The sequence below is a fragment of the Cuculus canorus genome, chromosome Z (genome assembly GCF_017976375.1).
Source record: "Cuculus canorus isolate bCucCan1 chromosome Z, bCucCan1.pri, whole genome shotgun sequence".
Lineage (NCBI taxonomy): Eukaryota > Metazoa > Chordata > Aves > Cuculiformes > Cuculidae > Cuculus > Cuculus canorus.
The window spans coordinates 51,029,267-51,101,355 of NC_071441.1; positions in this window are offsets into that span (position 1 = coordinate 51,029,267).

Below are 72,089 nucleotides of genomic sequence, written 5' to 3' on the forward strand. Positions count from 1 at the left end.
GGTTACATGTGAAGGCAAACCTGTGAATGAACAGATGACAGCTATTCTATGAGAAGTACAGAGGATAAAAATGAGTACAGATAAAAAGTACAGATAAGAAATGATTGAGAAGATTAATAAATAACAGGTGAAAAAGAGCGCATCATCCAGCATTGTACTACCATGATAGCAAAACGTCCTTACGTCACCAGGACCCCCTTGCTTCTAAGCAAGAGCTCTCAAGGTATCTCACAAGCATTCAAGCCTCTGCCACATCTCAGAATGATCACAAGTTCTACATCTGTATCCCACTAGTAGTTCCATCCACATTGAATCAGTAAAGCAAATTTCCATGAAGAGAGCTCCTCCTGCATCCTCACAAGAATATCTAAACAAACTCCTAATTTAAAGAGATTTTGCAAGCAGAAGTTCTAATTGTCCTTGGAGACAATTCCTTATATTAAACCAGTAAATTTCTGGTGGAGGTTCATCTGCAGAAGAGTTTCTTCTTCTTTCGAGAGGCTACCTTTATCCTGCCTTTCTGTCATGATTTAACCCCAGCCAGGAAGGTAAGCATCACAGAGCTATTGCTCACTACCACCAGCATGGTGGAGGATAGAACTGGAAGGGTAAAGGTAAGAAAACTTGTGAGCTGTGATAAAGACCGTTTATTAGGTAAAGCAAAAGCTGTGTACACAAGCAAAACAAGGCATTAATTCACTGTTTCCAATCAACAGGGTGGTGTTCAGCCATCTCCAGGAAAACAGGACTCATTCAAGTGTAACAATTACTTGGGAAGACAAATGTTGTTATTACGAAGATCTCCTCCTTCTTTATTCTTTTCTCAGTTTTATATTGCTGAGCATGATGTCCTATGGAATGTAGTATCATTTTGGTCAGTGGGAGTTGGCTGTCCCAGCTGTATTCCTTCCCAGCTTCCTGTGCACCACCAGCCTACTTTTTAGTGAAGTGGTGTGAGAAGCAGAAAAATCCTTGACTGTGTGTAAGCACTGCTCAGCAATAAGGAAAACATCTGCAGATTATCAACAATGTTTATCCAAAACATAGCCCCATAGTAGCTAGTATGAAGAATATTAACTCTATCCCAGTCAGAACTAGCACGCTTTCTTACTTTCTCATTGTGGACCCTGGCTGACACGCTGCCCCTCAATGGAAGCGTGGGAGAGGAGTTAGAGTACTTCACCTCTAAGTCAGGGAAGTAACTGAAATATACTACAAATACCCTAAGAAGTAAGAAGGACTATATAAATCCAATAGGCTGAACAGATTTATTCCAAATATAGACAGGGGAAAAAAAGGAAATTTATTGTCTGTTGGATATGGAACCATGTTTTGGGCAGCCTCCAAAGATGAACTCTAGACAATTTACGATTAGCAGCATTTTTGCTGGACTTTTTGTATCCAGGTTGGTGAAGATGTTTGTATTGCCTGAAGTTCTCTCAGCAAACAGTTTTAGTCCTTTCCATGAGCAAAATACATAATGCAAAAGGAAAAAAAATCACTAGAAATACCAGATATCAATATAATAAAATACTGCTAAACCATATTGCAGATGGAGAGGATGTCACAGCCACTAACAAAATCCCACAATCAGAAATATCTCTCCCTCTTTCTGGTAGTCTATCACTCCTTGGTAAAGCTTAACTATGTGGGATGGGGAGGAGGACATTGAGAAAGTAATTCTTCAGTGATGAAATTTTGACAAAAACTAAGTAAATTACTGAGATTATAATATAGTTAATAACATGATGCTCTGGAACCAAGAAATGTGGAATAATGGGAATATTGTATAGCAATACTTTTAAGAATCAGTTAAGAAAACTGGGAATTCAAAGGATGTATTCAGATTTGACTGAATATAGTCAAGATTGAATATAGTCAAGGGTAGGAAAAATGTTGACTAGATAGATAATAATAATTTAATATTGAGAGTATCTGACCTTGAGTTTTTAGGCTAAGAAAGCATTTAAATATCTAATTTCCACCTATTTGACTTTTCTTTTTATTTTTAGTAAATCCCTGAGGCATGTCTTTTTAGAACTGTTTGGGTTTTTTCAGGTGCCTTTATAGAAGCACACAGAAGTGAACTGCTAGAGATATTCACACCACATAGGACAAGAGCAGCTTCAATAACTGTGTACAGTATGTGTTATCTGTTAGGTGCAAGACAAAGTGAATGTCTTATGTGTGGACCACAAAGGTTCTAGGAATATATAGTCAAGGCTCAAACAGCCATAAGATGAAAAGGTATTGAAGCTAAAATGAAGTACAGTCCAGGCCTCTAAGTTGTTCCTAATAACATCCTCTCAGTCTTTTCTTCAGTACTACCAGATGCAGATGCCCAGATAGAACCTCAGAGTAACTTGCCCACCTTTGGACTGGCAGTGGATTACTGGCAACAGAGAAACACAGATGTTACTACTACTATAACATGGGCTCAGTGCTCATCTCTTGGTGCTTCCTCCCTCTCCTTGGCCTTTGCAGCAGACAAAGCAAAGAATCATAAAATATCTCAAGTTGGAAGGCACCCATGAGGATCATCAGGTTCAAATCACTGCTCCTTGTAGGACTACCTAAAATTAAACCATATGACTAAAAACATTGTCTAGATGCTTGTTGAACCCTGACAGGCTTGGTATTATGACTGCTTCCCTGGAGAGTCTGTCCCAGTGACCAGACGTCAAAAGTGAAGAACGTTTTCCTAATGTTCAATCTGAACTTCCCCTGATGTAGCTTCGTTCCATTTTCTCACTTCTCATTACTGGTCACTGAAGAGTGGAGATCAACACCTCCCGCACTGCTGCACCCCTTGAGGAAGTTGTAGACTGTGATGGAGTTGCCCCACAGTCTTCTCTGCTCCAAGATAAACAAACCAAGTGACCTCAGCTCCTTCTCCAGGCCTCAGGTCCTCCAGGCCTTTCAATATTTTGGTCACCCTTCTCTTGACACACTCTTAACAGTCTGATGTCTCTCTTATATTGAGTCACCCAAAATTGCAAACACTTCTCATGGCGGGGCCTCACCAGTGCAACGTAGAGAGGGATAATCATCTCCCTTGACTGGCTAGCTATGGTCTACTTGATGCGCCCCAGGAAACATGTGGCCTTTTCAAATGTCAGGGTACTTGTGACTCATTCAACTTACCATTCAATCTAGACCCCAAATCTCTTTTGCTGGAGCAGCTCTCCAGCCTCTCATCCCTTAATTGGCATATATAACCAGGATTATTCCTCCCAGGTGGAGAATTTGGCACTTGTTCTTTTTAGATTTCACATGGCTGATGATTGCCCAGCTCTCTAGTCTACACAGGTCTCTCTGTAAGTCCTTCCTGTCTTTGAGGAAGTCCACAACTCCTTGTAGTTTAGTAACCCTGGTAAACTCATTTGATGTGCATTCAATGCCTGTGTCCAGATAATTTATAAAAGCATGAAAGAGCACCGGCTTTAAAATCAAGCCCTGGGTCACCCCAAATGCTGGCAGCCTGACATAGCCTTATTTACTATAATCCTTTGAGCCTAACCTATCATCCAGTTGCTCACCCGGAGTATTATGGACTTGTCTAGCTGTGTGCTGAATATCTTGTCCAGAAGGTTACTGTTAGAGATAGTTTCAAAGGCTTTGCTAACATCCTAAACCACCACATCCGCTGGCTTCTCTTGGTCAGCCAGATGGGTGACCTTATCATAAAATAAAATTAAGTCAGGACTTTTCCCTTGTGAGCCCATGGTGGCTGTGGCCAATGACTATAGTCTCTGAAGTGTTTTTGATAACCTCTGGAATAACTGTCTCCCACTGAAGAAAGACAGGCTTGTAATAATCGGGGTCTTCCTTCTTAATCTTCTTGAAAACTGGGACACCATTTGCCAGCTTCCAGTCAAATAAGACCTCTCCAGAATACCAAAACTATTGAAAAATAATGGAGAGAAATTCCACAATGACATTGGCCAGCTCTTTGAGTACCCTGCAGTGAATCCCATGGGACCTCATAGAGGTGTGTGCATGCAGCTCAAGCAGCAAGTCGTGAAAAGGTTCAGGGTCTAATGGGAGCTTACCTCCCCCATTCATGGTCATCCAACACAGAAATCCAAGGGTCCTAGGGCCCATCATCAACGTTGAAGGTGAAGGTGGCACTAAATGTCTCCACTCTGTCTATATTCCATTTTGTGGGATGACCAACCTCAGCAAGTAACAGTCCAATGTTATTTCTGATCCTCCTTTTGCTGTTAACTCATTTTAAAAAGCCTTTTTTTATTCCTCGCAGTCCTGGCAAACCTGAATGCTAACTGACCTTCAGCTGCACAAATTTTCTCCCTACAGTGGTGAACAACATATCTGCAGTCTGCCCATGTCACCTGGTCTTGATGAATTGGAGCTGGGAGATGTTCATAAGAAGCATGTTGACTCTTCCATTGAAGGCAGATAGGATAACAAGTACTGCTTTGAAACCTGTATGCAGAAGAGATCACTTTGGAAACCAGGGTGCTTCAGTTAGCTCTGGACTACTGGTTCAAACCAACTTGCCCCTTCATAATCAGAAAGACTTGGCAGTTTTTAAATACTGCTTTCCTTTTCTTCCCTCTTTTATTTTTGTCTGTGCCCCACAAGTGTTGCTTAATTACATAATCTTAGCAATGCAGGAGTATGCTCTTCTATGCCCACCATTTGTGGAATCAATTAATACTTGCACTCAAGGGCTTATACACAGAATATACTTTTCCCATTTCAGGCATGTTTCTGACTTGCAGCACAAAGTGACTTATTTTCTCTTGCCAGCCTTGTTTCAATATCTTTGAGGCTTTTTACCTGTTCAATGTCTGTTTATTTTCCTTGTTATACATATTCTCTCTGTGTTTGTTCAAATGGTTCCCCCTCAGGACCTGTCATCTATTCTGTACATGATGTGCACTCTTCCCCTAAGCAGCATGCTAATTCACTTAAAAAGAAGGATTTATATTTATGAACAATTGCTACAGGAATGGAAATGGATTCCTTTTTGTGTTTTGAAGAGATATGACTAAATCATTAGCTCTTTTAAAAAAAAAGAAAATTAAAAATTCTCTAATGGAAAGTACAGTTTTTTGTAAGCCTCTCCACTTTTTCATACTGTAGGACTCAAGGTGCCAAGTATCTATTGCTTCTAGAAGTTCCAAAAATCTTCTTAGAAGACAAAGAATATTTCTGGGAGTAATCATAGAGTCATAGAATGGTTTGAGTTGGAAAGGACCGTAAAGATCATCTAATTCCAACCCTCCCTGCCATGAGCAGGGACACCTCCCACTACATCAGGCTGCTCAAGGCCCCATCCAACCTGGCCTTGAAAACTTCCAGGGATGGGGCCCCCATAGCTTCCCTATGCCAGTGCCTCACCACCCTCATTGTGAAGAATTTCCTCCTAATGTCTATTCTAAATCTTCGCCTCTCCAATTTATAGCCACCCCCCTCTTCCTGTCACTACATGTCCTTGTAAAAAGTCCCTCCCTAGTTTTCCTATACATCCCCTTCAGGTACTAGAAGGCCATTATAATGTGTCTTGGGAGCCTTCTCCACTCCAGGCTGAAAAAACTCAACTGTCTTAGCCTGTCCTCACAGCAGAAGGGTTTCAGTGCTCTCATCATCTTTGTAGGCCTCCTCTGCACCTGTTCCAACAGTTCCATATCCTCATATTGAGGATTCCAGAAATGGACACAGTATCCCACTGACGGAGACCAGCTCACAGGGACGCCTAAATCGACAGACGGACTACCGCTCTGGTGGCAAGTAGCAACATTTTATTCTCCAAACGGAGTTTTTATACTCTTCTGGTTCCTCTTCGAATAATGATTACATGTTTCTAGTTGAGATAATATCGTGCTAGCATGCACTATTTACATACTTTATTACTATTCTTGTCGTGAGAAAGCAGGCTCTATAAGTTCTACAAACAAGGGTCTACGTGTCTGCCCAGAGTTCACATAACATCCTTAACTAAATCTGCAGGTGTTCCTGGAGTGTATACATTTAGCTTGGGCCCTGGAATGGGGAGAAACCCATTATATTGCCAAGAACCTCTGTGTCCACATACTTCCTTCCAGGAGGAGCGGCTTTTGATCTCAGCACAGTGTTCTGTTATTGACCCTTCCAGGCCCTACAGAACACTGCTCTCAAGGCCTCTGGCTTCATCATTCTGCTTTTGACCCTTTCAGGCCCTCAGAATGTATAATGGTTCTCCTCACCCCACGTGGGGTCTCACAAGGGCAGAGTAAGGATCAGAATCACCTCCCTCAACCTGCTGGCCACACTTTTTTTGATGCAGCCCAGGATATAGATGGCCGCATGGGCTGCAAGCTTGCATTGCCAGCTCACGTTAAGTTTCTCATCAATCAACACCTCTAAGTCCTTCTCTGCAGGGCTGCTCTCAATCAAATCATCCCCCATTCTGTACTGAAACTGCTGATTGCCCCAACCCAGGTATGTAACCTTTGCACTTGACCTTGTCGAACCTCATGACATTCACACAGGCCCATTTCTCCAGGTTGTCCACGACCCTCTGGATAACATCTAGTCCTTCTGGTGTGAAATCTGCACCTTTCAACTTGGTGTCATCCACAAGCTTGCTGAGGGTGCACTCCATCTCACTGCCTATACTATTGATGAAGATATTAAACAGCACTTGTCATGGTACGGACCCCTGAGGGACACCACTTGACATCAATCTCCATCTGGACATCAATCTGTTGACCACTACTCTCTGAACGTGACCATCCAAACAATTTCTTATCCACCAAACAGTCCACCTATCAAATCCATATCTCTCCAATTTAGAGAGAAGGATGTTGTAGGGGACCTTGTCAAAGGCTTTACAGAAGCCCAGATAGATCACACCCGTTGGTTTTCCCAAGTCCACTGCTGTGGTTACCCCATCACAGAAAGCCACTGGGTTTGTCAGACAAGACTTGCCTTTGGTGAAGCCATGCTGGCTGCCACTAACCACCTCCTTGACCTCCATGTGCTTTAGCATAGCTTCTAGGAAGGTCTGTTTCATGATCTTCCCAGGCATAGAGTTGAGGCTGACAGGTCGGTAGCTCCCAGGGTCATCTTTTCTACCCTTTGTAAAATTTGGTACAATATTCCCCTTCTTCCAGTCACCAGGGACTTCCCCTGACTGCTATGACTTTTCAAATATCATGGAGAGTGTCTTGGCCACCACATCAGCAAATTCCCTCAGGACTCTGGGATGCATCTTGTCAGGTCATGCAAACTTGCAGACCGATAATAGGATCAGGGCCCAAGAAATTTGTGCCGTCTCCCTTCGTGGAGGGTATCCAGCTTGTGGTGGTCGAAGCCCTGAACAACCTGGCCTGACTCTGTGGCTGAGCCTGTTCTGGTCAAGGGGCTGGAGCTGAGAGACTATGAACATGTCAGACAATCAGAAATATAATTTTAATTGGTAACTCCTGTGCCTTACAAGGGTAAAACCATGGACTTCCCCTTGAAAATTTTCTGAACCTTCTAAAACATGCAGTATCTGGAAGATATTTTACCCTATTTTACGGCAGCTGTTTTCTGAACTTATGTTAATGTTTTCTGAACTTATGTTAATGTTTTCTGAACTAAGAGGATCTGTTCCATGATCTTCCCAGACAAAGAAGTGAAGCTGACAGGTCAGTAGTTGTCAGGGTTGTTTTTTCTATGTCACCCTTCTTCTGGTCACCAGGGCCTTCTCCTGACTGCCATGACTTTTCAAATATCATGGAGAGTGACTTGGCCACCACATCAGAAAATTCCCTCAGAACTTCTTTGGGGGAGAGGGGGGACGGAGAGGGAGGTGTCTTTCTGGTCTCGACCCTTCCTCTGACATAGAAGAGTCATCACCCGCATTTCTCCCTGTTCAGTCTTCCACAGCTAGAGCCTCGTATCTGTTGTGCAGAGGCAGCTGGGGAGGCATGGGGAAGGAGGAGATTATTTTTCTGCCCCATTGGTGGGCTTGCTTCCACTCACTACATCTTTTCAAGTCCCTGCCTACATCCTGGTGTGGGGAGGGTACCAGACCCCTTTAACATGGTGGCTGTCTCTGCTCCTGTATTCAGGGGGCTCAGGATGTGGTTCCAGCAGTCTAACTCTTGCTCCAACCCCTGATGCTCCTTAGCCTCTCTACTTCCTTTCATAGCTCTGTCACCAACCTGAGTAGAAAGTCCACCTGACAGCATCTTACAAACTGCTGCCCCTGCTGCCCTCTGTTTCCAGCGCAAGCTGGAGGCACTCCCCGCAGGCAGAGACCCCTGGAAGGCTGCGTGTTTCTTTGGAAGATCAGACTGAGTTTACACAACCCTTCTGGCAGGTGCAGAGGGTGCAGCTTGCTGCAGGATGGACATCGTGGCTGACTCCCTCTCACTGACTGAAGTCACCTCCTGAACATGCAGACTGTGCCCTCCTTTAGTGCTCTGCCTTCGTGAACTGCTCTCGCAAGCTGCTGTGCCCTCCCTTCTGACGAGAGCCACCCCTGTTTGCATGCTCCTCCGTCGCTGCGCTCATAGGGGGCCATCTAAATCTCCAGTGACTGCTTCCAGGACCACTCCCCTTTGTCAACCACAACCTGGCAGCTGTTGCCACCAAAAGTGAGTAGCCACCAGCCCCCTCTCCCTGTTAGGGGGTTCTCTCGCACCACAGAGCACATTTTCTGCCCCGATCTAGTGCCCGGCTGCAGCACTTATTGCATCTGCTGTCGTATCTCATGTATGGGATTTTCTGTCCCTCGTTTCTACTCCAGTCTCCCACCTCTCCATTCATCTTGCTGGTAGTCAGTATTTCTAAGTGATTTTTTCCCCTTTGCTGGGAGATAAAACATAAACACTTGTTTTCACACAGATATCTCAAATTTACATACCATGTAAGTTGCATGTGGCAGCATAATATAGATTGTGAAACTGAATAATTATCATTTTTCTTTATTTTTTTTTTTAAATAGAGGAGAGGAGGGGGATGAAAAAGAGAAATCCTGAAACAGTGTAGAGCAAAGGGAGGAACATCTGACTTCTTTCACAAGAAGATGATACGGAGTGCTCAGCCATTATCGCTTTAGGAATAGGATTGTTGCTAAGCAACAAGTCTCATATAATCTTGCTCAGCTTTTGTATCTGCGGAAGACTGAGGCAAGGAAAAGTTTGGAAAGCTAATGAGGAAAAAGTAGCTTCAGTGCAGAACAATCAATAGTGCACCTGACCAGAAAACAAACTATTAATGGGGACAGAGAAACCAAAGCTGCTTATACATACTTAAATTTATTATTATCAGGCATGTTTAATTGGTCGCACACTAGTTTTCCTTTATCTCTGTGACCTTTAGGAAAGGAATTACTGCTTTCTTGGTTGTGATTGCGATAACATTCACAAACCATTCTGCTCAATGAGTTTTAACAGAAGAGAAAATAATGTTGTGTTTCTTTTACTTTATGCCACTTAAGCATTTAATAGACTGTATATATCCATTGGCCACTGGGAGGAGTGGCATCACTTTTTAGTTTTGCATGGATGCCTAAAACAAAAGCTTAAAGCAGGGAATAATTCCCAAACACTTTTTAAGTCAATGTCAGGTATTGGCTTAAATGCATACTATTGGTATTACAATATGCTGGGCCTGCTGAAGTGCACAGTCACCAATGTTGTTTTTATCTTCTTTTTGAATTCAGCTATAGTGGTATTGAGCCTGATAATTTATTGTCATACTACCCTTACTCAGCCTATGGCATCCAGTGCAAAGCATGAAATGTAGTTTGTATTGTTATCCTATAAAAGATCATAAGCTAGATGATTAATTGCAGTTACTACTACTATTAGTGTTGCTTTTTATTGTTGTTATGGTGAGACCACTATTGTAGATGTAAATCAGCTGTGTTCTTTCTGTTGACTTACATCAGCCCACTCCATTACTAAAACAAAGTGAATGTAGCATCAGCGTGATATGCAATTTGACAGCCTGACAGGCAAGTGCTTTTATCCTAAAAAAAACCAAACGTAATTAATAACGTGAAGGCAGAGGAAAAAGTGAGAGCCAAATTTTACTGATCCAGGGACTGAGTTGTGCTCCTTAAGCAGAAACTAAAGCAAGATCTTTAGATCTTTATTGTGTTTCAGAGGCAATGTGAATGAAAGACAAAAAAATGAAAATAAGCACAGGTGGTCATTACTCATGATCATGTGCTTATTAAAGGAGAAACTTAAAAATAACTCAGGCATGTGAAAAATGCTTTAATTGTAATCTTTCTGTAATTCAGGAACCTTAATCCCAAAACTAAGAGAAGCAAACTCAGAGGTACTATTTTTAAGTCTTTAAGGTTAAGAGGCATGATCCATCCTGCTTTCTTAGAAGGAATAATTCAAGAAAAAGTCTTTGGGCTTAAATGATCATTTAGAAAGCTCAATTCCAATCGATCTTACCATTTCACTTCTTTCATCAAATTTGCTATGAGCTTCCCTGTCCACACAGCAAGTCCAAGACAGTTTGCTAACAAGATAAACCATCAGTATAATATAAACAAATAAAAGTGATGACAATGAGAACACAAATCTAATTTGCTATCAGCAGTAAGGAAAAATTCACCTCCCTGTGGTGCTGAAGTGGAAGGCTACTTTTTATTCATGCCCTTCTGTGCTTCCACTTATTTGATCCGATTGCTGTTGTTTGTGAACTACAGGAATGAACAGGAAAGAGCTGTGCTGCAAAGCTGACTGATGGGATCAGAGCACGCTGCTTCTCGCTCACATATTATATTCTTTTCTTCTGGAAATGGGAAAGCATATTTCTGTGATGGCTTACCAAATTTAAGATATCTGTGTCTGTCATTCTTTCATTTTCTCAACACCTTTCATATGATTGCTTGGCTAGTTCTAATTTATGAACAGGTGCTATGCTTCTATGTATATAAGCATATCATTTTTCCTCAACTTGAAAGTTTTCTACTTTTGACTTTGTGACAAAAAATTCTAGAACACATTTAAAGGTATCTTATCTACAAAATAAATTCAGATTTCCTCTAAGTGTTTATCAACACTTAGTAGCAGTTGTAATTGAAGATTTATTTTTGTTCTCTTTTTGTATGCAAAATTATTCTGACATCATAGGTCATTTGTGATATAATCCTTAAACAGAACCTTTACCCTTTGTTCATCTTAATAGAACGCATCATCTCTTCTCAATTACATTTGTAGAAGATGTTATTTGCTGTTGGTAGAGGAATTGCTAAAACACCGCTAGATGACTAATTTATTTTCTTATTTAATTTCTACGCCTTAGGATGAAACTGGTTTCTTAAGGAAGGAACTTTTTAATTCTTTGTCATATATCTGTGTATCTCATATCTATTAAAAAAAAAAAAATTAGATGTTCGTGAGATCCACCAATTATTTCACAAGGGAGTTTCTTTGAGGTAATCCGATCCTTGCTGCACAGCCCCACCTACATAAATTCAGTTTCCTCAGCCGGTAATTACAGTCTGACAAATTGTGCAAAAAAGTACTCTGCCAGAGTAAGACAATACTCTTGGTGGAATAAGAACACAGGACTCAAAATCATGCCTATGTTAAGCTACGCATTCTGAAATGCAATCTGTTAATTGCAACAATCAGTAGTGCTTATCCAAGGGACATGTGAGGAGTCTCAAAAAAACCTGATTTTGGGACAGAATTATTAGTAGCATTCATATACCACTAACAACAATCCCCATTTTACTTCAGAAAAACACAGAAAAATAGTATTCAGTACATAATACAGGCCTGGCAGGGAATATGGCCAGTTAACTTTAAATCCATATCACTATGCCTTCTCTGTACCTGAACCAGACCTGGTCGAATGAAACCTGGCTTGATTGAGTTTCCTGTTTTATACAGGTTGCCTTTTGATTTAAAAACTAGTATTAAATACTAAGTAAATGCACTTGCTAGAAAGGTGAATATCCAAATTATTCCTATTTTGCCCTTTGTTTAATTAATTTAGCATAATTGCTATGACAATGTAGTTTTGTCTTTCATGTATAATTAATTGCTTGTAAATGACTAGTTTAAAGATTTTTCTTGTGGTCATTACACCTTAGAAAAGTATGCAAAATTGCAATAATTGCCAATTGTTAGATGGAAAAATATTTTTTGATGCATTTCTGAGGTGAAACAATTAAGAAGCCTTTACGGCCTGATTTTTCTACCTGTATTATTTCCATCTCAAAAGTTATGACAAGATGATGACAGTGAGTGAGGCAGGTGGGAGAGAACAAGGATGTGTCAGAGAAGAAGTATTCACTGTGAAATTCCTCGTGGGTCTGAAATTCATGTCTCTAGGGAAGTAGCAAACAGTCCTATAGATATGAAAAGATGGTTCTTTTACCAAGATCTTCACTTCTCAATATGATCCAGTGTACTGTGCATAAAAAGAAGATTAGGAAAAAAAAAAAAAAGGAAACAAACCCAAAACTATTTGTTATTTGACATACTGGGTGGCTATTGACCAGTTGGATTGGCTTCAATCTTTACCTCAACTACGCCGTGTGACTTTGTGTATTCACTTGCAGTGTACTTCTCTGACAAAATTTATTTTATTCCAAAGTAGCTGGTTGGGGTGCTGATTTCATATTAGTCTAGTTTTATTTTGGCCATAATATTTACAATAAATATGTAATAATATTAACAATACAGCTGTCTCCTTCACTCTGCAGTTCAGTCTCTTTTTTTTTTTGCCCCATCATCTATTTATTAGGTTGAATCTACTTCAAATTTGTTAAGAGAGGGAATATACAAGACAGTTAAGTGTGTCACAACAATTATTATATAATTGCTAGCTTCTTTACAGAGATGACAACTGTTGAACCAGTTATTATTTTAAGGTCCTAGGTGAGAGATACTCTCGATGTATCACCTTGGAGATGCAATACTATACACATTTTCTTACTACAATATGCATTTCCCTTCTTCTTTTCTTGGTCTTTAAGTTATTTATGATTAGAATTTTTTTTATTATGAATATGCATGCTGAAGTTTGCCATAGTGATAGACACATTCACACACCCACTTTCTGGTCGAAGGCAACAAACCAGTTAAGCAGATACTAGCTTACCCTTGGACTGATTGACATGTCTCTCATAGGATGAAAAGACAACAAAAGATTTTCTTCACTTCCAGCATCACATCTGAGGTTAGAATATAAAACTCAAAATAGTTTCCAGTGGAGAGTTGCTGCAGGGAAATTCTATGGTGAGGCAGACTACTGTAGGATCTTTAAAAACACTTATTTTCATCCGCTAAGTTGTGGCCTGAAGAACCCAATGTGAAAGAAGTGTAAAATACTTGGTTTGTGTAACAGTGAAAATTTATATTACCATCCAGTGACTAATGCTGTAGGGGTTAAGCAGAGCTTCCCACGGCTACCCTCACATCAGAAGGTCCCTGTTTTCTGACTTCAAGGTGATGTTGCTGCAGTCTCCCCTGGGGATGACCCAGCACAGCAGCTGTGGAAACACAGGGAAGGAGCTGGGAGTGCTGGTCTTCATTCCTGCCAGTCACTGGCCATCTGCAGCAGGAGCCACCACAGACCCTTTCCCGCCCCCACTCAAGGGCTTTGCTGTTGCAAAATGTGTGTTTTGTAGTACACATCTGCGTACTGGGTGCCTGATTCCTGAAACTGAGATACTAATGGCACTAATTAAAGCTCAGCTCACTCTAGACAGCTGCACTGTGCGTGTCCCCACATGGTCCTGCCAATATTCCTCAGTTTTGGCCTGTTGTACCTACTATTCTGGTCCCATGCTATTACTAGCCCTCTGCTTCCTGTCAATCATGTCATGTAATTAAGCCAGATTTTGTTGATTATTTAATGGTGCAAATGTTAGCTACATGGGGAAGTTAGAAGCCAACATTATTTACTTACGCACTTTCAAATCATGCCTCCAGAGACAGAAAGTTTGTGGCTTCATCTCAGGAAGGAAGACAACCCAGTGTCCGTTTACTTGTCTTACTTTCATTCTATCTCTGCTTATTCTATATTCATTTAAAGTGATGTGAATTCTCAGAAATCCTTCTCCTTTTTTGCTTACTGTTTTTTTTTTCTAGGTTTTTTTTTGTTTTGTTTTATTTTCTTTGCTTTGCTTTAAAAGCACTGCATGAGTGACTAAGGAACTTCTATTCACCAGGTACATTCAACAATATAACAGAAACCACTGTTAATAATTTACAATTGATTTTTTTTTTTTTTTTTTTGTTGGGAAAAACATTGCTAGATAAAGCAATCAGACAAGCTGTATTGCTGTGTCTTCACTAATAACTTTTAAACTTCAGAGGCCTTTAAAACCCTAGAAATGTTGAAAAGTTTTTTTATATAGAATAGATCCTTCTGTACTTTTGGTTAAGCTGCACTTTATATGTTCAACTTCTAAACTACAGTTTTAAATTTTTGCACCAAAAACCCCCATAGTGTTATGGGGTTATGGGTTTTTTTTCTGCTATGCTGACAAATATTCTCCTCCTGCCTGGCAAATGAGCTACACAGAGCTCAAATAAGCGAACTTTTTGCAAATGGGTCTTTTAACTTCAGGATAATTTTCTGCAATGCTTGATTCCTATCTGCTCTATTTTGCGGTTTATTAAGTCATCGGTACTTATTTTATTCAAGTGTCCTATAATCTGTTTGTTTCAGCTTCTACTAGCGTTATTGACATGTTTCATAAGCACAGCAGTAACAAAAATACTAAATGGGTGCTATACAATTCCATTTCAGATAGCGTGCTTCCGGCAGGAATGGGACACTGGGTTTCTGGAAACTGAAGGTACAGTAATCAGTAAGATGGAAGCCATTAGGAATAAGGGGCAGTTGAAAAAAAGGATTGTCATGGAATTAAATGTTTCAGATAGTAGTCCAGGTAATAATAGGTAATAATAAAATGAGGCATTCATTAATCTTAGACTTCTTACTTCTTTTCCAGCCTCCTCTGTGCAATTCCCTTTGACCACTTAGTCTAGCTGAGAAGAAAGAAATCTTTGCCTTATTTTATGTTTCAAACAATCTTTCTGAGGATTTTCCCTGATGATCCTTCTTTTTTCCCTCTTGGACAGGACAAGATTTTCACCGTAACGTTACTTTTGAAAACTTGTAGATGAGTTTGATGGTTTGGACAAAGTAAGGGGGTGCTTTGTCCTATAGCCTTGGCAAACGTCACATCCTGATTAACATTCACCTTGTCAAATTGCTGAATTTCTGGCCTAGCTGTAATTTTGAACTAGCAGCAGAAAACTAAGAATACAAAAATATACTGGAATCTCAGAAGCTTAGTCTGGTGGGATTTCCAGAGCAGGCTATATAGGGTCAGGAATTTTGTAATGCATCTAATTCATACTTTACTACGCATTGTAGGAATACCTGAAGCAAAAGAACAAAAAGTAGGTCTCTTAAGAGCACTGCCTACACAGTCATTGCTGTGTTTCTTCCTCTCTTTGCGCAGGGCTGTAATGAAGTACGGCCCTCAGACTGAAAAGTGGGGAGAAATGTTTTGCTTTATGCGGCTATATGCCCTCTTTGGACAGAACATACATGTTTTAGTCTGAAATGCTTCTCAACCTCACATGTAAATTCTTGAAAATTAACAAAATCTTGAACTTCATACAATAAGACTGACTAAAGTACTTAGTTTGGGTTAGTGAAAATAAAGAATGCTTCCCTACTCTGCGAGCATATGCCTGCAATGCATACTCAGAGCACTCTGTTGCTATGGTAAGTTATAACACTAGCATAATGTACTACTAATACAGCTATAATTCTAGGAATGTTTTCATGTATTACATCATTGTCAAGCAAAATGCTACCCTTCAACCAGGTACTGGTTAATGTCATCGTGTTACCAATTGTCAGTAAAGTAATTCCTCAAATACATAGGCTGTTAACATATTTTAAATCACCATTGCTGAGAAAGAAATGGAGTGACAATCAAACACAGAATAAAGACATTTTTGCTATTACTTCTCCTATAAAACTAAAATTTTTAAAACAAGATATTTGAGATAAATGAGGATTTTGGCAGGCACGATGGCGGTGATTGTAAGAACATGATGGTCACTGGTAGCACCTAAATGAAATAACATGCTCCATTTCTTTGGGACATCTTCCATGTGGTTACCCATCTCCTCTGTAGTAGGAGTCTGTAGAGAAATATATTGTGACTGAAGATCTGAACTAATATTTTACTGAGATAAAGAAGGCATCATTGTTTTAATCTCTCTGCATACTCACCTAGACATTGATACTTTGGTGGTGTTCTGTGGTTCAAAGATGAGATTCTAGAGCAGAACAACCAGAGTTAAAAAGCACTGGACTGTGGTAGATAGGCAACAGGTGTAGAGAAAGATGTAAATAACAGATTTTTCAAATTAAATATTGTGTAACTTGCCTACTTTCCTAACTTACTGTGAAATGTTTTCTGAATATAGCATTACCAAGAAAATTTGCTTAACTTTCATCAAAAAGTCTGCAAGAATATACTTTCTTCACCTATGTAGCTGAAAACCAGAGAAGGACACCAGTTTAAGCTCTAAGGAGAGATTTTACAGAAAAAATAAAAATTGTAATGAAGTTGAAAAATATGGTTTTTTTTAAATTTTGTATTCTTTTAACACCATAGGAAGATGGCTATCACATGTTGAAGGGAACAATGTGATTAACATCATGAGCAGGTAAATTTGAATATATATGTGAGAGACTTCAAGAGAAGAGTTCATCCATGTTTGTTTCTTTAGCAGTATGGCAAGAGTGGAAAATATACACAAACTATAATTCAGCCTGCTAGCCAGAGTCTTCCAAACTCACAGTGACACAAGGATATGCTGCCCAGCCTGCCAGAACTGTAGCAATGACAGAAGCGTAACTGATAATCACCCAGTTTGCTACTTATGCAATAGGTAATGTAACAATCACACAAGGCTAATTGATGATTGCCCAGCCCGTTGTGTTCCAAATCACTTTAAATTCAACAACACCATAAAGGCAATACATTTAGCCTAGCTGGTTGAAGTAAAGACTCCCGTTTTAATGCCTCTAAATAGTTATAACAAACTGCAGAGACTTATACAAACAAGTCAACTTTATTAACAATAAAGGCTCATGACTTAATAAGGTTTGTTAATAACTGCAGAAAAAGTAATGTTTGTGAAAATACATTGAACAACTTAGTTTATTATGCTACATCCAAATGCAACAGCAATGATATACACAGAGCAATAACAATCAGATGCAGGTAAAGATAACATATAGATAAGGTTAGAGTGCAGAGAGAGATGCTAATAGTTATCTTGATGCTAATCAGCTTATTTTAAGATGTATACTTAGCATGCATACACAAAGTTTTTACCTGAATGGAATGTGGGGAGAGGGGATGAAGGCGGATGGGATCCAGCCTGTCAGCTGATCCTGAAAGTTTCAATCTCATTTTCCCCTCCCGTTTCTTACTTCAACGAAGTCTCCCGGGGGAGGCGGGGAGGATGGAGTTCAGCCCGTCCACTGATCCCTAGGTTTTCAGTGACATGTTCCTTTTCTTCACACCTGCTCACTTGCCCAAACTTTTCCATTGTGTACACTAATTATATTAAACTTACACCTACACGCAGAGAAGTTTGAGTGAATGTGGTCACTATATTAGTTGTTGATTGATGGAGAAGGAATTCTTTCTTTACCCGCCAAAACTTAATTCCACAAGCCCAGTACGTGTGGCCATGGGAGCAGTTTGCCTCAGAGGGGAAGGAGGCAAGTAGCCTTAGGTGTGGAGATGTGTTTTTGTGGTGCAATGATATTAAAATGACAAGCACAGGTCATCTGTGGGCTGAGTTGTCAGGACAGCAGCTGTAGTCTATTTTAGAAAATAATTAGGCTCTTGTCCTCTGCGGGGCCTTCCTCTTGTAGCAGGAGTTGACTGTACCTGTTCCCAGACAGCTCATCCCCCACTTCAGACACTGATATGCCCTTGAGGCACTCCTTTCTGTTGAAGGCCTTGTACTCAGCCCATAGCAAGGAGCTGAGGGGAGGAAAATGAGGGAGTAGAGAGGTGGAACCACCCAGTCCCATTTCTCCCCAGATTCAGCCCCATTCCCATACCTAGCTTTCATTCCCACAACGGCTTGTTGTGTTATTGACCATTGAAACATTAGATCAGCTACAACAGTCCGTATTTCCCAAATGAGAAGGATTTCTTGTCTTGTCCTTCTTTTAGTAAAGTATGTATTGCAAACCTTATTCAAATACTTAAACTTAGTAACTTTCACTGACTCACTTAACTGGCAGATGTTTAAGGCTGAACAAATGGTGAGCCTGCACATGGCAAAAGCTCACGTAACTCAGCATGGAATCAAATGTCAAAATAAAATCTTTTTTTTAAAATTTTTGTCTAATTTAAAAAAGAAAAAGAAAAAATAAAACAGAAAGACACAAGGGAATACAAGAAGGTCAGTAGCCAAATGTCTCACCAGCAGTTTGTAACCGTTTTGCTTCACAAAAGCAATTGTATGGGAAATAATCTAATACTCATCCATCAAATTTGGTTCTCAATACAGGGGTTCACTGTTTAAAGAGTCTTTGTTTTGGGAACAGGGAAAGATGGAAAGTCCCACTAATGTCAGGTGCAATGCACTACATTATTAGCGTAAGTGAAATTTCAGTGTAGAAGAAGACTGTATTTACAAGGACAAAGCAAATTAGTATTATTTTTTTTCTGTAAACAATTGCTATTGGTATATAAATTAAATTACCACATAGAGGTTTGAAAAATGTCAATAGTACCTCCAGGGAAACGTATATAATAAAGTTCTGTTTAGCTATATTGCATGTAAACTTGGGACTCATCGAAGTCAATAGCTAAATCCCTGCCAAGTATAAAAGGACTAGAATGTTGCCTAGAGGGATCTTCTAAGCAAGAAGAGATACTAACTGCATTTGTTAACTATATTTCTTCTTTAGTGTTGCACACTCTTTCCATGGAGAATGAGACTCAAGAGGAAAACAGAAATGTTCCTGGGGCTGGGTTAGAGTATTCACTTAGTTATTCAACTTATTTTCAGTCATGAAATACGGTGATGGAGAGTCAACCTGCTCTGGTAAGAAGCTGTTGGTGTGTCAATACGCAGACATCTAACTGTCATACAAACCAGCAGTTTGGTTTGATATCTGTTAATTTTCACTTTTGCCTCAATGGTTCAGTGCAAATCAGCTGCATCAACTTCCTTCACTAGTCATGCAAAAGCCTCAGTCAGAAGGCTACAGACCATTCCGGGCAAATGCTAGGGACAAATTTCATTGTTAGTACCTGAATCTGTAATATCTCACCCGTGAAGAAATAATGGATTTTCATTCACTGCTCATTGATGTGAAGCTCAACATGAGCCAGCAATGTGTTCTCGCAGCCCAGAAGGCCAGCCGTATCCTAGGCTGCATCAGAAGGGTAGCCAGCAGGGCAGGAGAGCAGATTCTGCCCCTCTGCTATGCTCTTGTGAGACCTCACCTGGAGTCCTGTGTCCAGTTCTGGAATCCTCAACATAAGAAGGATATGGAACTGTTGGAACAGTTCCAGAGGAGGCCTACAAAGATGATGAGAGGGCTGGAGCCCCTCTGCCATGAGGACAGGCTGAGAGGGTTGGGGGTTTTCAGCCTGGAGAAGAGAAGGGTGCCAGGAGACCTTAAAATGGCCTTCCAGTACCTGAAAGGGGCTACAAGAAAGCTGGGGAGGGACTTTTTACAAGGGCATGTGGTAGTAAGATGAAAGGGGATGCCTATAAACTGGAAAGGGAGAAATTTAAACTAGACATTAGGAAGAAATTCCTCTTTAAGAAGGTGGTGAGGCATTGGCACATGTTGCCCAGGGAAATTGTAGATACCCTCTCGCTGGAAGTGTTCAAGGCCAGGCTGGATGAGACCGTGGGTAGCCTGATCTAGTGGGAGGCATCCCTGCCTATGGCAGGGGTCGTTGTAACTAGATCATCTTTGAGGTCTTTTCCAACTCAAACCATTCTATGATTCACAGGGACGTGTGCAGAGATAAAGGTTGTTCGGTACCGAGAGACTTCTAGCACTTCTTTTGCTATATACCTAATAAATTAGCTATACTTGCAAGCAGTTTGTACAATGAGAAACATGTAACCTATACAGAACACAACACATCTTTTAAAATGTATCCTAACTATAGAGGAAAAAGCTCTCTCCCGTAATAGTCAGAAGAATGTAATTTAGTCTTCTGAAAGTACTTTGTGGACAGGATCCTCAGCTAAGATTGATAGATATAGTGTCACTGAAATAGACAAAGACGTTTAAAGTGACGTGAACTGACTATCCTCACAAACATTTTTTCTAAAGGTTTAGGAGTTCATTTAAACTGGTAGCATTTATTTATTCACTTTTTTTCTTTTATCTCTCCAGTTTTATTAGACTGTAAATTCTGGATTTTATTTGGAAGACACAGATAACAAGATTAGTTTTTAAATGTGGAAAGTAAAGATATAGAAAGGCTGATACTGAAATTTTCCTGTGTCTATTTCAAAGGATTGAAGCCTGTTGGCAGTTGCCACCTAGTACAAATATATATAGACATATGACTATACCTGAGATATGAGACTGGACATATTGGCTATATTTGCTCCTTCAGAGATGTTTTTTGAAAGCTAAGCATACCCTGTTTTTTTTTCATATATTCATCTCCCTCCACTGTGTGGACTAGTGTAGGATTATGATTGTTCTGTCATCATGTGAAGGAATATTGGAAAAGGAAAAAAGAGATAGTTCTTTTAGTGCAGAAATATAGACTCCTGTGAATAATATGCCTAAGTTCATATAGAAAACCCTACAAGCATTGACTTTTCCTGCTAAAATACAAGAATGAAAGTGTCCAGTGTTGGTCCATTTTATGCAGGTGTTTAATCTAAAAATGGATGCAGCCTCACACACACAAATAATACTTTGGTACTGCAGGCAAAATAACATCTCTTGGCTCATTTTCTTTTTATTCTTGGAGGTTATACTGTTATTCCACTCTTCTCAGCCTAAGTAGTTCAGCTGTTGAACAATTAGCAAAGACAGTTTTTAATTTTCTGATTCTTAAATTACTTGGTGGCTTTACCAAATGGTGATGCATACAGTATTGTAACACATATACGGTGTGGCGAGTCAGGTGAAGTGCAATGCCAAAATATTACAGAGCAGCAGAACTAATATCTAGTCATGGTGAGAACTGTATTAATATATGCAAGAAAAAAGCACACATGAGAGTGTTTGTGAAGCAATCTGTTCTCTGGAGATTTTTGGATAATGGTTTAGAAAAGTTTCAAAAAAAAATTAGCAGCTCTTAAAGGGCCTTTTTCGCAGTGTTTATCTGACACTCAATAGGACCAAATTTGCTGAACCAAAGCTATCAGTTTGGAAATTAGACCTGCAAATTCCTGACAATAAGATTCTTTCAATATGCATGATATTGTGGCAGTCTTCTATAAATCTTATCATAGGGTGCTGGTTCTACTTTTTCCCAGTTCATCAGTGCTGGTGAGATAAGCTATAATAAGTACTTAGAAATTATAGTAGAAAAGATCCCTGCTGTTACTAATATTACAGCTGTATTTTTAGTAGAACTTTAAGCTAGACTAGAAGTTGTGATGTATTTTGGAAGTAAAACACACCTGAAGTTGCTTTTCATTGTTGTGAACCAAGGCATTTCCTGTTGGTTAGAAATGCATGAGAAATCTCATAGCAGCATTTTCACAGATGGGTATGAGAGGAACTTTACACCTGTGACAAGGTACTTATGATTCCTTCAAGCTACTTTGACTTTTTGCCAGAACACAGACAAGATTATCAGTCTAAGATATGGAAGTATTTGTACTGAAAAACAATGAAAAAAAAAGCTGGGCTGAGATATTAAAGAAAACACAATCTGTAATTTCAACCAGCTTTTCAAGTATAAAACAAAAAATTATGTGAAATATTTATGTTTGAGTTCAAACAAAACTTCTAGGTAATAAAAGGGTGGTACTGTTATCTTTCATAATGAGCAAATCATTTCCTAATAACTCATCACTTATTGTCACACCTTCCAATGCCTGCTATGGACTAATACTGAAGAAATGGCAGGCAAATAAAAAGGCCTACTATAACAATTCCAGCATTTTTTATGTATATTAAGTGACAGATCACAGCTGAAAATCAATATATATGAGAATGTCTTTGACAGTCACTCACTCTCATGTTGTGTGGAATTTTTAGAGCTATTTGAGTTCTCCAATACTTTTTGTGTGCTATTTAAAGATAGATAAACTGGAATTTAGGTAGTGACAATTATTTTCTACTGAAATGACTAAGTTATGAATGTTCACACAAAGGCATGCATCCACTGTGAGACCGAAAGAAAGAAATAAAAGGAAGTATTATTCTTTTTCCATAATATGATAAGTTGAAGTAGCTTTTAATAATACTTCCATAACTATGTGTTCATATATTAACCCCTTATAGAGGAATTAACCAAGTAAAGAGTTATACAGTCCAGAATCAAACAGACTGAGAGAATTTGTAAGACTTCTAGCACAAAAGACTTGCTTACTTTCATTTTTTGCTGTATAATAAAGGGGCCTATGCCTATATGTTTTATGACTTGGTGTCTGAACACAAACATAGTTATGTGTTATATTTTTCAATTCCAAGATTAGCATTTTCCAGAAGAAAATCCTTGTCTATATACTGTAAAATGCACCAGAAAGCACAGGAATAATATAGCTAACAAAAAGATCCATTTAAGTAAGTTTTAATGAAAACATTTTTTCCAAAAATGAAAATGGCTTCTTACTAAATGTATTTTAATTGATCCATCAAATACTGTTAAATCAGGAGAGAAAATTAAACTCAATAGGTTACAGAGTTCTCTACACTGACAGATGCCTGGAAACACACTTTTTTTTATGGTATTTACCCTTTGCAGTTGAAATCTAAACTCTCAAATGAGCTTGGGTGCTTAAGGAACTGAGAACGTAAACTACATCCAGAATGAATTGCAACATACATTGGCTGTCGTTTTTCTTCATTTCTTGTGATCAGTCTTTTCTTGTTGTTATGTCCAACTGTAAAAGCCTCATATAAAGCACAAGGAAGTCAATACCCTTAAAGGCTATGGGTCCTAGTATTCTTCATCAAAGAGGTGGACTATGACCTGCTTCTTTTCTGGTAGAGTATTTTGTTCTTCAGCACAGACTAAAAGGATTCATGCATGTTAGCAGAAAAATCCTATTAATCAAAGCTGACCTGCAGCTCAATACAGTCAGAAAACTGTAAAGTTGTTCAGCCCACAAGGTCCACAGTCTGATTTTTATTGCCAGGGAGGTGTATACTTGAAGTTGACAATTTCATATACCCAAAGAGCACAGCTTGGTCCCTAAAACAGATGTATCAGAACAATGAGGTGAATACCGACAAAGAGGCAGGAAGGCAGCCAAGGGCAAAAGTATCTCAGTAAGGTTTCCACACTGTTGAAAGCAGAGTTATAAGCTACAGCTGCAGAAATCCACTAGGAAACCTACAAATTAGATAGGTCTGTAGTGAAATGGATAAACTAACAAACACTAAACAGAATAGTTTTGGGGAGAGACTTCTTTGCTTGGCTACATCTCTGTTATCAATTTAACAAGTGAATTGTGCTAACCACAGTGGTTGAGGCAATTCATATTTTAGTACATATATATATATATATAAAATCTATCATTTCTTATCCACAGTTGGATTTATTCTTGCTCTTATCCTTAATCATCCAGATGACAATTAAAGAATTAATAAAATGGGAACTTCTTAGAAAGAAATGAATTTATCATTGTAAATTTCGCTACAATTTTGGGACTATCATATAGAAAAATTATTTTCTGGGTTTTTTTATTATTTAATTGCACACAAGAAATTGCTATTGTGTTTAGATTTTTGATTTTGTATCAAGTTATTTTTATACAAAGCACAAATCAGAAGTAATAAAGACTTAGCTGCAAAGCCAATGCTATGTGACATGACAGACTCAGAGCCTACTCATTAGACTGTACATTAGGACTGTATCTGTGTTGCTTGCACAGTGGGTCTCTTAACATTCTGATTTTTATTTTTTTGAAGTGTCATAACACTTTGACATCCACTCATTTTACTATAGTGAAGCTGGATGTTGAGTCCTTTGTACACAAGCACCTAAATCTCCACAGTAGAGATCACACTAGTTGTTCACCCTGTTTATCTATTTGTATATCCTGAAATCTTCCTCAAACATGTTCATAATGGAGTAGTCATGAGTGAAAACCCCTTTGATTCTAGTATTATCACAGAGCCAGAACTTCCATTGTTTAAATTTATAAAGAAACAAATTCCAAATGAAAAGTAAAAAGCACTTGCCCACACAAGAGATTTTTTTATGAATCTGACACTTATTTAGAAGGTTTCACACTTAGACCAAGTTAAGTGAGAACTCTTCTAAGTTCTGTGATGGTAGTGATACCATAGATATACACTATTCCATTATAATATCATATGCTTCAGCAGGTAGATGCAAGGAAATGTGTTATAACTGATTTTTTTCTCCTCATAATTGCAGAATACTTAAGTTACACTTCTTTATACTAAGATGTGACTTATGTTTCCATATTACCTTTTTTTCGGCTGTACAGCTACAATGCCGTAATAACAAGAGAAAGATTTTGTTGCTCATTCGCATGCTGCTCCATCACTGTTCTATAATAAAACATGTCAGATTCATTTTCACATGGCTGTAAACATCAAGAGCCTAATGACATTCAGAACAGCTTGTCCTGTTATAGATTTCCTCTCCTATTCACATTTCCTTGAGGATGTGTGGAAAAGAATGTCTAGTACTGGTTCCTTGCATGCTATGCGTATTTGGTTGTCTGCATATATGAACCAATATGTATGACATTTCAAAACCTTCACATTAAAACACATGGATCAGTAAAACACTTCTTTAGCAAATTCAGATTGTTTTTGTCAGCTATTTCATGAAAGGAGTGAAAATGTCCCAAAGAATCTGAGCTTCTTCCTAGGAAACTTAAGTATTGAGTTAGTTTCCACATCCACTACATATCACTGTGGACTTGGTAATTTCCAGCTACCTGTGAAAATTTTCTGTATGTATAATACATTATATATAATGCAGTATATGCAAAGTAAATTAGTATTATCTAAACAAATGTAACATGTATTACCTAAACAAAGACATGGTACAAAGACAGCCTCCATGCCCTTGCTTTCAGCAATGGCATCTGGATCTCTCATGAAAGGAAATAGTTAGTAACACATGGAAATTACATGACCCAAAGCTGACTCTCCTACAGGTCTCAAAACGTCTCAACAAGGAAACCTGGTGTCCTGCTACAACCTCTTCTGTTGGCTACACAGGATTCTAGCAACATGTTTATACTCCAAACAAATATATGAACAATCAATGGAGTTTCTTTAACATTAGCACTAAAACCCATCAACATTATACACATAAAACACAACCCTCAAATTCATGCTTTGTGAATATTGCAAGATATTATAATAACATATTCCTCTCCATAGTTTACAAAATGCGTCTCAACTACTGTTAAGGCAAGTTCTTCCTTGGTACACATACTTACGTGCCCAGGGTTCATACTGAGAGCACTGTCTTCTGCTTTTCATGTAATTTCTACTTTTCAAAGGGCTACTGTCATAAAGACTGTCTAATTAAAGCATGCTGTTGTAGACACCTTTTAGAAAGAAAGCTTTTGCCATTCATGTTTTTAAATGAAAGAAAAGAACGATTAGTAATCTTTAATATTGAAAAAATATTTGAAAAAAAATTCATGGAAAGGGTCATTGGGCACTGGAACAGGCTGCCCAGGGAGGTGGTGGAATCACCATCCCTGGAGGTATTTAAAAGATGAGTGGATGAGATGCTCAGGGGCATGGTTTAGTGGTTGTTAGAAATGGTTAGACTTTATGATCCAGGAGGTCTTTTCCAACCTAGTGATTCTGTGTGATTCTGTGTGCTTCTGTGTGAAAAGTATCCACAGAAGAGGCTTTTATTTCTCTTGTGCTAGTCAAGATGAAATTAATTCGGAAGTGATGGTATTTTGACAAAGCATTACTCATAAAAGAAATGAAATTATAAGAGAGAATGAATACACCTCAAATACTTTAAGTGATGGAAGCGCACTTTCTATACTATAGGAAAGCATCTTATGCTTCTGTGACAAGTTGTCTTGGCACAGACATCTAATTTTGAGATTAGACCAAAGAAAGTCATTCTCTAGTCAAAGGCTTAGACAATTAATTTTTTCTTACAAATATTTTCTGAATAAAAACAAACCACTGCTCATAGATGGAGAAAGTGAAAGAGAAAAAAGTAGATAAGATACATTAAAAACAAAATAAAAAGAAAGATAAGTTAAAGCCATTGACAAGATTAAAGAAAAGTAGCTCTGAATGTATTCAACACATCAGTAAATTAAAATAACAAATGTCATTGTTAGTACTACCAAATAAGGCACTGAGCGATAGAACACTTTTAATACAAATATTGGTGTGCATTAAGAAAATATATGTGTGTATCACATACATAGAGAAGCTCACATTCTAACAATGTACGCAAACCCAATTTTCTTTTCTGAAGATGTTGCATAGTACAAAATTCTTTGCAGTAAGAATTTGCCTGAGCACTTCCAGATAAAACCTTGCACATTCATTTTATAACCTCTTTTCTTCTCCTGACTGCCTCTGTCATTGTCTTTTGCTCCCAAGTCTTGCCCCTCAATAGCTCTCATATTACGTCAATAAGTTCCAGTTATCCTGTTTCTGAAGGGCTCTCTCCTGGGCTTTTTGTTCCTCTTTTATCCTGAGGTTTGCTTTTTTATATCCTTGAGCAAACTTCCTCCATGGTTCATGCTCTTGAGACCCTTACTGACAGCTGCTCTCTTCTGAGTTAGAAGCAGCACTTGCAGAGATAGCACAAGCTCTCTACAGAAGGCAGCTATTTAACAGGTTGTCATATGATTTTGTAAAAAGCACTTTAGTTTCTAGTTCAAATATAGCAGCAGCAAGTCTGTAGTCCTGGGAAGTAAACTATCACATCAGTAACTCAATTATTTTATGTGTCATATTTTTCTCCTGATGATAAATGAGCACCTCCTCATGTCTGGATTTCAACATTGGACCACAGAATAAGAAAAAGGGAAGTGACATAGGCTCTTTTCCTTATCCTTTCTGTTCACATACAGTGTTTATACGGCTACAGATTTAAGACTTTGGTCACCTCTCAGTTTCTATTTCATGGGTACCTTGAATCTTAATTACTGTTTGCAACTCAATTTCAAGTTCTGTGAATGAGAACTGTAATAAAAATAATGAAGATCATTAACTGCTAACAAATCAGAACAAGCAGGGGAGACAAATGATCTGAGGATTCCCAGCTGTCTTGCACTGACTTAAATAGCAGTTGTCTGTAGTCTTTCAACTGAAAAAATCTCAGTAAACTTGAGACATCGCAAATAGCTGTATGACTATCCAATAACCAAACAATGAATGTCACTTAAAATATTTAACTCTAACTATGCCTTAATTTGCAGGCATTGCAGATCATCTACCTCATTCCTGAGCTGTATTGTATCAAAAACAGTTATGCCCCATCATCAGCAGGTGCATCCAGGATTTTCATCATTCTTTATTGAAAAATGACTTACTGCTCCGGGCACATTACATCTTTAGGGTTCTCACAGAGCAAAGGGCAGAGATAGCGTGTACAGAAAAATCAGGAACATTACCATCCCGTAACTCACATGCCACTTGCCTTACAAACTTCTTCATTCTGCTAGCATGTACCAGGATGCCCCCAGATTTGCTTCTACTTTCAGCGAGTCTGTCGATTCTGGAGTAAAATTCCATTTGCATTACATCAGTGTAGTTGTGTCGATTGTGAAAAAGCCAGGAGTGGAGGACTGGAACTGCAGGACTCATGACTCCAGCACAGGAGCCTCCTGTGAGGCACTAGAGCATCCAATATCCTCTGAACTTACAGCAAGTGCCAAAATCTTCCCTGCAAGACAATCATAGCCTTCCACTTGTACTCAATTAGTCAGAAGTCACTGTGGGACTTTCTTTCCTAGGTAATACCTCCACAATAAGGAAACTTGACGGCAAAGAGAAGGGAAAAAGGAAAAAGGAAAAGAGAAAAATAAAACAGGAGAGAGAAAAGGGGGAGAGGAACGGAGACGCAGGGGAATGTGTAAAGTGAGATGGTGAGAGGGAAATCCTCATTGTTACGCCAGGATATTTCATACTATTAGCCTTTTAACAGGTCTTTGTTCATATGTGTTCTATATAAAAGGAGGAAAAAAGAAAAGGGAAGAGAAATGTGTTTGTAGTTAGTCACGGTGGAGAATTTTCCTTATTTTTTTCAGAAGTTAAGATACCTTTCTGTTGAAGAAATTCTCTTAGTAACAGTGCCACACTGAATAAAAAAGGTTGTTTACAGACAGAACCAAAAAAACTTCTCTCAAGGAGGCTTTATATGACAACACAGAAAAATCCTGGTAGAGCTTCAGCATAACTGGGAAAGTTAATATGGCATTTAACAGACTGATGAAAGTAACGAAGTTCCTGAATTAGAGCAATATGAAAGGCAAAGTCGCTGTGCTTGAAAGGCTAACCAAGAGGGAACTCATCAAAACTTTTTCATACTTTTATTGTCTTATTAAAACTTCATAGTTTGGCTGAGATTATGGATAATATTTTTCAGTCTATCAGAAGGCTGAGGGTATGCTCTATACCCAGTCTGGAAGCAGCAGAGCCTGCACATTATTCATTTGCTATGTATTGACACATCTCCCTGCTGCTTGTGTTACTGATGTTTCTCATGTTACTTCACGTGCAGCATAGGTACATATAATGTTTTAGAAAGATTCAGTGTGTCCGACCATGAGATAAGAGTAGAGAGTAACAACTATCCCTGCAAATATAAAGTTTACTCCAAATCAAATTAAAGCAGAACAGAAATCAATCGTTTAAACATGGGGGAGATAAAAGGGGACAGAGTGGGTATGGTATTGTCAAATTAGCCATACTAATGTAGCTGAAAATACATTCAGTCTATCCTAGAAGACAGTTTGCTTTCTAAGGATTCCTTTCCATATCCTAGCACAGAAAGTGAGTTAGTACTGGACTGGGGAGTAAAGCATCTTAGTCAACATGGAGTGGAATTATCACAGCTGCAGAAAAATTGATAGAAGTCTAACCCAGCCTGCAAAGATTGCTCCAGTTCCTGATGGCTTCCCAAAATTGGTGGTCAAAAATTACACTGAATACCATGTCAAGAATCCTTGAAGCAAGTGTCAGTGCGGATTCTCCTAGAACTGCAAGTTTTCTGAAGTCACATCTAGGCAGTGTGTTGGCTGAAACTGCTGTCTGAAAGTTTCTGCAAAGATAAGGAAAGCCCATCTCTGAGTTGTTACTGTTTTGTGTATGTAAATGAAATCATTAATTAAAACTGATAAGATCTTTCCTGGAAACAAAGTCAGCTTTGGGGACTACTTGGCCTAAGGGGAAAAAAAATATCTCTGTTTCATAGAGCTGTCGGAATGTACAGCACGAATTCTCCTCCTTTAGACCTTTTCAAAGTAAAAAAACCCATGAGGAGGCCATAAATCTGTTTCCTATATGGATCAACGTGGTTGCAATGCTTACCGCTCCTGGCTACCTAAATTCTAAGTAAGCTATAGTACAATTAAAGAAATGACAGAGCAAACCAAATTTCTCTTTGTCTTTCTGCTTTGTCTCTTGATTGAGATTTTCAACAAACTGAGGTGAACCAAATTACTTGATTGAAGTGTTTTAAAGTATCTTTGTTCTGCATAAGAAACATGAAGTTGTCTTCTTGTGGTAAGGACTCCTCTGGATTTGTGAACACAAACATTTAATCAGATAAAGTTAGCATATACCATCCATCTAGTCACAAACTTGTTTTCCTGGATGGTCCTATAGCATTCTGCAGTCTGGTCACTGCTGTAAGCCCATTGACCGCTCTGATCAACAGGAAATCTTCACACACACTGGAAATACACTTGTCTGTTGTTTCAGGTTCCCTTTTCTGAAGAGAAACTGACAGAGAAAAGGTAGGTCTGCCAGTAGCTGAGGGGGCAAATTGCATGCTGAAGATGAGTATGTTATGTAACACTACTTGCTGTTTGAAAGGCAGTGTCCACGCCCATTTTTTCTCTTTCATATATACATATGAATGCATACATAGACACAGATAGTATTTTGACAAGTGTTTGAAGGTCTGTCATCAAAGATAACAATTGTTGGATTTCCTCTATAAATATAGGAAATTTCATATGTAGGAAATATTCCTGTATATGACTATAGTCCTGGGAAATCATGGTAAAACACAGGCATGATTTCTAGTTTCATTCTGGCAGTAACTTTTGATCATGCTTGTTGGATACTCTAAACCAGATCAAGCCAATATGGCAGATCAAAGCCAGATTACATCATATTTTTGCCTCTGTCAAGCTATTGTCTTGAGAATACCAACGGCATCTCACACAGGTGGTGGTTCTTCGTGTCTTCTCTAACTTTGAACATAGACTTTTATTCTGCTAAGGTAGAGGTATAGCACAAACCCTTTAGCTCTTCAGAGCAGTAGATATTTTAATTTTAATGTATGCAGAACAGGGACCTGGAGGTACAGATCTGTGAAGTGCAGAGTGGCACTTGGAAACTGGATCCTGTCAAGGGCTGAAAATCCCAGTCCTATGACAAGTTGAAAGCTTTTTTATCCTTCTTGAATGAAGCTTATGATACATGTAATTCTTCCCAGAGCACTTCTTTCTATGTCATTGCTGCAACTGCGCTCTGGTTCCTTCAGAATCTAAAATTCAGTACAACTGTACGATTCTATCACAGTTACCACAATGGTAAAACATTGGATGGAAAACATGCATTAGCAGTGTTGTAGGTTTGCTGAAGGGTCTTTTTTTGTAAAATACTGGCCTGACACATTAGCTTTTCTGTTCTAGTGGAATTTCAGCTTTATCATTGCTGTCTCTGGAGCAACATATCCCTATTCAGGGCTCAAACGCAGAATTGCCTAATTAAGATTCAGCTCAAATTATTTCTTTTACTGCTTCAGGTGACTACCAGGCCTGTATACACCTAGTAGAGGCAAACAAGATAGAAAGATGAAATCAGAAGTTTAGTTCTTTAGCCAGTTAAAAAGATAGAAAAAGTAATTCAAACAAATCCAGAAATGGATCCTGTTGCACTAAAAAATACTGCCTCTTTTTTTTTGTACACAGAAGTGATTGACACTGCTTGAGAATATTGCTTTTATATCTGAGCATATTTTCCATCCTATGGATTGTAACTGCCTTTTGGATTTCCCTTTCTCCTTTCTGCCCCTACTCCACCCTATCTACTCACCATTCTGAGCTGCTTGGGTTTATAAAACAGATGAATGATAGAGGGAAGAGGAATTAAAGAAAAAATAAAAGTAAAAAAAAGAACAAGAGGAGAATGATAAATTAGGAGACAGAAAGATGATTGCATTCCTCTTTCAGTTTTGGCAGGTGAGTTGCTTAATAACAAAGGCTAGTTTTATAGCGTTTGCTTTAAATCAGCTTAACTGTCTGTAAAATAGGGGTATGTGAAAGTATTGTGAGTCCTATTGTAATTTACTGACGAACAAAGCACTTTGAAGTGAATAGTTACAACCATTCAAAAAAACATGAACTAATGTCTAATATTTCATGCTCGTTCTGCATATGGATGTCTCCTTGAAATACTTTGTCTGAAACAATCACTGAACAGACAGCTGAAGTGCAGATAAGACATTAAAAAAATGAAGATCAATCAATATGTACAAAGAAAGTATATGAGAATATGTCTTTAATGCAATTAAGGAGAAGAGCAAAAAACCTTGTCTCCTGTAAACTGATCCAATTCTACTTACCAAAAGAGAATTTTTATGATTCACGCCTACCAGGGACTTGGTTTATTTAAAGCCGCTGTACAATACACCGAAAAGAAGCCTAGAGCAGTTGAGGATTTTCAGCAAGACAATATTTTCCATATGAATAAGATATTTTCCGTTGCTGCTGATCTTTGTGCAAAGTAGATATTAATACATTTTTATGACAAGTAGATTTTTTCAGCATGATTTTAGGTTCATTAAGTAAGACAGTTAAAGATAACATGACATATCTGACCTCCTTTTGTTACTGTTTCGATATTAACGTAAACCTTTAGGCAATCGACACCAGCTCTGTAACTAACATTGTATTGTTTTTGTTCTGTTTTCTAAATATAATCCTGTTAGTCATATACTTAAGAGTTGTAGTAGTTAGGAGTTTTTTCCTTTTAAAGGAAGGTTTGTATTTTTACTGCTTGTCTTCAGAAGACTTTGAAGGAAGCATCTTCAGGGGCTCCCCAACATGGCCCATCTCAAACACTAAAGAAAGTCAGCTAATTACACAATGTGAGTACTGACAGATTGCTGCACCTGGAATTTCACAGGGATGTGGACAAAATCCCTCATGTCTCAGAATTACTTAATATGAAAGAGAAAGATTGCTAAGTAAGAAATTAAAAACTTTACTGTGGGTTTGTTTGGTTTTTTACCTTTCCATTGACCCTCTGGGTCTTACACATTCTGGAACACTTTATAGAAAATGTTCCTGATATTAGTGAAAAAAAAGGAGGTCTGCTATCTTGTGTCTTCTTTTGGTACAGGCTCCCTTCAGCCTCTCTCGGGTCCAGGCTGTCCAAATACAGTTTACAAATATTTATCTTACTATTCCTTTATGAAATACATATTAATCTTCATACCACTGAAGAAGAAGAGAAAGGAAAAGATATATATATTTAAACAAGAGATCTCTGTTCTGGTTTCATCCAGGTTTGGAATCAGAAGTCTCCTATCCAGTTCCAGGAAAGGGACCGGTCATCACAAGTACCCAATACTGTTTTGTGACATAAAACTGTATTTTGTGACAAAATTCTGTATAGTAATACGTTCTATTCTATTCTATTCTATTCTATTCTATTCTATTCTATTCTAAAATAAAATAAAATAAAATAAAATAAAATAAAATAATAAAATAAAATAAAATAAAAATATATACAATTATATATATATATAAAGTAATAAATATATAAATAACTCTAATAATATTATTCTATAATAGAAAGTTATAAGAGGACATTTTCTGTGACGACTATAACAAATATTCCTAAGCTTTACCTTTCATCTTGCCTTCCTAAGCATTACCTTGTCTTTTCAAATATAGCTGTGGATACAATAATGTGATTACATAGGGGAAAAAGGTCAAGGATGGTGGAGTTTTCTTTGAAATCATTAATTTACTGCTATGCTGAATTCACGTTTGACTACAGCTCCTTTAAAAAAAAAATCAAAATTTAGTCATCATAGTAAGATAGCATCTTTCTGATTTGGGACAAGCAGATTTACAGAAAAAGTTACTGAACTGAATTAACACATTCAGAAATATAAAATTATGCGAACATTTCTCTCTTTGAAAGGAATAATTCCAAGGATATAGTAAATCTCCCGCATTTTGGGGACATTTCTATTTACTTTAATTTGGTTTCGTTTTTCACAGCATTTTGAGATGAGTTTGAACTATACTGACTAAACCAACAAAGAACAACATAGAGAAGGGTTGTGTATGTGTTTTTCTGCATAGAAGTGGCTTTTGTTGTTAATTTGTGTCCTAAAACTCCTACACTAGGTTTATCTCTTCAGTAGAATTTCAAGTTCTCTGCACCTCATCACAGCAGAAAAAGATATAAGTTGTTTCAATTTTATGGAGATTAGGGTTCAGCGAAATAGAAAGAAAAATACCCCATGTGATATGCAAATGTGACCTGAACGACTGTATTTTAAACACGAAATAAATTGAGCAGCAGTGCAGGTTATGTAAGGTTCTCAGTGAAAAACTTCAAGTGAGGCATACCTTCAAATCCAGGTGATTTATTAAAAAAAAAAAAAAAGAAATTGAAAAATGTATTTGATAGGAAAGTCAATTTTAAAAGTAAGATGGGAGGACAGACCCTCAGCTTGATTTTCCAATACTTCTTTACGCCTATTTGGTAAATAGTTATGCTCAGCATGACCATCTGTCCCCTTCATATAGCAGAGAAATGAATTGCAGAACCTATATTTTCAGTAGGGTTTGTGGTACTTTTTTTATTTGATTTGGACTTTGGTGAGTTTGGATTTTCTTTTTCTCCTACCATACAACAGGATGTTGGTACTAATCTTTTTTTTTCACATGATGAACTCTATAATGAATACGTAATGTAAAATTGAATGTGTGTTACTCCTCTACACAATAGCCAGCACAGTAAGTGTGAAACCTTTTCTGATAACACCCTCCATAGTGATTCCAATAATTACTTCATTTTCCTCTTTTCAAGACTTTCTTTTTACTGCTGGAGAAAATGGCCTACACCCTACCCCCTTTTCGCAGTAATTCGTCAAAATGCCAACAGCAACATATCCACTTCTCATACTTTTGCCGCGATTAAGAGACGGGACGCAGCTTGATGCAAGCAAATGTCGTCTTTATTGTGCAGCTAACTTATATTTATACCAGTTACGGCTAATTTAGGCTCATACATATTGCAAAAAGCAAGCTCAGTATTGGCTAATACAAAAGGGTCTTCTGCCTCACTTAACGACAATTTCCTGCCATTCAACAATAAGTACCCGCGATCAAGCCCGCAATCTTTGTTAAAGTTCTTGTCTCACTCCCTCCCAGGGCCTGTGGCCTACAGTCTCCAGCACGTCTGCCTTTATCAACTGATCTGTGCTGGGGGTTCTCCTGAAGCAACCCCCAGCTGTTGCAACATCTCCCCCTTCCTGTTGCACAACAAGAATCTTTTTCATAGATCGCGCTACCAACCTTTGCAAACATGGCAATAAAAGTAATAACAAGACAAAAACACCTAAAGCATATACGACCATTTTTACAAGGCTTCTCAACCACCCTGGAAGTCCCCATCCTTCAAAGAGTTTATCTAACCAGTCCCAACTATCACCCTGTTGTAATTTGGAGACTCCAGTCTTAAGCTGTTGAATGCTGGCATGAATAGATTCCGATTGGTCGGAAAGATTCATGCAACACATACCTTCAAAATCTTCACAACCATGTCCCTGTGCTAAAAGCAAAAATCTCTTGCAACTCTATTTTGTAACGTAACATGCCTAACACTATTAATATCCGCTAACAAGCCATTGAAGTAGCTTTAGTCTGCTTACTCAACCAACATCCCAAATTTGTCAGCTTTGTCAAGGCTGCTGCAGTTGCTACCCCAGGACCTAATGCCGAGGCAGCTACAATTTCTCCAGGTTCCCAGAAAGGTGACTGTACTCTCACAGTCAGCCCCAAATTGATGGATAGATCGTTTATTTTGTTTACTTCGTTTCTTGTTATAAATCATAGTGAGATTGGGAGTTAGTAACGTAGGCCATCGAAGGCTACATAGCCTGCAATTAAATTTTGACAATATTCCTCTGCACACTTTAACTCCATTAATCAGACAAAAATTTTCTACATGCAAAGCAACTGGAAAAGAAAAAGAACGTGATACTTTAGGAAAGATATGACTATACAAGGCTGTTTCGTTTCTATACACAGGTAAACTAGCATTTACATTCTGACCTTTTTGAGTGATTTTATAGGTACAATTATACATTACACAAGCATCCATTATTACTGACCTATTTCGCTGGAACCTATCTTGGACCGCTGTCTGTAATGACAAACAAAACATAACCTCTTCCTGTCATTTTTAGCTCAACAGGTCCTTCCCATTCGCCTGAGTCCCGGTCTTTGTATAGTACCTTGATATCTTGCTGGTCCTGGTTATTCAGTCCTGACTCTAGGATCGGTGATGGATTACACTAGGAGGACTAGTTCTATTTCCAGTTAAATGTAAAAAGTTCAAAAGTTCAACACATAAGTCGCCTTTGCAATTCTTTCACTAGGAGGTAATATTTCTCCCTTTTTTTTTTTCTTTTTTTTTCCTTTTCAGTTTGAGGAGCTTTACTTTTAAAAGGTACTAATTGTGCTATTAGACCAAATGCCTCACCATCAAGTCGTCTACGAGCTTTTCTCTGAGTAATGGCTTTTCCAATTTTGCTCAAAGTTTGTTGTGCATCACTCCTAAAAGTAAGAGGTGCTGTTAAAGCCATGTCCTCCCTCAAGAAGATCAAATAATGGACTTAGTTCTGCATTACTTATACCCAAAGAAGGTTTAACTCGATTGATTGTTCCTTGGAGCTTTTGTAAATTGTTTTAACTACTATTTGTAATTTGCCTTGCAGGGGTTCAATTGTGGCATTCAAAACTTTCCACCCAAAACACTTCCAGGTTTGAATTCCCCCAGGTGCGACCTGAAGGCCTGTTTTCTCTACCACAATCTTAGAAATGGTATTAATTGAGTAACACAACTGCTTTGGGTGATGTACACAGGTGGGAAAGGAATATATACCATAACTTGTATTTGTCCAGTAAAAGCAGAATTAATAACACCAGGCTACACAAAAAGACCCTGCAAAGCGACACTCGAATGACCCACTAACCAAGCACTCAAACCCGTTACCAATAAGACCAAAAGCTTACAGCGAAACCTTCAATCCCTTATTATTGAAGAGGCTGTGAAGAAGATCCAAGCAGGAGCATTGACTGTTGTCACACGTCTACCCTGCATGCTGGGTTGCTGGTTTCCTTGGTTCTTTAATGTTAACGGTTTATCCCCTGGCTTCTTTTATCTGTTTTTACCTGTATGGAAATTCTCAAGGGTGCAAATGTATTAACTTTTCTATTCCTTTGCAGTTTTTTACTCTCAGAGCATACTCCTTTTGGACTCTTAAATCATGTCTTCATTAGTATCTGGCTAAAATTCCCTTTACAGTTGTCTGCACTAGGACCCAGCAGTTGCTGATCTGATAAGGGACACTGGAATGCAGAGTGTTCTTCATAAATTGTTACTCCCCTAGAGAGAGATAAGGACTCCCAAGCTGAAACAAAACAAAAAACCTTGACTTTCAAACAAAATCAGGAGTATGGGGGGGGAGACTCACACACAGCTATGTATTTTAAAATCTTGTCCTCTGCAGCCTTTCACTTCAAAGGTCCCAGGTAAATCTACCTGTTTGCCGGCTTAGTGGACGTTTGAGATTGAAAGGTTTCAGAGTTGCATTTTAAAGATTAATCAAAACAGAGGCTCAATATAACCAAAACCCAATTTGCAAGTCTTACAAACGTTTAAAGCGCTTTAAACACACACACGCATACACACGCACAGAACCCCTCTTTTGAGAGCTGGCTTAATATACCCATACAATATTTTTTACGACCGGTCAATAAGAATAGCATGATGGTATGAATACTCAAACTACACACGGCACCGAACACACACAACACTTAAAACATGCAGATATATCACAAAATAAAGTTTGTATCAATTGTTTAACAGGTAGTAGTCTTTGGTTGGTAGAGCATTTTCGTGGCAGAGGACTATCCTATGACGGCTGTGAATTATTCATGTATACGATGGAGCCGGTGGCTGTTTCGAGCGCTGGGGCGGTGGGCAGCTTGGTGACGAAACAGTCAATACTTTCTTTTTACAGCCTTTCAAATTTCTTTTATCGCTTCATAACTAACTGATTTCCAGCGAAGATCTGGTGTTTCCTCTGCCACGCCATCTTCTACCTCCTCTGATTCCTCGCTATTATTTTGTGCAGCCCTGTCCCGTCTTTATCTCTCCAAAGGCCTATGATGTCGGGCGGCAGATTCCTTTTGGACGATCCAGGCCTTCGGAAAGGTCCTGGATCAAAGGGATCCTCCTCAGGAGGACAGCCAGCGGCGCACAGTTCTGGTACCGCGGAGGGTCCATCCTTTACTAGTGATAACGGAGGGATAATTGGAAAGTCCTCCTCCCCTTTCACCTTGTCTCGGGGGCTCTTTTCTTGTACTTTTAAAGTCTCAAAAATACTCCTCCACCACGGGAGCATACGCTGTGCTTCAGCATTCCCTGTGGTTGCTGCATCCCACAGTTTTAACCCTACTTCATCCCAGAGTTCCCGCGTAAATATAGTAGATGCGGTTACGGTGGGTATCTTTTCCTGTACCCATTTAAGTATTACTTTAAGATCATGCCCAGAAACATTTTTACCTTGTTTCTTAAGAAGGGCTTTCATGAGTTCATATACGTCTCTTTCGGGGGAAGACATCTGATTCCCCATCTTTCCCACGGCTCACCTCAATTCTCCAGAGGGATTGTTCCTGGCCAGGATCCTGCTTCCTTTCAGCAGCTCATTCAAAGTTCCGAGGGACTCGCGGCATGCCACACAGATAGGTGGTTATCAGCCTTTTCCTCACACGGGGCACCAATTTGCCGCGATTAAGAGACGGGACGCAGCTTGATGCAAGCAAATGTCGTCTTTATTGTGCAGCTAACTTATATTTATACCAGTTACGGCTAATTTAGGCTCATACATATTGCAAAAAGCAAGCTCAGTATTGGCTAATACAAAAGGGTCTTCTGCCTCACTTAACGACAATTTCCTGCCATTCAACAATAAGTACCCGCGATCAAGCCCGCAATCTTTGTTAAAGTTCTTGTCTCACTCCCTCCCAGGGCCTGTGGCCTACAGTCTCCAGCACGTCTGCCTTTATCAACTGATCTGTGCTGGGGGTTCTCCTGAAGCAACCCCCAGCTGTTGCAACATACTTTCAATTGTTAAGACTTCAATTTCAAAGTTGTTCACTGTGGGGTTGCTGATTAAGGCTATTAGTAAAAGAGGGCAGTCCTGAGCCCTGAGTATCAATAAGATTATTCAGAAAAGCAATAAAATTTTATAATCAAATTATAAAATCCTGGTCTCAAGAAAAAAATTCATGGATTCTCTCCACATTAGTTTAATTAAAAATGGAGATACAATATAACAAAACATTTGGTAAACCCCTAAAGTTTTTTCTAAGTTCTTGTCGGGTGAGTGTAGGTTAACTCTTGAGCTGCACAGGATCCATTTCACAGCAAAACAATGAGTGCAGTTGTTCATTGTTACATGTTGAAGGATGAGGCATTTAAAGCAATACATAACTAGTTCTGTTACAGTCAAAGGAGAAGTACAAAATGAATTATGAATGAAAGAAGAAATTAAAATACAAGTTATCTGGAAATTCAAATCGTGTTTACTGTTACCTGGATATTAAACGTCCATCTTTCCAATTTCTCCTAGCAAAACAGAATGCAGGGAGGTTGAGAAAAAAAGCCCCAAACCAGCAAAGTAAAAGTGTATCAAAACATGATAAATGTACGCACAGCTATTGTCATCCTAAATTGCCTTCCTAAAAATTATTCCAAGGCTTAGGAACTAATTGTTCAGAAATTATGGAGGAAAATCTACTGTACATCAATTTGAGTCTCAAAATTGCTCAGAAAACCTGAAGAAAAACCTGCTAGTGTTCTGTTCTCCTGAGAGATAGACAGGACAGACCTCCCTCCTGTATCAAACAATGCCATTTTTGTAAAAGCGGATGTGGGTTATACTGTACAAAAGCCATAACAATATTCATGTTTGCATTCCAGTCCATATTTGTGTGATTCCTGGTTAAACTGGAGCACAATTAAATTAGGGAACCATAATACTCTTGGAGATAAAGATGAAGGCTACTATTCTTATAGGTGAGGCACTCAGTTGAGCTCCCATCTATCAAGGTATCAAACACACACACACAGACACTCACACACACTCAAGCATACACAAATGAAGAAGTGATGGAAAAAATAGTTTAGTAGCTGCAAAATAATGCTCACAAAGTAGTAATGGGAAAGCAAGGTGCTGCAAGAAAAGATAAGATGTTATCTTAAAATAACTGTATTTTAACATTTGGAAATCATTACTTTATGGATGTAAGCTCTGATGTCACAGTAAGGAATGTTGCCATTGATAGCAACACCAGAGCATCAGACCTGTTGAGAATAGCTTCATTAGACAGCTCAGAAATTCTCCATAGTTACGGTACTGAGGAATCTAACACATGGCTGAGGGGCGAAGCTGTAAATTTAGACATTCAAAGGTAATTTCAAGTCCAAATATTGTTTTGCCATGTTATTTAAAGAAAGAAGAAAGTGACAGGAACTGGAGCTTATTCGATACATTTGCCAGGAATATTTGAAAAATGTATAAGATTTAGGAAACACTCATCAAAAGAATTTGTGTTACATTGGAAACTCTAATTAACTTCATGTGAAATGAGGAAAGAAGCATCTGACTTCCACTATGCTTTTGAAAGCTCTGCATCTGACGGAAGATATGCTCGTGCTGCAAAATACAAATAGACTCATTTTCAGTCTAGATTTGGAAGGTCCCTGAAAGAGTTAACTATAATAGTGACACTCATAAAATAATTTCCAGCTGTAATGAATACAGTACGAAGAGGTATCTTTGGAAAACATGAAATATCTCCCCATTAGGCTTGTTCAACTTGCCCCTCCCAAAACCCCCGCTAACGGCTTTTGAAAGATTATCATTACCCTCATTTTTAGAATTTTATTTTTCAAATTTCTGATACAACCACCTTATTTTTTAGATATTTCTTAAGGCTTTTTTTCCACACCAAGTTCTTTTTCTGAAATGTGGATAGCAACACCATGATACTTACTTCACTGACATGAAGCTAATTACCCAATGCAGTGACAGACAGTAAAACAAGAATTTTACACGATATGAAAGTCATAGATATCATGGGGTAAACCAGCAACGACTGTTTGTGGTCAAATCTGTAGTTCCATAGGTGTTCATATCATACCTGAGCAATTTTTATCAGTGATTTAGGAGTTAATACAAAATTAACATAAGAAAAAAGAAATAGTGTGGTACAAAGATTTTTCAGAATTATAAAGAAGAAAGATCTGACATTAAAAGAGATAATGAAATCTTCCTCTATAGGCAGTGTTTGTGAAAAAAATATATTCACATGAACACAAAATGTTTATTATTTGAGTATAATTTATGTAAAAGGAGAGTGGATATATAGAAAACACCGACTCTGAAAGTAGTCCATGAGCCTATTTAACATGCAGCACAGCAGGTTTCCTGATGCAGTGCCATGGTAAAAAGGACCACAAAGGGAAAGTATACTGACAAGAGTTAAGAAATAGACCTTACTGCCAAGTAAGGCATTCTATCCAATGAGATATTATTCACCTAAATGCACGTTAATAGAAACTGAGGGAGAAGAAGGATGCAGAAGACCTGACTGGTCTTAATATCTGGGACCACTGAAGTGACATTAATAAGTTAAGAGCATTAAAATGAAACTTATTGGTAATAGGTAACAAGGAATAACTGTTCTCATAAGAAGAATACATAGGACGTGCAAACGCCCTTTGATCGTACAGGGAAGTACCGGTTTAAAGATAATATTAAACATGTTCAAATTAGAACTGTGGAATAAATGCAAGGGTGATTAACCCTAGAAACAAAATATTAAAGGAAAGGCTGGGTTTTTTTTTTTTCTATTTCTGGCAACCACAGATTAAGCTGGCGCCTTTACAGAAACTGCATTTTGGTCGAAATCATGAAGAAGTCATGTAACTGAGGGAAACTGAAAGTGTCTGAAATGTGGGGTGGAAGACTGGATGAGCTATAGTTCTTTCTTAATCTTCAGTTCAGTAGATTTCTGATAACACACATCCTGTTTGGGAGAGGCCAAATGAGATTGCTTTTTCTTTCTAGCATATTGTCACAGAAAAACAGAAAGAAGTTATTTTAGGTTTTAGAAGTCCAGTTTGTTGAAGGCTCATTTTTCCCTCGTTTGGCAATATCTTTCCTTGTTTCATTGTTTTTTTACAAATTGAAAATGTCAAAGCCATTTGCTGCAAGTATCACCAAATGTTATGTTGTTTAGCACTGTTTCCATGATAATTTAGATTGGATTAAATTTATCTCCACCCTTCTGAGTGAGAGTGTGTGCGTGTGTGTGTGACAGAGAGAGAGAAGTATAATATCTAATTTAAAAAATTTTAAAATCTTATCATATTTCTGAAAGAGAAATGTTCCTTTCCCAGCTGATGTATGTCTTTCTGAGCAGTCAGCAGACATGAAGAGCAGTTCTGAAGTGGTTATACAGCTCAATCCTCATAATTATTATTCCTATGTCAAAGCTTTAGTAATCAAAATGTTATTTATTTATTGTGCCAACACTGTCAGTGATTCCAGATCCACCCAATTTCATAACAATAATAAAGGTCATGTGAAGTCATATTTATGTTTCCTATTTTGATAATTTTTTTTAGTCCCTAAGAAGGGAATTGGGTTTTATTTCCTAATTTACTGATATTATTCTTTTATTTATTGCCAGAAATAAAGAATAGGAGATGCACTAAAGGATAATCTAAAAAGCAAACAGTAAAATGGACTGAAGACATTTAATTACTGTCACTGAGATTATCACTATGTTTGAATAAGTGATGAATCCTTGAGACACCTTAAATTTGATCTTTGTTGTTCAGAATAAAAAAAAACAAAAAACAAGGGCTAATGCACTCTGAAATGGAGATGGCACTATACTCCCAAATAACTTCTTAAGGTAAAGAAATTTTCTATTATTACAGGTGGCAATCAAAACAATGACCTGTAATCTCTATTAAGTTGCTCTGAAACCAAGTGTAATAGTGCCAAAATAGTGTAACCAACAGCAATATATAACACTGTGATAGCACAGTCACACATCATGTGCAAACACCACGTTTAATTATGAAAACCATGTTACCATCAAGGGGATATACAAAGATCTGTATAACTGCACTTAAGCAATGTTGAGAAGTAGCCCAAGTAACAAACTTTACCAGAAGATAAAGTGGAGCAGGATAAGAACAAATAACTGCAAGCAGGCAGGACATCCTCTGTGCAAACAAGAAGAAAGATGCAAACCCAAGGTAAGCAGAACAGGAGCAAACCAGATCCCACTTTCTGTAGATGGTGCAAGTTACATGAGAGTAGCAGGGGAGGAGAGTGAAAACATAGAAGGACAAACTCACGTCTGTTCAGACTTCTCTTGTCAAAGAACTCTCAAGACTGATCACCTCAGCTTTTGTGACTATGGCCACTAAGGACACAGACATCAGCCCTGACCACATGGCACCAGCTTCACGGTACTGTATGCATACAGCTGATTTAGGATGTGCTAAGGACAGTTTTGTATATGCAGTGATAGTGACAAATAACGTGTAACCACAATCATCATGTGTATTGTTAATAATTTCTAACTCCCTGACTGATAAGTACAAATACATTCAGTAACAGCAATTCTTGCTTTGAAATCAGAACTGTGAATACAGCTTAAAGCAACAAACCTCAGAAAGTAGTGATTAAAAGATGTCAGCTGTCTGCAGAAGTGAATGGTTGTGGCTTCAGTCACAAATTATGCAGCCAGGACTGTAGATGAATTTGCGCTGACTCTTACTGGGAGTTTTGCTACAGAACTGCAGCTTGTGGTTTCCATTTCTGCTAAAGAAGTGTAAATTTTAACGTCTGTATAGACTGCCTAAAAATAACAACTTGTCTTCCAAGTGTGCAATAGAGACTGTACTGAGGGGTCCTTAGAATAGTTATTATTCAGACACTGTACATGGTTTCTGGTTAGTGTAAACAGAGAATAATCTGCAAACTTTAAAAAGCCCTTTGTATGAGCTGATATGTTAAAGTGGTGGGGTTATAAATGACAGCTGACATAATACATGCTGAGAAAGACACTTCTGGGAAAGCCTGTGACACCGGGCATGGGCTAGAGTGATCACCAAGAACAAACTGATAAATAGAAGTCCAAGAGTACTGTCTACTGGAGCACTTTGTGTAAATAAGTAACAGACTTTTTTTCAGGCTTTTGGTCAGCTATATTTATCCTTTGCCCTACCAGTGATGTTGCATGTATACATTCTGCCTTCTATACCAGCATCATTCTTTACTTACTGTATTTGACTAATATGGTTCACCAAATTTAGTAACTCTTGCAGCAGTGTGATTTCATTTTAATTTGAAACTGGCTTGAGTTTTGATTATCATTCATAACACATTTCTTTAAAATATAAGTAACTGGAATTGCAGATTCTGAGTAGATAAATTTAGCTTTCTGGAAAACAAGGATCATAATACTTGCCTAACTGTATATAATGTTGTGAAACATGTGGATATGAAATGATACCAAACAATATTGCTGACTTGTTCAGAAACTGAATATAAATTTTGATATCATCACATGCAAATAAAACTGATACCTCGGAGTTCAGTCTCTCACATTACTAATTTTTTGAAAGCTCTTTAATTCCACTAACAAGGTAAATGTTTTTCTTTGTAAAACTACATATCAGGTGAAAATTACTCTTGCACAGAGTTATTTATCGGATTATCTAGATACATAAGTAATTTGTTTCCAGATGGCTCACACTGCTAACAGAAAGGGGGAGCTACCATGCTCTGTCTTTGAGTGCTGGACAGAAACTCCCAGGGAGGTCCATGAGAGCACCATGGCTCTCAAGGGCCTCCTGTAGAAAGGAGATACAGAGTGTGACCCTAAAACTGGAGAGGTACTCAACAAGTCAATACATTTTATCATTAAATCTGATGTCAGTTCAGGTTTCACCTTATCATACTACTCTCCTTATGCTAGGGACTGGCTATCAACATCCTGCATGGTCCATCTGCTCCTACTTTGGAGATAAAACTACTTAGAGAAAGGTGGTGTGGACAGTGGGTAGTAATTGCTTCAATGGTCTAACTTTAATCCCCTTTTATGCATGAGTTTACACCTGTAAAATGTGTTCATGAAAACAGAAATAATGAATTACCTTCTTGAAAGAAACTGCCATCTCTTAGCTGTGATGTAGTAACAGGTCACACACACAGTGTTAGGCACCACAGTTGCAAGGAACACTTGAATTTCCATCAAATTAACATTTTTATTTCTCCCCATTAGATTACAAGTGAACACATAGTCTACTGTTGCCTCTCAGTGGCCAGGGAGTAGCCTCTGTAGTCACACTAAGATGTTCAGCCAGGATAACATTTGTCTAGTCCACCCTTTCGAGTTTTGGAATATTTCATGATAGGTCACTTGTTAAACGTAAGTGACAGACATTTACTTAATGTAAATCAGCATAGCTTTATTAGCTGGGATTGAACTACATCTGGTTGTATTCACCAAGCATTTGGACCAAAAAGGCAAAAATAAGGGACTAAGAAAAAATTGTGTGAAACTCTAATCAAGCTTGCAAACCAGTGGTGAGAGACAAAAAAACAGTTCAATGCACTGAGTAAACAGAAAATAAGTCACTATACAGACAGATTTTCTAAGAGGAGCAAATTACTTACTAAATTATTGATTTGTTTTGTTGAAGTAGGAATCTTTACTTTTAACCCCAGAAGCAATCATCTTTTCCAGAAAGACCTTCTACAGCTGAAAACAAATTAAATGGTTTTCTCCAGGTAACCAGAGCAGCTTTTACGATGTGAATCAACCAGCAGAGAGGCATTTATGTCTGCTTTGTATTGGAAGAGTGCCATCAGCCTATGGCTCTGGTTGAACTAATGATGTATCTCTTGATATTTTATAGCAAAGTTATATATAAAAATACCTGCACCTGTGTGGAAAGCAACCATTCCACAGATGCTGGAAAGGATGAACAGGAAAACTTTGGACTATAATTCGTAGTTTATAAACTGTCATCAGCAGTTATGATATTTTCATCTAGCACTAAATGTAATCTCAAAGAACATAATTTTCCTGAGAGCTGTAACATATCAGCAATTCATCCCCATGATGTCAGTCCATGGTCTCACATTCCCTGGATTTCAGCTGGACAATGCATTGTTACATCTTGCAGATTAGTTCTGAATCTTCCCATTGAATCTTTAATTGATATCTCTTGAAACATTTTGATTGTTATATACTGGCCTGACTTTAAATAAAAATAAATTCAGGTTTGACTGTAATTGCCTTTGAGAGATTTTGCTCTTATGAAACAGATACTCCAACAGAAATTATTTTGCTTCCTATACTCCATTTGTAAGTGTCTCTTCAATCCCTACAGAAAGAATTATGCAAAAAGTCAATCTTCAAGTATAACTATAAGAGATACCTTACAAAAAAAAAAAAAAAAAAAGGGCAAACAGTAAACTGCCTGTGTACTTTGAAATAAACCTAAATGGATTTTCTAATTATCTTACTACACTTTTTCAGAAGTTTTCATAAAATAAATGAGCTATTTTGATATATTTTTGCCTTCAACTAATGTCAACCCATATAAAATATTAGCCTATGCTATGAAGACAAGCTAATTCCAGCTAAATGTCTTAGACTATGAGGTTATAAACTAATGTTGATATTCTGTGGTTAACTAAAGCACTTTTAGGAAAAAAAAAAAAGAAAGAATAAAGAAGAAGAAGAATACCAAAAGAATTAGTGTGCCTATTTTGAAGCTGGAACGTTGGGGTTTTTTCTGTGATTTTCTCACGTTGTCTCTTTACTCCTTTGCAGAATTAGAAATTTGTCATAAGACTGTTGAATTCCTCCATTTTGCAGCTTCTTAGCTGTGGAAATATGGAATATTGCTCATGGCTTAGCACAAGAATGCAAGCATGTCTGACAGAAGGGCATCAGAATGGGTATCGTCATTGTTTGAGATATGTTTGGGCATGAAGATCCTGTGTACAATATTCTTGTCCTCTTGTACTTACCTGCAAGAGTGAGAACAGAAGGAAATTAGAACAGGTATCAGTTATATTGACATGACCCTCCCTTACTTCCCTCTGTTAACTTCTCTATTTTCAGACTGCAAAAAGAGGGGCCCGTGGTATGGGTTTTTGCAATTTTTCTAATGATACTGAAATACTCACTGCCAAGGTGTCATTCTGTTGAAGTAAAAATCACAGATCTAATTGAATTAAATACCTGTGTTCATGACACTGTAGTTGTAGCTATAAACTAAGAGGACATCTCAGCATAGGTCAATAGTAGTACAGGAACCATTACAAACAAAATAAAGAAGACAAGCAAGATAAATAAGATAAATCAATTGACTGAATAACGACAATAGGTGTCAATATTCCACAAAAACTCACGAAAATATAAAAAAGTGAATATAATACTTCCGCATCATTATCACATAATCTTGGCAAGAGAGATGTAAATATTCATTAGTCCCCTTCATCTTAAATTACTGAATGGATCTGAATTTCTATTTGTTGCCTGGCCAGCCTTTCAGCAATATTTCATTTTATTTTTGCTATTGAGGTGAGGGGGTTTTTGAGTTCTAAAAATGAATTCAAATAAGCTTTCTAATCTGCATCACTAAAAAAATCACTAAATGACAAAGAACTCAATGATGGCTTTGACAGTACATTTCTACTGAATTTTATGTTTAGCTCCAGCTATAGAATTACAGTGAAATTAAAAGACATTCACTATTAATGTCCTGCTGTTGTCTGATTTTTTTTTAATAACAAATTTTTTAAATTTATTTTCATGAAAATGAAGTAAAGGAATAAATTCAGAATATAAACAAATACATTTCAAGTTCAGTGTCAGTATTAAGAAGTATTTTGATAATTACAGACTTTCACAATCCATTTCCGATCTTAGATGTGAGGAAGAAGGACGGTGAATTTAAGAGATCTAATACTAAATTTTTTAAAGACAGGCATTTTGAATCCTTTCAAATGTCTCAAACCGAGCACTCACTGATCAAAACCCTGAATATCTTCATTTGATTCGACTAACTTCTTGCTTTGAGAAAGTTGCTAAGTAAAAGGTCAGCCTCCATGTGGCAGAAAATCAAGCAGGTGGAAGACATTTTCAACTAAAATTTTGCAGTAGACAACAGACTGTAGGTGATAATTGGCAGTGAACAGTGATGCTATTCTATTTATAAAATTAATTCCTATGAAGCAGACAGAATTCTATAGTGCAGATCCTTAGGTAGCCCACGCTATATGATATTTCAAGGTGAGGCACTTAATCATTTTGATCCAGAACATAATCTTTCCATCTCTTCTTGAAATTTTGACTTCCTTTTGTGGTTGGAAATTATTTACCTCAAAGGCTTTCAGAGTCACACATGGCTTTTTAAATTTGTAGTTGGGCTGCAACGCTTCTTCTTCCTCTCCCATAGCAAAATTTAAAAACCTCAGTAGGATAAAACAAATGAATATTTCTTACCTGGATCATATAGTCTGACCATGATTCAGAAGGATTTAATTAGATTTGCTGTCTGCATTTGAACAGGCTCAGCATAAAGGATGTTCTTAAAAATTAGTGAATGTAAACTGGTTAGAACACGTGGGAAAGACGTACGAAATTTATTAAAGAGAGGATCTAGTTTCAATTTACACTTCCTTGTAAAAAAGAGAGAGAGAAAGAGAGAGAGAGATCTAAGCTACCTTGAACTTAGTCTCCTGTACCAAAACTCTGATACCATCTTCATTTTTTCACTATTCAAAGCATGTGGATATATGTTATAAAAATATTTTGCACTTTACAGAACAATTAATTTACATTATTGGTGGTAAAACATGGGAAGCACGTCTGCATATGAAACAATCATAGCCACAATGATCAATGGTGACTCAAATGCCACTAAAACCGGAATATGACACAAATACATAAAATATTTTTTCAGCTTTTTATGTGCAAACAACCTTTGCTAAGTTATACTTAGAAGCTGGCTTAGATAACACTCGTTTGGTAGTTTCAGTAGATCTTCAAATCCCAGGGGAGTTGTAGAGGACAGGAAAAATATTCTTATTTTGCCAATATCAAACTGAGTGAAAGAAGTCTTACAAGAGTTATAAGGGAAGAATGAAAGGTTTATAAGAATTAAATAGGTATATACAGGTTACAAAAATTCATAGATCAAGATTTTTACAATGAAATGAGATTTTAGCTTTTTTTGACGTATTGTGTGTTTAACTGAAAGTGAGAATTCTGCAGATGTTAAGAAACCATATTTTTCTACAAGAAGCCACTATGGTAGCTATAAGCATATGCACACATTATTAGGCTGTTTTTAAATGAACTGGCTTACCCTGGATATGTACGTTGGATACTTACATATATTCTGAATCTCTGAATTCCTAGGGCTTTGCTGCATACAAAATTTATGTCAAAATTTTAGTCCTTCTTTACTCAGCAAGAGTAAACTTCCCATACCTTTCCATGCCCTTTTATTTATTCATGGCTTAAACAAACCAAGCTACTAGTGTTAATAATGGTGATTAGTACTTTAAACACACTAGAAAATCTGCTAAAACAGAAGAAGCAACAATATCATGGACTCCTAGCAGTTTCATACTGATTTAAGTCACTGTAAAAAAAAAATCTTTTGTTTATTATTAGCTCCTAAGCAATGCAAAATTTATAATTAAATGATAGATATCATATTCTTAGCACTTTTAATAAACTACTAGTTAAATATTTCATAGCTGTAATTTGAACACAAATTTTCTTCAATAATAGAAAGAACTTCCTTCTTCTCTAAGGGTATTGCTTCCCATTTTCTGATCTCATTTTATCATCACGTGGGACTTGCCTTCCATCTAACCACAGAGAAAAAAATTGTGTTTCTGAATTTGCTGGATGCACAGTGACACTTAAGGTTTGTCCTCAAACTGAAAGAAAAGTTGAGCTTTTCTAATACGTGATTAAGCTCTCCTCTAGCAAGTGGCCTGTGGGAGAACACAATCTGCTTTATGCAGCATCGTCAGTGATTCACTTCAGCTGTGATTTCTGCCTGTGATCAATACCAATTGCACAGGAAACGGTGTGATTAATCCCATGTAACTTTGTTTAAAACCCACAGTTACTATTGAATGTAATTACTTCCCCACTGTGGTTTTGTTGAAAATAAGTGTTTGCTTGTGTTATTTATTTATTTTCCGTCTTTCCATTACAGTGTGCATGCTTGAAGCATCTATAAGAAGTAATTTCTACCCAAATTTGCCTTTTGTTTGATGAAAATTTGGAAATTTTTGTTCCCCACTTGTATTCAGTAGCACAGATCTGCCTATTGTGTCAAGATATTCAGATAAATGTTCTTCTAAATATTTTAATATTTATTATAAATATATCACTGCAGCTGATAAGAAAATTACAGACTTGATTTTATCTTTTAAACTAAAATAAGTTAAATGGATCTGCCACATCTTACCTCAAAGAAACCTATCTGTTGATATTTGTTTCCAGTGTAACTCAGAAAAACATTTTTTCAAACATGTACTATTCTTTAGTAACACATATGAACACCTGTAAAACGAATGACGATTAAATGCTGGCTTGGGTAAGAAATTACTTAGCTATGTAATTATTTTTTTTTTTTCTCAGTGAGGCTATATTTGATGCAAACCAATGTTTTATGTCATTTTGATTAAATAAGTTGCACTTTCCACCCAAGAGTATTGAAGGAGCTGGAAAATGTCCTTTCCAAACCCCTATCCATCATCTTCCAGCAGTCCTGGCTGACTGGGGAACTTCCACTGGACTGGAGGCTGGCTGATGTTGTGCCCATATACAAGAAGGGTTGCAGAGAGGATCCGGGGAACTACAGGCCTGTCAGTCTGACCTCAGTGCCGGAAAAGTCATGGAACAGGTAATCTTGAGTGCTATCATGAAGCACATGCAAGAGAACCGGGTGATCAGGCCCAGTCAACACGGGTTCATGAAAGGCAGGTTTTGCCAAACTAACCTGATCGCCTTCTATGACAAAATCACTCGACTACTGGATGGGGGAAAGGGTGTGGATGTAGTCTTCTTGGACTTCAGTAAAGCCTTTGACACAGTTTCTCACACCATTCTGCTTCAGAAACTGTCAGCCTCTGGCCTGGACAGGCGCACACTCTCCTGGGTTGAAAACTGGTTGGATGGCCGGGCCCAGAGAGTGGTGGTCAATGGAGTTAACTCCAGCTGGAGGCCAGTCACAAGTGGAGTTCCTCAGGGATGGGTACTGGGTCCAGCTCTGTTCAATGTCTTTATCAATGACCTGGATGAAGGCATTAAGTGCACCCTTAGCAAGTTTGCAGATGACACTCAGCTGGGTAGAAGCGTGGATGTGCTGGAGGGTAGGGAGGTTCTGCAAAGGGATCTGAACAGGCTGGACCGCTGGGCTGAGACCAATGGGATGAGGTTTAACAAGGCCAAATGCTGGGTCCTGCATTTGGGGCACAACAACCCTGTGCAGTGCTACAGACTGGGGGAAGAGTGGCTGGAGAGCTGCACGGAAGAGAAGGACCTGGGGGTGTTGGTTGACAGCTGACTGAACATGAGCCAGCAGTGTGCCCAGGTGGCCAAGAAGGCCAATGGCGTCTTGGCTTGTATCAGAAACGGTGTGACCAGCAGGTCCAGGGAGGTTATTCTCCCTCTGTACTCGGCACTGGTGAGACCGCACCTCTAATACTGTGTTCAGTTCTGGACCCCTCACCACAAGAAGGATGTTGATGCTCTGGAGCGTGTCCAGAGAAGAGCAACAAAGCTGGTGAGGGGGCTGGAGAACAAGTCTTATGAGGAGCAGCTGAGAGAGACGGGGTTGTTTAGCCTGGAGAAGAGAAGAGGAGGCTGAGGGGAGACCTTATTACTCTCTACAACTACCTAAAAGGAGGTTGTGGAGAGGAGGGAGCTGGCCTCTTCTCCCAAGTGACTGAGGACAGGACAAGAGGGAATGGCCTGAAGCTCCACCAGGGGAGGTTCAGGCTGGATATCAGAAAAAAATTCTTCACAGAAAGAGTCATTGGGCACTGGAACAGGCTGCCCAGGGAGGTGGTCGAGTCGCCTTCCCTGGAGGTGTTCAAGGAACGGGTGGATGAAGTGCTTAGGGACATGGTTTAGGGAGTGTTAGGAATGGTTGAACTCGATGATCCAGTGGGTCCTTTCCAACCTCGTGATTCTGTGATTCTGTGATTCTGATTCCTGTGCCATGCTGCTTGCTTTAGGAGAAGACAAATATATCTGTCACCCACTGAAAGCAGTACAAGTTAGATGAAGAAAATATATGAGGACATGGTACTTTGTATTACCAAATCTAATTACTATCAGACATAGGTACTCCACTCCCTTTAACTAAAAATACACTGAGTTTAGTTGCTAATGGATGCAAAACAAACTCTGTGTTTCTTAAGTTTGCTACTTGTATGTTTGTGTAAATACATATTTGCATGTAATATTTAGTTGCATATAATTGAATATTTCAAGAGGGAAAATCAGCTAGACCACGTACTTCTGAACTTAGCCCACAGTTTGACCTGTCAGCATGTTTCTGTGTAGATGACATTTCACTTTGCCTCAAATATGTTCCAATGATATGAAGAAATTTTTAAGACTAACTACTAAAAGACCAGATGAGAAATAACAGGAGTTGTTGTACTGTTAAGGCGTGTATTTTTACATATTTATTTGTAGGTTAGGGTAGGACTAGAGTGTAAGTTTTCATTCCATTTTGAAGAGACTTACATCCAACTATTAAACAATTTGTTTTGTAGAAGGTATTTTAGTCAACAGGTTTCCATGAAGACTGACCTGAGGAGGACACGTTTTAAATAGTTGATTCAGATGCAGATTTGTATTTCATTCCTGCCTGTTTCAGAATTTTCCCTGTCATTTTGGGAGTTTATTTTATTTTCTTCAGCCTGATTTTCTTCAGCTGTAAGATAAGATTAATGAGACTTACTAGCCCTGGTATTGTTTTGTAGAATGTGAGTTCTTTAGGGCATAGACCAACTTTATACATTTGCATAGCACATAGCAAAATCTTGGCAAAGGTCTTCAAATGCTGTTAAGGTGCATAAAATAATAAGTGCGTTATCTTTAATTAGTTTTACTTTATGTCTTCCTAAATTCAAAGCAGTAAATTCAGGTGAAGAGCAGTATAAAATATGATACTATTAACACCATATCACAGCTTCTAATATTATTTTGTTCCTCAAGCATAAAACCTACAGAAGACAACAGTTAACAAGAAGTCTCTGGAAGCGCTCTCCCCTCTTGAGGCAGAGTGGCAATGGGTGTTGTTCAGGCTATATCTTATTCCCAGCTGGTCAGAGGTTTTCCTCTAACCTGAACAGCAGGTTCCCTAGGGCAGCAGTCCAGCCTTCAACAGGAGGTTTTGGTAACTCAGTAACAAAACAGATTTCTCGGACAGTGATTAAAACAAATAAATAGACTTAAAAAAACAACCATGCTGGTTAGTGTAATACCTGCTTATCTGAGTGTCGCTATGAAGTGCATCTTTCTGTTGCTAAAAAGGTCCAGATGAAAAAGTTTTCCTCGGGCTACCTCACCAAACCCCAATATTAGTAGTACACTAGGATAAAATTTTCCTCACTTTTAAAGGTACTTACTTTCTACCATAACAGCTACTGCAAAGAGATCATTTTTTGCCAAAAGTCTTTCTGAAATCTGTAAGAATCTGAGGTAGCAATGAATCTGAAACTAGAAAGTAATTCCTGCATAATGCAATAATCAAGCAATTACCAGGAGGGACAGAACTGATGAACTGGTAAAGTGCAACTTGTGTTTGTCTTCTCTGTTGAATTACTGAACCAAAAGAAAACTGTAAGAAAGAAAAAGCAAGATAAAATAGAAATAATCTACACTGTTGTAACTAATTTTGTAATTCCCTTCTGAGCAAGTAGAATTGCAGCCAGAGAATATAATTTTCACAGGTTTTTAATGAATTATGTAATATTTCATGTATTCTGTACAGGAATGTAGAATATGAATTAGATTGATGTGCTGTGTTCTGATATGGAAACAGAGAAAGAATAAGAAAAAAGATTGAAACAAAACTTTAATTGCTCATTACATTAGAAAATAAAGCCACGGTAGTTAGTTTTCTTAAACTAGTGATTATCTGCTAATAGAATTTTACAAAATAAAGGAGATTTTTTTTTTCTTCCCTATATCCAATTTCTTCCCCTAGGCTCTGCTTTCATTTTTACTCTAATGACAGAATTTAGTAGGTGGCCATTATGCATTATATAATCACAGAAATTATTCCTATCACATAATTACTGAACTACTCTAAGCACAGATTTACTTTAATGAGTCTTTGGGGAAGTGGATTTAACTTTCTTCTGGTTCTGACTGGCTAAAAAGCATTCATGCACTGCTTGTAGGGTCACTGCTTGTGCATATATGACAGATGCACTCAACCCCTTAACCAAACTAGTGGTAGTTTGATACAAGCTCCAAAGGAGGTAAAAGTCTAATAGACAAATGAGCCAAGAACTCTAGTTTCAATTTATTCTCTGAAACCCCACAAGGGAGCAGAGCAACACACTGAGCGCTGATACACCTGGGCTTGGAACACAGATCATGTCATTAACACATGAATAATGAGTGGCTTTTCTAAGACTCATTTATCAAGGTGTAAAGAAAGTTGTGTGTTCGAGGAGTCTCATGAGTACCTTTCCTATCATGTGTCTTTTGACTACAAGCCAGCCACTTTATCCCATAAATATGACAGCCTAAAGTGAGTCTACTGTGATGTCTCCTAAGTATCCTGGATGAATGACAGTGATCCCCCCTTGAGCTGGGATGTCTCTCAAGGTTGTTCCTCGAGGCAGAGAGGCCTTTTACCCATGGCATGTCTTTGGTAAGTGACCAATATCATGCACAACCTTGTACTATGGTAACTTCGATTTGTGCCTTGGTAGTTTTGAATCATTATTCTAATAATTGTATTGTACAGTAATAAAGTGAATTCTTTAAGTGATTATTTTAGTGATTCAAGTCACTCATTCATGATAAATTGGCACAGACAGCAGGATCCAAAACCAGGATTTGCAACAACACGCATTGTACCTGCTCACAGTCCTTGTTTCTGCTCTTTAGACTTTAATCAACATAGCTATTTCTTCTTTCTGAAGCATTTTTAAAAAATTTTTTTTCGTTACTTAATTTAGTGATGTGTTTAACAGAAATACAAAGGTAAAAAGATCCTGCATTGGAAACACTGTCTGAGGGGTGCAGACTGGCTCTCCTGGAGAAAGTGCACTACCTCATTTCTCAAGGCAAATACTGCTTGTTCAGCATTTTTGTGAAAGGAATTGTTACTTTGTGGAGCCTGTGTACCAGCGCATTATGGTAGAGATATTCTGTGTGTAGAATCAGGCTATAGATTAGATTGGATTAGTATGGAACCATGGAAACATCTAAAAATCTTTAACTTTTAAATGTGTTACTTTAAAGGGCTGTAGTTCTTTTGACCTCAGCCCTGCTCCTGTGTTTATCTTCATATCCTTCATTAGAAAAGTATAAAATGGGATACCATTAACATCACATCACAGCTTCTGAGATTACTTTATACTTTATAGACATAGATGTACATACTTTATAGAAGCCAGATGAATCGATATATCAGAACATAGTATTGAGAATTCTGTGTGTTAATATTAATATATTATCCAAAAGATATTAATAAGTTTATTGCACTGACAAAGAAACAATCTGCCAGGTCATCAGAGAGGTTATCACAGAGACAAAATTTGTAGTATGAATGCCAGACTTGAGTATTTAGAATAATTAATCCAAAATTTTCCAAAAAACTTATCTTTTACATTAAAAGTAGTTAGAGGAAGAATACTTTTTTTATTTGCCTCTGGTTTTTTTGATCATGTTGACAAGCTTTTCTCTGCAAATTTGCTGGAAAAAGTTTAAAAATTAAAGTTGATGGGATTTTTTTACAGCTGTTTGTGTCTACCTACAAAGTCTATAAGAAGAAATATTTCTAGATTCACAAAGTAGATGAGAGAACTGTGAATGTGAAAATTCATTTCTGTTAACAACATGAACAAAAAAAGTCTTTTAATCTTTTAGCTGAACACCAGGCTATTAAAGCAATCTTCCAGTTCCAAATTTCCAAATCTAAACTTTTGTAGGAAGGTAGTTATAATGCCACATATCAGACTGTTGTAACAACATTACTGATACACCTTTATTTCTCTTAATTTTATTATTTTTTATTTTTAATGAAGTTGACAATTTTTGAGGCAAGTCATTCTGCAAATGGCTGCCTATCTGCCTTTTGTACATCCATCCTAGAACAAGCATAATGAGGTCATTAGTGCATTCAGCCAAGAGGAAGAAATAGCAAAGCCTGACCTTGGTTGCCTTCCTCTGCTGATGTTAATGTCCACAGACAAGAACTGAGAGGAAATTCAAATCAAAAAACTCATTAAGGTAAGAACTACCAGAGTAAGGCTTTTAGTGAAAAATTTATGCCTTATTTATGAGGAAAGTGTTGCTTTTAGAATGTATTGATAGCTTAAATACAATCATGAAAAGATCAATAGTACATAAAATCTTTGTGTAAAACTATATTCCATTCAACCTTACTAGTACTTGTTATGTGTTTAAGAACAAAGTGGGGTTTGGAGGATCATTTTTAGTTTTGGTGGTGATATAAATGATCCATATTTTCTTGCAGTGCCAGGAAACACAGTTAAAATAATCTGCTCTGCTCTCTGGCTGCCAGTGTGCAAAACAAAGATTCTGACTTTAGTAGTCTTAGAGTAAAGAACATGAAAATATAAGCAGACAGTAATGTATTCCTGAAAGCCCACTTAAAAACCTCAGAGCCACAGATCATGATGAAATTATAGAAATAACCAGTAATTTATTGGGGGAAATAGAAGCATAAGTCAGTATTTGTTAGGTAAAAAAAATTTAACTGTTTTCAAATTCTACGCCGCTGTCATAGATGAGTTTTCAATACTACCCTAACTGAAGCCTTATAAATTAAATATATATAATTACTAATTTTCCCATTTTATATAATGACTGTCCCATACTATCCATAACTTTATCAAATTTGATATCGTTAGCAACCATTTACTAATTTGCCAATAGTTATCAATCAGAAAATGCTCTAAAAATTTCAGTGTGAACTTGTATTCTGCTGATAGAATTTATTTACACAGTAATGGTTTTGGAGGACACAGAAACATAACTTACTCTCATACAGAATAATTTAGAGGGATCAATTGATAATAAAAGTCTACAAACACAGTAGAGAAGTATAGTAAGTAGTATAACTGGAGGCATTAGATAAAACAACTGCATTTTATGGTTGACCAATGACCTTAGGAAGTTTGTTCTTTTGTAAACATAATTCTACAAAATCTAGTGTTATAGAGATGTTAAGATAACAGGGCAACTGTTGACAGATTATTTTGGTGTAGGAACTAGGGACCACTCATGGTAATAGTGGCAGCCTAGCAGAAAACAACAAACAGATAAAGTGGTTCAACAAATAAGTGGCAATATACCTACAGAACGCCTTAACAAAAGAATGTGTAGATGCAAAATATTTACATTTTCAAAAGGAAAGTGGGAAAGACCTTAGAACTGAACCTAGCTCCAACTCAGGGATTCCCTGTGTTATAAGTAGCAAAACCAAGTAATACGTTTTGAATAAACACACACACCTGCTCTGCTTTCTCTTTTCCTAAACTTTTGCATAGGACTACTGTCAAAGATGGCCCATTGTGTAAAGGGGCCATTCACTTGAATCAGAGTGGCTGTTCCTTTGTCCTCATGCAAAATTATAAAACATATGTTTCAGTATTCCCTGAGAAGATCTTACTCTTCTGACTACTAAAGAAGATAATCTAAAGAGTTGTACATTGAGGATTCTGAATCATCTGTTTCATTTCTTCCTTTGAGCAGAAGCACTTCAGTACTTGCATTAGCATAGTGAAGACTCATTGTTAATTCAAAATTATTTTTCTTGCCTTCTGTATTTATTTCTTTGTGTCTACCACATGTGTCTTATACAACCAAAACATTCAGCAAAGCTAAGGTTATCTTACAGAGACGGAACATGCATGAGCTGGTCTGCTAGAGAAATGTGTATCACCACGTCATAATCAAATTGACATTTCAGCCTGGAGTGTGCACACTGAATATCACAAATTTTGAGCACCTCTGCTGCTTTCTGCACTTGTCTGGGCTTAATTTTTGAACTCCTATAATGTAGATTTTTAGTCTCAGGTAAATCGGAGTGCATTTAGGGCCACATTCAAGCAAAGGGATAGTTTGTAAAAGTAGGCATTGCATATGAGTCAAGTGAAACATGCTCTCAGCCAATTTATGAAGCTGGTGTATGTCAGTCTCTAAAGACTCTTCTCTTCTCAAAACTTCCTGATTTGCTTTGATAGTCTCTTGTTATGGGTAGTACAGAATGATATAAACAAAAGAAACTAGATTCTAAACAAACCACTATTCATATATCAAGTTTAAGACCAATTTGTACCAAATGAGAGCTGTGGTGCTTAATAACTCCTCCTTCCTGCAAATGACAATCATCCCTTCAGGTTTCATGATATTATGATATTATGATATTATGATATTATGATATTAGTAGTGAGTCATGAGCTAATAAGAAAATGGAAAACCAGCAGAGGTTGTTATGCAGTATTAAAACAGTTATGATTTTGCTTGAGAGGTATGATACAGTAAATTGTTCCTTACTGTTCCCTGCACGTCACTTCTTCTAGACTAAAATTTCTGTTGTGGATTGCACTATACTTTGCATTCCATTAAGAAACTACATGATAACTTTTTAATATAGTTATACAGACTAAAAAAAAAGTCTTGGTAGCCTGACAAAGATATAGGGATAAATCTTTCTTTCCTTGATTGCCCCATGCAAAGCAAGAACACTCTTTGCAAGCAACAGATGTTTTGTAATTCCATCAAGCCCAAAAACCTTTTGTATATGCTTTGGGCTATTTATGTATTACTGTTTTATAACCTGCTGGTCTCCACAGAAATTTCTTGCAAGAACTGAAAAATCTTCTCTCTTTATTTCCTCATCAGGATGTTACTGCTGCAGGTGGGAGCACAAAAGAAAAGAAGACCACACCTGCAGCAAATATTCATAGGAAATAAGGCATGTAAACAGTGTTGTTGGCAACAACATGTTTGTGGTCTTCCAGATTTTAATATTGCCCAAATATTTAATGTTGCAGTGGTAGATTTAAAAAGAGAAAGAAAAAAAAAAATCAAACAACAAAAAACACAACCAAAAAAACCAAAAACCAAAACTAAAGACAAGAAGCAACAGGCTGAAATCTATAAAAGAAATCAGTGCTAACTTTCTGACCTAGTTTTAAATTCAAGCAAGGCCCTCGAAGATTTAATAGTCTTAAGGGTTAATTTATGTATGTTTTATAGTTTTGAACCCAAGATCTCTGTGGCTTATGTCAGCATGGCTTACTCTAATAAAGTTCTGTTTCCAAGAAACTTGAAAGTATTATGACATTTAACCCACATCTCCAATTTAAGTACTAGTTTGGTTAAAAAAACAGCTTCTGACTATATATTTTTTGCACCCAAAAAGTTACTGTTTATTTGGAATTAATGAACAGCAGCCATATCCACACTTATGTCTAAGATACCATCACGAGTAAAAGCAGGCATCAGGTTGAGGAAAGCAGACTTCAGGTTGCTCAGGGAACTGCTTAGTAAGGTCCTCTGGGAAGAAGCTTTGTGGCACACCAGTCCTGGTCGCTTTTTAAGTAACAACTCCTAATAGAACAGAACCAAGCAATTCCAAAATGCTGGAACTTAAGCAGGTGAAGTAGAAGACTAACCAGGCTGAGCAGGGATCTTCCAAATGGATCACAGGCATAAAATTAAGGTATATGGCCAGTGGAAACAAGGACAGTTGACACTGGAGGACTACAAGGATGCCGTTCTCATTGCACGGCAGAAATTCATGCAGCCAAAGCTCAATTATTGTTGAAGCTGACCAGTTCTGTGAAATATAATAAAAAGGGCATTTTAAAATATTCTAATAGCAAAAGGCAGGGCAGAAATTACATTGGCACATTACTAGATGAGCATAAACACCTCACAACCTGGGATTTAGGCAAAGCAGAGACACTTAATGCTTTGCTGCCTCTGCCTTCAACACTGATAATGGGCTCGGGCATCCCCAGATCCCTGGACTAGAGGACCAAGACCAGGCCCATGATAACAATCAACCCTGAACTTGTGCAGGATTTGCTGCTCCATCTGGATCTGTATAAGTCAATGAGGCCTGATAGGATTCATAGAATCATAGAATAGTTAGATTTGGAAGGAACATTAAAGATCATCATTCCAACCACCCTGCCATGGGCAGGGACACCTCCCAGTAGATCAGGCTGCCCAAGGCCCCGTTCAACCTGGCCTTGGACACCCCCAGGGATGGGGCAGCCACAGCTTCCCTGGGCAACCTGTGTCTGTGTCTCACCACCCTCATGGTGAAGAAATTCTTCCTAATACCTCGTCTAAATCTGCTCCTCTCTAGTTTGTACCCATTCCCCCTGGTCCTATCACCACAAGCCTTTGTGAATAGCCCCTCTCCATCTTTCCTGTAGGCCCCCTTCAGGTACTGGAAAGTCACTACAAGATCTCCTCTGAGCCCTCTCTTCTCCAGGCTGAATAAGCCCAACTCGCTCAGCCTGTCCTCTGAGGAAAGGTGCTACAGCCCTCCAATCATCTTTGTAGCCCTGCTCTGGACCCATTCCAACAGCTCCATATCCTTCTTACGTCATCCAGGGCTATTTACATAGCTGGCTAATGTTATAGTGAGACCTCTCTTGATGATTTTTCAATGCTCTTGGAAATCTGGATAGATATCTGTTGACTGGGACCTGGCAAATGTCCCAGTATTCAAGAAGGGCAACAGAGATGACCCCAGTAACTACAGGTTTAGTGTCAATTCATTGCCTGGTAAGATTATGGAGAAGATTGTTGTGGGAACTGTCGAAAAGCACCTAAAAGACAACATAGTCATTAGTACCAGCTTTCACAAATTTATAAGGGGAAGGTCCTGCCTGATGAACTTAAATGCTTTCTATGACAAGGTTACCCACATAATTGACCAAGGGAAAACAGTTGATGTAATCTTTCTGGTTTCCAACAAGGCCTTCCATACCGTCCCTCACAGTATCCTTCTTAACAAACCGTCCAGCATACAGCTGGATAAACACATAATGCAGTGGGTGAACAATTGGCTGCTGAGTCAGGCTCAAAAGGTCATAATGAATGGAGTTACGTCAGGCTGGCAACTAGTCACTAGCGGGGTTCCGCAAGGATCCATCTTCGGACCAGCATTCTTCAATATCCTCATAAATTATTTGGGTGCAAGATTTGAAGGTTTACTAAGCAAATCTGCTGATAATACAAAATTGGGGAGAGCTGTTGACAATCTTGAGAACAAAGAGGCCCTGCAGAGGGATCTAGACAAATTGAAGAGCTGGGTAATCACCAGTCACATGAAATTAAACAAGAGCAAGTGCTGGATTTTCCACCTGGGATAGGGCAGTCCTTGATATACATAACAGATTGGGAAGCAAAAGGCTGGAGAGCAGCCCTGCAGAAAGGAATCTAGGGTTTCTGGTTGACAGAAATTTGAACATGAGCCAGTGATGTGCCCTGAGAGCCAAGAAGGCCAGCTGTTGTCTGGAATGTACCAAGCATGGCATCGCTAGCCAGTCGAGAGAGGTGACTGTCCCATTCTGCTCTGCACTGATGTGGCCCCATCTCAAGTATTGTGTGCAGTTTTGGGCATTACAGTATAGGAAGGATATCAAACTACTAGATAATGTCCAGAGGAGGACCACAAAGTTAGTAAAGGGTTTAGAGATGAAGTCTTATAAGAAGCAGTGAAAGTCACTTAATCTGTTCAACCTGGAGGAGAGGAGACTGAGAGGATGCCTCATTGAAATTTACTGCTTCTTCACAAGGGAAGAAGGGGAGCAGGCGCTGATCTCCTCAGTCCGGAAACCAATGATAAGACCTGAGGGAATGGCAGGAAGATGTTCTGGGGAGGTTTAGATTGAATAAAATGAAAAAGCTCTTCACATAGAAGGTAGTGGAGCACTGAAACAGACTTCCCAGGGAAGTAGTCATGATGCCAAGTTTAACAACATTCAAAAAGCATTTGGACAACTCCCTCAGTCACATGGTGTGAATTTGGTATAGCAGCTGGAGTAAATCTTTGTGGGTCCCTTCCAATTTGTGTCATTCTATGATTCTACTTGCAAATGAGCAGTAAAATTAGCTTTTCTGCTCCACGTGCTTCCAATGACACTTAGGCTGTAGGAATCCATCATGCTTTTAAAGACCCTTACTTGGGCACCTCAGTCATTTAAGAACTTGAGAAACAAATTATCACCAGACTTAACATGATGGGCAGGAATAGAGAGGTACCAAGAATTTTACTGAGGTGATCAAAATCAATTAACAGATAAGTGGCAAATCAAAAATCCCAATCATCTTCATTCAGAACCTCAACCCTCTGAACACCAACACATTTACCTCAGCAGCAAAAATAGTTCTAGTTAGTGGCTTTTAGGCTCAAAATAAAAACCCTGAAGAAAAATGTAAGGCAATAAAGGGAGACTGTATGGGCATGTTACTTCCTGAAATTGTCATCCCTTGAGAGTGTTTGTACTAAAACTTGTATTTAAAACTACTCATTAGCGACTGATGGACATAACACTCACTAAATGCACTTGGTATCTTCTATGGTGTATCATATAGATACTTTTGTTACCTAAAAGCTTCTATGCCTTCTAAAAGAAGCAATATATTAACCTGAAAAATTATATTCTCTTAAAGTTTTAACCTGTGTGTATAGCTGTAACAAATATTAGCTTTCTTCTTTGAGCAGGAGGCACTTGGGAATATTCACACAGCATTTGCAACTCCAATGACATTAAAATTGACTTGACATCCTCTACAGGCCCTGGAAGTATTGTCACATTACCCAGGCAAATCAAATACACAAGAAAAGATGGTTGCCTTAACCTAGAAAAAGAAGAACAATCTCCCGTTGCACTAAAGAGTACCATGTTTCATTGACACATGCTAGTTCTCTCAGTTCTCCATTTCTTTACAAAACTAGTCTGACACACAATTGGATCTGCTGGCCACCAAGAAGGAGAAACCAGACAGGAGGTAACAACCACTGGCAGCTGTGGCTGCAGTAACCATGAAACTCCCAGATGACATCCTTGTCTCTAGATCAGAGAGACGTGGATTTGATGGATGGAACAGTCATTGGTTAAGAAATTGTCTGAATGGTCACACCCAGACGACTGGGTATGACTCACATCAACTCAATGTCCAAGCAGACATCAGTGACAAGTGGTGTCCCTCAGGGGTCAGTAGTGATACCACCACTGTTAACCTCTTTATCAGATATGAATGGTGAGATTGAGAGCACTCTCAGCAAATTTTCTGGCAACATCAAGCTGTGTGGCACGGTCAATATGCTGGAGGGAAGGGATACCATCCAGAGGGACATTGGCAAGATTGAGAGCTGGGCCCATGTGAACTTTATAAAATTCAACAAGGTCAAATGCAATGTTCTCCACCTGGATTGGGGCAATCACTGGTATCGATACAAGCTGGGGATGAAAGGATTAAAACAGCTCCCCAGAGAAGGATTTATGGTTATTGGTGGATGAAAAGCTGGGCAAAAGCTGGCAATGTACATCACTTCTCTCTATCTGCTGGCCACACTTCTTTTGATGCAGCAGTCCAGGGTGCAGTTGGCCCTCTGGGCCATAAGCACACATTGCCAGCTCATGTTCAGTTCTTCATTCACTGTAAACATGAGACTGTGAGGTCAGAAGTTCTGTAAAATATCCCAGCACAAAAACAAGTAAAACGCTTAAAAATGTACTTAATATTTTAGTCATGATCAGATATTTTCTTGAAAAACACATGTTTAGATAACTTCTGAATTGAATGTTTTAGGGCAAGCAAATTCCTTGATACCTCTGCTGCCATAAACATCCCCAAAAAATTAACTTTCCATGGAAATTTTGGAAATTTTAACACCTGTGAATCACATTTCAGGTGATATCTAAATGATTTTATTCAGTAAAAAACTCAATTTCACCTCCCAGGAGCACTGCTTATGAAGCATTTCTAAATGTTAGAAGCTTAAGATGCTCAGCTCTGTGTTTATGTGAGATAGTAAAGGGGAAGTGTACAAATTCTGGGAAAATGCTTAAGACAAAATATGTAAGGCAGCACATACAAGCAGTCTGTTTATTTGGGCATTTTTAAAATTAATTGTATTAACAATTAATATTAACAAGACTCCTTAAGAAGAAAAAACTACCACCATCCATGATCTGTACCTTCTTTTTCTATATGCTTCTTCAACCTCTTATTTTCCAGTAGGTCACACATTATTCCCAAGTGAATCCTTTATACTCAAAAAAAATTGGAACATTTCCTAACATCTTCAACAAATGTAACTTCTGTGGATAATTACGCTGATCACAGGCACAGTAAGAGTAATTTGTTAGAGAACAGCCAAATCCTGCGAACAACATCTTCCATCGGCTGAACATTTGAGAAATATTTTACAGTGTAGTTATGCCCTCATTAGAGATTTTGCAATAAAAAAGAATTTTCTCACTTTCTATTTAATTTTAATTTCCTTTACATCTAAAATATAAGTAAATGAAACTCTGTTGTTATCCAAACACTTAATTTATCATTGAAAGCAATATAGATATTTTTACCTATATTATATCCCATAAAGTTTTATTACGAAAAGAAAAAAAATAAGCAATTGATCAGAAATTCAGCTAGAAAATGCACTATAAACAGTAAGCTTCATTTTGAGGCTTAAGAAAGGAGAACGGAAGATTAAACAGTCTATTACATGAGAAATACTAATCTCCAGCCACCATGGAGATAAACAGGAAGTATCTCAGTGAAATAACATGGAGGAAAAGAAAAAGGCAATGTTTGATAAAAACAAGGCTCTCCAGCACAAATATCAAGCTCCTGACAGTAGCTGTGAGAGCATAATCTTGCTTCCATAAAGTATGCTCTCAGATTATGGAAATATGTGTTTGGGTGCTGAAGATCCCCTTCACATTCTCATACTTCCTGGCCTCTGGTAGTTTTTTATTACATTAAGTGATTTAATCTTTTTTTGAACAGTATTAAACTTTTGTCTTCTACAGTGTCCTATGGCACTGTGTTCCAAAGATTGATTATTTGTTATAAAAGATCTGCTTTATTTAATGAGCTCTAAACCTGCTGCCTAATCAAGTTAGTTAGTACCTTAATTTGATTCTTGTGTTATGAGATCTATTGAGCAATGTTTCCATCATGCGTGATTTTATATAGTTCAAAGGTAAAGAGTGCTAGTTTACTTAATTTCATTAAATGTTTTTTTTTATGCAGTGTGTTTGTTATGTAAAAATCTGTGAAACAGAAAAAAGGCTTTCAACCGATGAGTTTTTTAAAGCTACCCACAGCAAAAGTGAACTGAATAAGTTATGTGGCTATAAATAAATCACCATGTGTTTACCTGACATATGCAAAAACCCTCCAACACCCTTTTACCAGGGGCACATTTTAAAATGTTATACAAACCTTCTGTGAATTTAAGTAAGCCTTGCACTAAAATAGTGATGATAATGTGAAATCAATTTTGTTCTTTTTGTTTAGGTCTTTCACAGGAAATACAAATTATGCAAAACCAACTAAAGCTCATTCCTCATATAATTGTGATAGAAAGAGCTGGATAACTTATATTAAATTAAATAGATTGAACTGCAACTCCTTCAGTAATATCTGTTTGTTTTATTGTCGTGAAGGTGAAATATGAATTTCTCTTCCTCCTTTGACCAAAATTAAATGCTTCTATAGAGGTACCATCTCTTATGGAAAATCCTTTAATGAAATGTGTTTGATACTGCACAGGATGTATACGTATAAGTACAATTAACTACTTCAGTGGTCAATGTGGGTCTTCTATTTAGTTAGCACAATATATTAACACTCTTGGGTAATGTATATTACTAGAGTCCACAAAAAACCTAAACTAGTTTGGAGAGATGAGAGCTGATAGAGTGAAACAATAGACCTGTATTTTCAGAGAGCTAACTTTCAAAATGTGATAAATGCTATATTGTAAAGCACAAGCCTTTAGTACTTAAAGTGTCTGGCAAGATTTATATAGTGGTTGATAGATAGTCTAAATCACATATTAGAAGGGAATAGTGTATCTTACCCACCCAATGGATGGTTTTTTACTTTGGTCAGTCTCTGGGCAAATGATAACAGAGAAGACTACCAGAGAAGTGTGAAATATTTACTGTATGGGCTGATAATAAGATTTTAATGCAAGAATAGTCTTAAAAGAAAAAAAAAAAATCTTATGTCAGAGCTTCCTCTTTCATTAAAATTATTCTCATTATTTGTTTCAGGAAAAGAAAATGACATAGGTAGAGTCCCCTCAAAAGGCCTTTCAGCCCAAACAAACTGCTCTTTGTGTAGATGGAGCAAGAAAGAAATCTCACTGTGTAGAAAGTGAAATTCAATTACATTGGTGACAAAGATTCCTGAAGACATAATTAAGGTAGTGGCACCACATCTATAAGCAGCACATTGTATTCTACATGTTATAATATGACTATGCTCTCACTGCAGAACTTTATCAATCTACAGTCTGTATTACCTTCTGACTTATTCCACACTTTGTTGATGACAATATGCATACATATATACAAAAATATATAAAATTGCTACTGTATAGGCCTGTGGCTGTTTGCTAACTCTGATTCCCGCACAGTATATCAGAAGTTTGCCACGAAATAACTGAATTACGCTTTTCTCAGTCAAAAGTTACTTCACCTTCTTTTAACAATTTAAGTTTTAACAAAGTAGCTGAATTGTCTGGCTTAGACTTGAGTATACGCCTTGCAAATACTACCTGAACTCAAACCCATAATGCTGCTTAACTTAAGCTAAGTCAAAAATATAGTACTAGCACAGATTCTGTTTTGCCAGACCTCTGTACGTGCAGTGGCATGTGTGTCTCTGCTTAGTGCTGGAGTAAAAGAAGCATACGCAGTACTTGTCTTTTCCTTTCCCACAACGGTTTCCACAGGAGAGTTACATGAACCCATAATCCAAAAATAAGCAACTTCATACTCCAGCAAGGTCTCCCATCTTGATGATCCATCACACTACAGACTGATATGTCAGTCCAGACATATCGTCCAGTGCCATCATTTCACTCATCCTTAAGGAGCAATTAGTATGGCTGTAGAAGATCCCCTTCATGTTCCCAGCCAAGAAGAGCTGGCGGTCAGTAAGCTGCATCCCGCCTAGTGGAGGTATCACATGGAAAAGAGCACAGCTGAACCTAAAATAACATCCTTGATTCACAACTATTTGATGGCTTTTAATTAGCTGCTACTGTATTTGGTATTTGATATTTTTTTTTCTCAAATAAGTTACAGATTTAGTTTCAGAAAGTTCATCTGTCGCCTCAGTGGAAACTTGGTCATTTATCAAGTCATTTATCATTTTCTCCCCTCCCAAATACATCATTTACACTTAAATTTGCACTTAAAAGTCTCAGTCAGTTTCATAGGGCAGACTTCTACACATCCGAGGACATGGTTAACCTTTCTTGGTGCTGTGTATCAATTTAGTAAAGACAAATATGAGGAGAAGGGATGCACACTTTTAAGCACGGGTGTTCTTTCCTCCTTCACTTAAGAATTCCAAAGGTTGGTATGATTTAATTAACACACACTTTGCTAAAAATCATCACAATTTTCCCTGTTGAATTACACAGCTTCAATCTCCTCATGACTATAAATGCAAGCTATACAATGTACTGTTTATCATAATGAAGGGAGGAGGCAATGAAGGAACTATAATTAAGCAAACTTTCTAAATTGTTAAATTCTACGGTTAATAGTAGAACATGAAGGAGTATGAACAGTCCTTCTGTTGCAGAAGCCAAACACATGGGGAACACAGGGGGCGGGAGGAAGCATGTAGACCAAAGACCAGTGTCAGATCCAGATTAATATTCAGGCTGACAATATCAGTATGCTTAGAAAGTGTGATAACATTGCATACTCTTCAGAGACTTAGAACTATGTACAATATCGAGTGTCTAACATGGATTTATTGTAAATGATTTCTTTTTATTCAATCAATACATTACATACTGTCATGGAACAGTTTGCATTTGAGTTCCAACAATAGTTGTAATGACAAGAGACTAGAAACCAGGAAAGGTTTGGGAAAAAAAAATGTCAGTCGCAGCTTCTCTTAAAGACAAAGAAGACAAAATGTAGAAAGGCAAAATAAATTCCCTTGTTTATAGAACAGAATCTAAGAATAAATAGGTACCCTAATATTTTATGGTTTTATTGTCTTTGAATCATCCTTGGCCACCTGTGAACTCAGTGCCTAATTATACATACTTGACAAGATGTCTTTTATTATGTGATACATTGTTGTGCTGCATCAGTTGAAGAAATCAGTAAGTCAGAATTGTATATCTACTTATTGGTAAGAATTAATTAAGAATTTGGAAGGCCGACAACAAAAAGAAGCAGTGAATCCCAGAAGCTGAACATAGCAAGAGTTTTCACAGGACATAACATTGACACTTTATCCTAGTTACCTTGCCCTCTCTCTTCTCCTTTTGATTATAGTGATTTTAGAAACAGCTTTTGACGTCTTCTCAGCAGTCTTATTTTAAATTACAATACAAGATTATTTAACAAATCTTGTTACTAGGGCATCAGTTATGAACACCATACTCTATGGCTTAGTTCCAGAAATTACATATACATATCCTTATTTGCTCCGTTTTGATTTCCTTATGACAAAGTGTGTGCCGCAAGTTCATAGCCAAATTTTCAGAAAAACTGCTCCCAGCAGAGGTGACCAAAGAAAGGACTAATAGCTGTAAAATCTGACTATGAGCAAAGTGGCGAGACTAATGCATGAATGGCAGTGAAGTTATGGCATATACAGATATAAACTTACATATAAATACACTTCAACAAGGTCAAGATATTCAGCCTCTTAGTACTTCCTTCTGATTTAGAGCAAGAACCTTTCACATAGTTAATCCAGCACTTGAAGTAACCTTCATATTGACACCTGAAGTGGTCCGAACAGTTTCTTCTTTCGTATTAAATGAATATGTGAAACAAGAAAAATGGCACTCCTTTTTCCTCATCATATCAGAAACAACCATTTTTCCACACTCATGATGAAAGGGTGTTCACTGATAATATGAACACAAGTTCACTATTAATAAAACACAAGTTCACTATTAATAAAACAAGTTCATAATCCCTCTCAGGAAGAAATTATAAGAGTTTTTAGAAATCAAATGAGGAGAAGCTGTGCCCGCTTTATGAGAATGAATAACAGCAGCCTTTGGCTATCAAGGATCAGAAGCATTTCCAGTCATGATAAAGACCACAAAAAAATTCAAAAGGCAGTCGTGTTTTCCACTGTGTTGTGACTCTCTTATCAGAGTATTAGTATTTGTTGTGATATCCTATTTGATTTCTTTTAAGAAGAAAAATATTCTGACAAATATGGGAAAGTAGGATATTCTTTCCACAAAAATATATTTGTATATGCAGGAAATAACAGGTGTTAAAATCTACATTTTCTGACTTGATATCTATATGTGCATACTACTTGCAATGTCTTGTATTTCAAAACTGCCTGAGAGACTAGAGATGTCTAGTTCTTACTTTATATTAGCCATGGCGTGTAAACCACACAGCCCCCATCACAAGCACCGTAGAGGAGGAGAGCTCTAGGTTGTCTATATCCACCAGCATTTCATATTGTGAGGCATCTCAGCTGCCCCTGAAAACTAGTGTATACATATGAGTTGCTCCTGCTGCAAAGACTATTTATTTTCCCAGTATTAAGCTAGCAGTCTGTTTTTTGTGACCTCTATAGTAATTTCCATTTAGTATAGTAAATGAAGGTAAGTTCTATTTAGCTTGCTCTGTTAATTTTTTAGGGAGACCATTTGTTGGATATGTAATAACACTGTTAATTAGGTTAGCTTTAGTATAAATTCAAATTTCTCATCAACTCTTTAAAGCCATGTATTAAAACAAAGGAATGTTTAGGAACTTCGTATAATTGCTTTCTTCTTTAAGAAAATATATTGCAAAACAGTAAAAATACTTGGTAGCTAGTGTGTGACTTTAGTATTGTATAAAGCAGAGTTATATTTGCAGTTGAATGCTTTAATCCTCCACCCAGCAGTATGAGTAGTTGTAAGCCAACAGTACTGCTCATGTACATAAAACAGCTTACAAATGTAAAACCAGCTTTAGAGTCTTAGATGCTCCATTTTTATGCGACAGTTACCTACTTCCATTAAAATCTAGTTCAATTTAAATTTTCTTGTCAGAAATAACAAGCTCTGAAAATATTAATGGAAGGAGTAGTTTACTTATTTTTTTTGTCAGTATGAATGATATCACATCATTTAACATTCCTACTCTACCTAGGATCTTTCATACACACTGAGAGCACGATTCTTAACAGGATGGATTGACATATATGAAAAGCAAACCCACACAGTTGAGAACTAAAATGTGAAAAAACAAAGCTTATGCTCAGGCTACACACATTATTCAAAATAACTAACATTCAAAATGCAGGTAATTAGGTTTTGTTGAGAGAACCAGGTATTTAGCAATTACAAGGAATTGTGTAGTACTGTAATAACAAAAGCATTGACATTAGCATAAAATCTTGAATCTGGAAAAACCTCAAATAGTGAGATTAATCTATGTCAATCACATGGAATTACTTAAATAAAACTACTCACATTTTTTAGTTTCATAATCTTTCTTTACAGTCAAAGTAAAACAGTAATTTAGATTACAAGCAGTTAAAACCAACATGAAAAATATTAAAAGAGACTGAAAATGTGATCTGGAGTTTAGAAAACATTAAAAAAAAAAGATAAATGGATTGATCAGGAATTAACATTTGAACTAATGTAATATTTGTTAATAAAAGCTGAGTTTGAGCAATCTTTACTTCATTCTCTGAAAACTGGACTTTAAGTAGCCTTATCACAGTTGACGCATTTCAGATGAGGCTAAAGGGGCTTGAAAAATTTGTATTTGTTTCCTTGAAAGAGCTGTACTTGTGATTTCCTAGATGTAAAAAGTTGTTTCTGCATATCTAATACAATATCAACAACTGAACAAGTAGAATAAAACAAGTTAGAACTCAATCTTCCTTAAAATGTCATTCCATACAGGCAGCTCTTGCAAGCTCAACACACCGGCAAAAGAGAAAGAAGAAAAAAAGGACCACAAACCCTTGGAAGAGCAGACAGCACAGCATGTTCACCCACCAGCTCCCTGCATGCAGGACATAAACTTGCTTATGTACAATGCTAATGCACTGAACTGACTCAGATGAAAACAACGTTGTCCCATATACACACACAAACAGAATAAAAAGTATTTGATTAAAAAAAAAAAAGCCCGTAAGCACGTAAGGAAAAAAACAAACTAAATCCCATGCCACCTAACAGCCCCTTCTGAGTTATTCCTTCACTCTTTTCATTGCCTTGCCCACAATTCTGATTATTGGTGGAATACCTGAAGAGTGCCTGCAGAATAGCTGACCATATCCAGAAATATATCATTTGCTAGGGCTTATAATATATTGTACAGAAATATCGTTGGTCAACAGGAGAGTATGTTAATCATCCTATCTTTCATTCTTTTAAAGTATTTAAATGATTTTACTGCACTGAAGCTTGATTATGCAATCATACTGAAACTAGACTGAGTTATTCTTCCTCAATAACATCTTCAGATCAAAATGAATGCAACAGTCTACATTAGTAGTGCTGCTTACTTTATGAATTTAAAGTTACTCAAAACCATTCCATTCTTTCTGACTGGGTCTACATCACTAACTCATTTGAGGCTTTGCCTTCTGTAACAGAAGTTGCGTACAGGTAAAATATTTACTAAAAAATAGAATAAGATAAAAGGTTGAAGATGTGCTAGTAAAAGCAGTGTGCACCACCTCTTTCCATACAAAATATGGAATCTCAGGTCAGGGACAATCCTAACTGAGAAGAACAGAGTTTTCCAATTTGATTGACCAATCTCCATCTCAGGTTAAATGTGTATTATA